The 62,855-nt window shown below is 44.8% G+C and overlaps 2 long non-coding RNA genes and 1 other non-coding gene across 3 annotated transcripts; 1 reads left to right on the top strand and 2 right to left on the bottom strand.

The window, feature by feature from the left end:
* Positions 1 to 7,540: 7,540 nt before the first annotated feature.
* On the bottom strand, positions 7,541 to 7,613 carry TRNAT-CGU (transfer RNA threonine (anticodon CGU)). The gene has a single exon. It is a non-coding gene; the product is annotated as a tRNA-Thr (tRNA).
* A 15,243-nt stretch (positions 7,614 to 22,856) lies between these two features.
* Positions 22,857 to 25,665, top strand: LOC146202236 (uncharacterized). Its single transcript, XR_014703665.1, has 3 exons — positions 22,857 to 22,987; positions 24,915 to 25,043; positions 25,158 to 25,665. It is a non-coding gene; the product is annotated as an uncharacterized LOC146202236 (long non-coding RNA).
* A 16,457-nt stretch (positions 25,666 to 42,122) lies between these two features.
* Positions 42,123 to 42,890, bottom strand: LOC146202235 (uncharacterized). Its single transcript, XR_014702067.1, has 2 exons — positions 42,731 to 42,890; positions 42,123 to 42,647 (listed from the first exon to the last, which is right to left on the bottom strand). It is a non-coding gene; the product is annotated as an uncharacterized LOC146202235 (long non-coding RNA).
* Between the last annotated feature and the right edge of the window lie 19,965 nt (positions 42,891 to 62,855).

Below are 62,855 nucleotides of genomic sequence, written 5' to 3'. Positions count from 1 at the left end.
CTTCAACCCTGCTGGAAAGGAAAAAAAACAAAAGAGACACCGGGGAATCATCGCCAATGAGAAGCATTCACTCGCAGTAGCGGCATGCAGTCTGTTTTGTGAGGTGTGGGCTGCGGCAGATTTTTTGCAGTCACCACGCAAAGGTAAAACATATAGCAGACTGCAAAGGTTTTGCTGGTACATGGGACATTACTTGGGGGTGCAAATCAAATCAGAAAAGTCACAGCCATAGCAAGCCTGCGTGCAATGGTACCATGCGCTTATAGGAACCACTCACTTCACTTGTGGACACTGTACTTGCCTCTGCCCTCGCAAGATGTAAAGAATAGTCTCGCTGTGAGGCAGAAATGACAATTTTATCAGCAACCAGTTGTGAAAACTTCAAAAAGAAACATAAAAGCGCAAGAGCTAGACACCCACGGCTGCCTCGTTTGACAATCCAGAGGCATAGTTTCGCTGCGGCAACTATAGATGATGCTAGAACGCTCTCAAAATGGCAGTGTTCAATTTACCCTCCTTGTTCTGGTCTATAGACCTTTTCGAAAAGTGGTCGTGGGCGCTGCCATATTGAATACTGGGCTGTGCTGCTAGCATAATAAAAGTTGAGAATTATCTCTCCCAAAGCCGCCCCACAGCCCAGTCAAACCGGTTTCGCCGAGGCTCGTGAAAAGGTCTATAGCACAACATGCCACTGCCCTGCTGCACTTCTCACAGTCACCTAACCAAATTGCATCGAACCGCATTTCTTGTACCTGGCGCAATTAATGGCCCAATACAATTAATGTTAAGCAAAAATCATGTTTCGCTAAATTTTATGGCAAAATACCAAGGCATCAAAACATCATGGCAAAACATCAAGTTTTGGAGTTTTGGAACAGTATTGTGTTTTGGGGCGGGATGGCGCAGGCAAAGCATTTTGGAGCAGAATAAAGCAAACGGAGTGAATGGAGCAGTACTTCCACCCTGCAGGTAACAAAGCTCTGGATGTTGTTGGCAAATGTGTCTGCTTAGGACAGGTAGCAACCGCAGATCCGGACCATGAAAGAGCGATAACTACAGGTTTTCCCCCCGAATTTAATCCTAGTGCTAGTGCAAATAATCTGAGCGCTGACTGATATAATCTGCGTGCCATGTAATTTAATTCGAGTGCCAAGCATTTAATTAAAGCGCCAGCATATCTATTTCGAGCGCGAGCTCAAATAATGCCAGCGCCAACCAATTTAATTTGAGTGCCAAAGCAATTAATACAAGTGCCGGCAAATTTAATCCGTGTGCCAACCAATTTAATCCATATGTGGAACATGAATGCAATAGAGGGCTCCAAAGCACGAAACATGAATTCCAGAAATAAATCAAAATTGAGATCTTTCAGACAATGCGCCGAATCAGCAAAGTGTCAACGTATAGGATAGCCTTCATCAGTATTATGACAAACATTGCCTTGATGCAAGTGTTTTAAACCTAATCTCTCCCAGAAAATAAAACTGCATTTTAAAGACGGCCGCTTCTGTGCTTTTACAAGCCTTTAGTTTCCTACGCCGCTACAATTACAGCCCAGGCAAATTAAGCACTGCTGTTTGGGTTAAAAGCTCTGCTGTACATAGTTTCAGCCACTTTGCCATGTCAGAGCCAGACTGAATGCAACGGCACGCGCTCTCTCTTTCCGTGGTAGTGGCCGTGTAAAATTGAGAAAGCGGTAAAATGAGATATGTTTCTCTGGCTCCATGTCTTCTCGCCTGAACCAACTCTGCTTTACACTAATCCTTCTTTTCTGCTAGTGGTGTTGAATCATTATTAGAAACACAAATACATTTCTGCACCGGTTGCCATTTCACAAAAACAGCAGGCTGTTGTGTGAAGGCCGAAATGCCATCAGCATGCAGATTCAGTGCATATGACAACCCATAATAAGCAGTGCTTAACCAGCCAATTAGAAGATGACAGTCATATTTATTCACTTGTCATGCGTCTAAACTAAAAGCTGCAAGAGGCGTGTCATAAACTGCAGTTTTTCAGCTGCGCGTGGTTCTTGGTTTTTGCAAGATACAAGAACAAAGCAAAATAGTGCATGCAGATGTGACGCTTAAGCGTCGCATGGTCTGCGAAGTGATCTCAATTTCGATCTATTTCTGGAATTCATGCTTCGTGCTTTAGAGCCCTCTACCGCATTTATTTTCCACATATGAATTAAATCCGCTGGCGCTTGTATTAATTGCGTTGGCAGTCTGATTCAATTGTTTGGCGCTGTCTTCATTCGAGTTGGTGTTCGCATTAAATACACTGCCGCTTTTATTAAATGCTTGGCACTAAAATTAAATTACACGGTGCGCAGATTGTATCAGTTGGCGCTCACATTATTTCCGCTGGCACTAGGATTAAATTCAGAAGGAAAACCTGTAGAACAAGTCTAGGATGGAGCGCATTTGGCAAGTTCTTGCAGGCCATGACTAGCAGCTTACCGGTATACCTCAGGAAAACGGTAAACAGTTGCATCTTACGAGTACTCATCTATGGGGCTCAAATGTGAAGGCTAATTAAAGGGGTTATACTTAAGTTGAAGTAGATGCATAGAGCTGAGGAATGGAAAATGGTAAGTGTAGTCTAGAGATAGGAAGTATGCAGAGTGGGTCCAAGAAATCAACTCTAAATAGTGGCATTCTAGTCGAAATCAAGAAGAAATGGTCACAAGCAGGACATGTATTGCAAAGAGAGGATAACCGATGGTCGCTAAGAGCAACAAATTGAATTCCAAGTGAAGGCAAGCGTGGCAGGGGGCGGCAGAAAGTCAGGTGGGTGGACGAGGTTAGTAAGTTTTCAGGGGTCAAGTGGGTGCAGCTAGCACAAGACCGGGTTAACTGAAGGATTATGAGAGAAGCCTTCGTTCTGCAGTGGGTATAGTCCAGCTAACGATGATGATGATGAGCTATGGACAAAGAAAAACCGTATGGCAACAAAGGGCTCCTTTATCACATAAAAAACTGAATTAAAAAACAATCTTCCCACCAGTTGAACCAGACTTGCAATGACCTCATTAAAATGGCCAGTTTGCCGCCACTCTGAAATTAATGGCCGAGCAGCATAACTTTTGGGATCTGCACTCGCAAAATCAATACTGACATATACATTTCACTTGAGAAATCTGTCGCCAACGGTGACACCAGCATTTCATCTCTCCTCTTGAGTATACTCGTAACTCCCTGCCACTAAAAAGAAATATTGCTGACAAGTCGTATTGTCTACGAAGAGGCTTCACAAATTCATAAAACATTTAGCGTAAATATATGTGCGGCTCCAACGCCTCAATTCGTCTTTTAATTAAACTGCACGTGCTCTTTTCTCTCTGTCTGAGCACGTGGAGGGGCAGCTGAACTGTGCATGTGCAAAGGTTATCGCGGCGCGAGACTTGTGCTTGACGCGGCAGAAAGTGTAGGTAAAGGGACAGAATGGAAGAATCGGGGGAGTCTGGCGGGAGCCCTGCTTGGGGAGCGATCACGTTGTTAGCTGTTGGCGAGCAGCCCGAAGCATCCTGATGTAATGGACTGTGGAGCAGAGCAATACCAGGATGAAGACGGAAGCGATGCCTCCTGAGCTGGGTTTTTTCCTTGAGTTGCAGCCAGACGAGGAGCAATGTATTTTGTACTGCTCGGAGCCCCTTTTGTCGTGTCACATAGGCCATCTTTACACCCCACTATGTTTTGTCTTGCCATGTAAAAGCACTGGCCCCTTACTTTTGTAGCAAAGCATTGTCCTGTCACGAGTCTCGACCACATGCTTCGCATTGCAGCAGCGTGCAGTGTTGCATCTTTGCAAAGTGCTTCTCTGCTGACCCGGAAATAAACTGGCATTTTTATCATCATCATCAGCCAGACTATACCCACTGCAGGGTGAAGGCCTCTCTCATATTTCACCAATTGGTATTTTGGAGCAGAATGGAATTCATGTGAATTTGTGACTAGTAGTCAGGCGAGGCCCTGACTCGCGGACCCATTCTTTAGAAGGCGGGGCCTTCAAATAGATTAGGTATTTTTAGACCTGCATCATTATCATCACCACGTCGCTTTGTTGCTTCAGCAGCGAGTCATGGCGAATCAGTGTGCCAGGTTCATCCATGCTATGATAGATGAAAGAATTCAGAAAATGTTGATGAATTCTGAATCAACAGTTCCTGAATTCCTGGCCAAACCAAACCGAATTCTGAATCAGGTGAAAGTAACACAGATGAAAAAAGAACCTGGAAGGAAGTGAGGAGCAGTCACAAAAAAAAAAAACTTGGCAGTGAAAGGGTTAATAACAGTGCGCTCTTTGTGATTAGGGTCATCGGCTCTACCTCGTCCATCCATCCCAGAGGTCTTTCATCCTGCCATTTTCCATTCACTTCACGACATCTGCCATTTCAGCATCAGAGCCACATAGTGTCTCATTACCCAGCGGTACGTCTGGCCAAACATTAGACGTTCGCCAGTGGGCCCGCTCGTGTTTTGCTTGCCAGTCCGTCAAAATGACTCACTATACACAGACTCCTCCCCAGTCTTTCCTGCCATCTGGTTGTTGCTTTGACCACGTTCACCTTGACTTGGTTGGACCACCACCTCCATCTAATGGCTGCCGGCACATTCTGATGATGACTGACCGCTTCACTCGTTAGCTCGAAGCAGTGCCCACTCTGGACATTACTGCGCAAACAGTTGCCAAAGCCTTCGTTTCAGCATGGATTTCCCACTTTGGCTGTTACCACGGATCGTGGCCGCCAGTTTGAATGCATCCTCTTCACTTCCCTTACCAGTCTGCTCGACACTAAACACTGCCGCGCCACAGCATACCATCCTTGTGCTAACGGCATGGTTGAGAAGCTCCATTGTCAGCTCAAGACTGCCCTCATTGCTCGCCTAGATCGCGAGCACTGGGCTGGTCACCTTCCTATGGTGTTTCTTGGCCTACGCACCGTTTTTCGTCGCGACCTTGGCTGTTTGGTGGCCGAAGTCATCTCGGAGACTTGTTTGTTCCTTCGGCTTCCTCGTCCCAGCCCCTGCAGTACCTTTAACGCCTTTGGGACTGCATTCAACACCTAAACCCAGTCCCACCTCTATCATCTGACCGTCAGATCTTTGTGCACCCAGATCTTGCGTCCTCGAGGCATGTTTTTCTAAGGCGAGACACTGTAAAGGCGCCTCTTAGCCCCCCCTATGATGGCCCGTACCATGTCCTCAACAAGACTACAAAGTCGGCGACTATCCTGCTGGATGGTCGTGAGAGGTAGTCTCCCTGGATCGCCTTAAACCCAAATATATGGAGACACCTCCCCAGGAGCTCCCCTCGGATGTTGCTGGCTTATCTGTCGACATGCCTGCCGCTGAGGCACCCTCATCCCTGCTCCGTTGGCGCATACATTTCGCCACTCCGTTTGGTCGGGGGGCCCTGTAGCGCACAGCGCCGCTGTAAAGCGGAGGCGCTAAGATCGGCGTTCACAGCCAGCAAGCACGGCACAGGCTGCTCGGTTCGAGAAGCCTGTCACGCTGGTCCTCTGGTTCTGGTGCTCCGCTGCAACGCCGTAAATTCCTTACATGCTCTTCACTGCAGGACACTTCCTGCCGGCTGCAAATATACACAGAACCAGCACTCCACTGCTTCAATACAATGCTGCTTTAGGCTTGGGCACTGCCAGCTTCGACAATAAAGGAATCTGCTGAAGGCCACGGACACAAAGAAAAATTTAAATGAAGCTGTAGTACAGCAGAAGGATCAGAATTCCACGCAAAATAATTTGAGATGCGGATCAAAAAGCTGCAAAGAAGACTGTTCTTTGCCCGCAGCTGCGAGGAGGGCTATCAAATGCAGGTGCCATATTCGGTTTGAGGTCAAGCACAGAGACTGGCATTCAACAAAAACAGTATGGAGCTCCTATCGGGATGGAGTCTGATGCCGATTTACGACCCGTAGGAAGTCGGCGCAGCCATGGGCGAGCAGCGCACCACGGGCGTACTGGCGGCCCATGACCGGTAAGCGAGCCATGATAATTCGACCCCTTGTGTTTCCTCGTGACTGCGGCGACGGGGATTTCAACAGAACGAGTCGGATGTACGGCCTGCATGCGGGGCCCGTTCGGCATAGAGGGTGGCCTGCCTCACTTTGGCAGCAGCACCAGGAGCAGAGCCCAACAACCCAAGTCCCGACCCCTGCCCTGATTCCTGTATTACATGGGCCTGCTGAAGGACCAGCCGTGCGACTCCCAAGAAGAAAACGGCACCCAGGTGGAGGTCATGATTAAGGGAGGAGGGTGTGGGAATTTAAGATTACCCACGCTTGCACGACACGGCTCTGTCTGCCTCACGGGGATACCTCATCTCTCTCCTTCCCCTGAAGCAGTGGCGGAGAGGGCAGGGGCGAGAGACCTGGCGTAGCGTGCCGGGCGGCCCCTCCTTCCCCCTACCCTCTAATATCGATGCACAGCATCTCATCGGGGGGAGACTACGCCGCGACGCCAGAGCCCGCGGATGCTGCTATGACCAAGGATAAAAATTGGGCACTCCCAATAAACAGCCCAGCCCGGTGGCTCTGCCTGAGTGTTTCGTGCTTCCCTGCCACGGATGTGGTCAGAGCTAGCGGCAGGGCGTTCCGTTCTGAGCACAGTGCCCGAGTCCCGTGAGAACCCCCACAAGGTGTTGTTACATGTCTCCTTGACGTCAGCTCCAGCATCCATTGCAGTGAAGAGCAAGCACAGAGCAACGCCAGGGTTCAAAGCGATCGCTGAATGGAAATGTGTTTTTTTTTCATCTAAAGCACAAATTAGATTAAGCTCTAAAAAATAAATGCCATTGAATGGTACTGTGTCATGCAATATATATATATATAAAGGGAAATGAGGGTGCTCGTTATAATACATGAAGGAAAGAAGCCAACAGTCGTCGAGGCCAAGGAAAGCGTTGGGGATGGTACTTTATGTCTTTTTTTTTTTAATGTTTACTTGGATAATCACAGAAATTACTAATGTAATCTGTTAGGGGAAAGATAAATAAACACAAAGTAGAAGAAAAAACAACGTGCCGATGGTGGGATCCGAACCCACGACCTCCGAATAACGCGTCCGGTGCTCTACCAGCTGAGCTACATCGGCCGCTGTCCCCCCTGCTACTTGCTTGGGTATTTATGTTGTCTGTATACGAACCTTGAGAGTGTTCACCAGCGCCACCCTCAACCATAGCGGCGGACGTAGAACGTCCTTTGTTACCGCCAGCGTCACGTAGAACGTGATCAAGAGCGAGGGCGAAAGCTGTGCTAGAACCCTCTTACGCTACCTATGGCTTCAAGACTGCCAGAACCGAGACCCCCGTGAGCTACAAGCAGATCAATTAAAGGGAAATGAGGGTGCTCGTTATAATACATGAAGGAAAGAAGCCAACAGTCGTCGAGGCCAAGGAAAGCGTTGGGGATGGTACTTTATGTCTTTTTTTTTTTTTAATGTTTACTTGGATAATCACAGAAATTACTAATGTAATCTGTTAGGGGAAAGATAAATAAACACAAAGTAGAAGAAAAAACAACGTGCCGATGGTGGGATCCGAACCCACGACCTCCGAATAACGAGTCCGGTGCTCTACCAACTGAGCTACATCGGCCGCTGTCCCCCCTGCTACTTGCTTGGGTATTTATGTTGTCTGTATACGAACCTTGAGAGTGTTCACCAGCGCCACCCTCAACCATAGCGGCGGACGTAGAACGTCCTTTGTTACCGCCAGCGTCACGTAGAACGTGATCAAGAGCGAGGGCGAAAGCTGTGCTAGAACCCTCTTACGCTACCTATGGCTTCAAGACTGCCAGAACCGAGACCCCCGTGACGGGGGTCTCGGTTCTGGCAGTCTTGAAGCCATAGGTAGCGTAAGAGGGTTCTAGCACAGGGGGGTCTCGGTTCTGGCAGTCTTGAAGCCATAGGTAGCGTAAGAGGGTTCTAGCACAGCTTTCGCCCTCGCTCTTGATCACGTTCTACGTGACGCTGGCGGTAACAAAGGACGTTCTACGTCCGCCGCTATGGTTGAGGGTGGCGCTGGTGAACACTCTCAAGGTTCGTATACAGACAACATAAATACCCAAGCAAGTAGCAGGGGGGACAGCGGCCGATGTAGCTCAGTTGGTAGAGCACCGGACGCGTTATTCGGAGGTCGTGGGTTCGGATCCCACTATCGGCACGTTGTTTTTTCTTCTACTTTGTGTTTATTTATCTTTCCCCTAACAGATTACATTAGTAATTTCTGTGATTATCCAAGTAAACATTAAAAAAAAAAGACATAAAGTACCATCCCCAACGCTTTCCTTGGCCTCGACGACTGTTGGCTTCTTTCCTTCATGTATTATAACGAGCACCCTCATTTCCCTTTAATTGATCTGCTTGTAGCTCACGGGGGTCTCGGTTCTGGCAGTCTTGAAGCCATAGGTAGCGTAAGAGGGTTCTAGCACAGCTTTCGCCCTCGCTCTTGATCACGTTCTACGTGACGCTGGCGGTAACAAAGGACGTTCTACGTCCGCCGCTATGGTTGAGGGTGGCGCTGGTGAACACTCTCAAGGTTCGTATACAGACAACATAAATACCCAAGCAAGTAGCAGGGGGGACAGCGGCCGATGTAGCTCAGTTGGTAGAGCACCGGACGCGTTATTCGGAGGTCGTGGGTTCGGATCCCACCATCGGCACGTTGTTTTTTCTTCTACTTTGTGTTTATTTATCTTTCCCCTAACAGATTACATTAGTAATTTCTGTGATTATCCAAGTAAACATTAAAAAAAGAAAAAAAAAGACATAAAGTACCATCCCCAACGCTTTCCTTGGCCTCGACGACTGTTGGCTTCTTTCCTTCATATATATATATATATATATATATATATATATATATATATATATTACCCCGCACCTCCACCAAGTGTTAAGTGGGGATCCAGGCACTGGTAGCGGGCACTGGTAGCGAGAAGAACCGGAGCGGTGGTGGCTTAGCTTTTGAGTCAGCTGGTCCGCAAAAGCACTTCCTCTTCCTCCTTCTCGGCTATCTGTCCGCTTAATCAGAACTTCTTCTTTACAATACACATATATAACTGCAAAAAATTTGCACATTTAAAGCTGACAGTGCCCAGGCCTAAAGCACCATTGCACTCAAGCAGTGGACTGCTAGTTCGCAGCCAGCAGAAAGTGGGCTGCTGCGATGAGCAGGCACAGAGCAACACCGTGGTTGCCTGCAAAGGCTCAACTTGAGAAATTATTTTCTCACTTTAAAGCACCCTGATTAAACTTTCAGTATTAAATGGCAATGAATGGCTCTGTACAAACTAGTATTTTTCATATCTTTAATAGGGCCACTTCATTACATAACTGACGGAGGAATAAACCTTAAACCTCAATAAGGTAATTTTCTCTGATTTAGAATACTTTTGCAGGTGCACCTTACATTGTTTGATCTCTTTTATAATGTTTTTGCAGGTGCAGCTTAAGTTGTTTGATCTCTTTTATAGGCTTTTTGTCTTCTAAAAAAGTTGGAGAAATAGATTGAGTACTATAATAGTAATAATTGGTTTACAGGAAAGGAAAAGTTTTCCCGTGGACACCTGAATCACGCTACAAGGGAAGGAAGATGGGAGCGAAAGCGGAAAGAGAGAGGCCCCATAGTGGAGGGCTACGGAGTAATTTTGACCACCTGGGGATCTTTAACATGCATTGACATCACACAGCACACAGATGCCTCTCCGCTTTGCATCCATCGAAACGCAGCTGCCGGCAGTCAGATTCGAACCCAGGCACTCTAGTCTAGTGCCTAGACCATAAGAATATAAAATTTGACAAACATTTCAAAATTTCGGCTTTTTGTACCATATTTTATGATTTATATTTGAACAAATATAAGGCAGAGTTTCTTTATTTCCTGCACATCAAAAGAACAATGCATTTTATTAATATGAAAATTTTTGTTTATAGTGATGCATCAAAAAGTTAATTTTTTTACAAATTTATCTGTGTGACTAGGTTTTGCTATTGCAAGCTTAAAGGAGTATAGAACACCTTCACTCTGGCTACGTCGTGAATATGCGGTGGCGCTGTCGTAATTACAGACTTTCGCGTGGTAGGAAAAACAATGCTTCAGTTGCTTTCGCCTATTGTGATTGTGCGATGGTTTGCTGCAGCCGAAAAAATAAAAAACAAAGCACCATGCTGACTAGTTGCATCACCGTGGCATGTGCTGGAAGGCAAAGAACGCAAAGTTTAGTAAGCTTGCACAGGTTTCTTATGGGCGAAGGTCGCCGTAAACAGTGGGCCATCGCAGTGTGGCACGAAGGCTGGATACCGACACCGTTACGCCAGAGCGGTTATGGGCTCAAAGGCCATGAATAACTCGAGTTTGGCCTTCTTTATGACGCGTAATGGTATTTTGTGAGTGCACGTAAAATGTTGACAAGGCAGCCAGTATATTAATGTGTAGACCTGTTTATAATGTAAGCAATTCCTGAAGCAAATTTTTTTTTTCACTTTCTAGTTGTATGTATTATGTGCATAGTGAGTTGCTGCGCATGCGATCAGTATTGCACTCCTCCGTGGGCTGTGCTGACAGCGTGTGCTGACAGCCACTGATTTGCTCAATTGGAGATGAATTTTATTATACCGAGGGGTTTGAGTGGTATTCACTGCAGCTAATTTTGAATGCGAGTTGTGGGGTTGAGCGTCCCGAGTGACATATGGGCCCCTGTTTCAGATTTTGAGGATCTTTACATCAACTACGTACTGCATGGCACACTGTCGCATTCAGAGTTTATCCTACATAGAAACGTGGTCACGGCGGCCGGGCCCTAACTATGGAACCAGCATGTGGACGCTGCAGCTTGTAATGCAAGCTAAAAGCTTGAATACCCATGAAGAAATTATAAACGCTGACGCCAGTAACCTTCCACGAACAGAACAGATAGACGTGCAGCGTGGTGATTTAAAGGAATAATGCAAGGATAAGCAAACCTGTACGGTGCCAAGGCACAGTGCCCTTGCTACTGTTGCCATGCTTACCAACAACGCTCATTTGATGCTCGGTATGAAGAATCATCCGAGAATGCAATGATGTTTTGAGCGGAATACTTCCTACCTGGTTTGCATGTGCTGTTTACGAGCAAGAAAAATCACATTCCACTTACCCGACTGAAAGTTGTTGTATGCACCCAAAGCTTTGCAATTCTCGACGCATTCCGCGGCTAATGTGCTGGGCAAATAGCAAATAGATATCAATCAACGCTACTCATTTTCAAGGCAGCAACAACTTCGCTCGTGCGCTTTGAACCCGCTCTTGGTCTGGTATGGTGTGCAGGACAAGGCGATGCATGCTGTGTACGTGAAGTTTTTCCAAGTATTGCTTTTGTACTCACACAGCACGTGGGTATTTTATCTGCCAAAAAGGTGCCTGCATATCACAATAACACGCTCTTGGCAAGTATGGCCACGGCAGTGGGGTGGCACCACAGTGCCGCTCCCGTGCTTTCCGCCTGCTCTGGGGCCATAGACGACTGCCACGCCACTTTGATTGCTTTGTTTGTTTTAAACATGGCGGAGACCTATAGACACCTAATTTTTGGGTTCGTGTTTAATTAGCTGTAATGAAGTGCAAGGTATTACTGTACAGAAAGCACCAGGTGATATCCACCTATGACCGCTAAACAATTTATCATTGAATTTCTTTCCTCATCCGTTTCGGTTTCAAAAGCTGTCTGATGGCTGTGACGCCAAAGTTAAGTCTAGGTCACGTGACGGGTGAAAAAAAATTGTGATATCCTGTGATGTTTAAATTCACTGCAACACTGAAGCCAGCCTGCCTCAAGAACAGGAATCGCAACAATTGAAGAGCTGGAGATTATACTGCGGCTTTTTCATGCTGTGCATGGCTTGGACTTGATTGTGATGTCACAGCCATCTCTCAGCTGTTGAAACCGAAATTGGCGAGAAAAGAAAATTGAACTGAAAATTATTTAGCAGTCGTAGGCAAAAACCACTTGGCGATCCGTATACAGGAATGTCTTACAAAAATGCCACCAAAATTTGGCGTCTATACTCTTTTAAGATGGTGGTCACGGGCAGAAAATATTTTTTCGCCAAAAACAAGTTGGGATAATATTCTTCATAGCAATACAATTTGCTATGATTTTTTAAAAAGAAATTGAGGATGGTGAAGCCCACAACCTGTATCAGTTGGTGTGGAATGAAACTGGCACCTTTACCTTAGCAGATCATGCTAGCCATAACAGCCTAGCATTATCCTTGATGCATTAACATGACAGGAAAAAAAAAACAGTGGTAGCATACCATATATACACCATTACAAAATCGAAGAACTTGAAGGTAAGCTGTCTAAAAATTGTAAAAACATTTTTTTTTTTGTGGAACTGCAGCAGCATCACACTTTGTACCAAAAAAAATTGCCTTGACAAGCACTGGACCATATATCTGCTGGTCTGCAAATATGAAACGCCTTTGCCCACACGTACCAGCCACAGCTATCCGATGGAAACTAAGGCAGAATCAAAAGCACAGAAGAAAGCCCCAGGTTGCCTCCAAAGGATCCCTGTTTCAGCACACGCACCAAATACAGGGAAGGACCTGGAAATCAGAACAATGCAATAAATGCCCACTCCTGGGAAAGGTAAAATGTGAAGGATTTTGTTACAACACAGAAAGTATAATGAATGAAAGTATGAATTCCGCAATTCATGGCAGTTGGTTGTGTCTACTATCTTTGCAAACATTTGTCGTCACTTCAAGTAAAGGATCCATTTCTCGTTCCTAATTCTGAGACAGTTGCTGATTCGCACCAAAATGAGAGCTTGGTATACAGTGCTGGTTTTAGCGTACATGTGGTTGATTTGTATAATCTCTTCCACACTCTCATCCAGTATGTTCAGCAATGTATTACGGAGGACAATGATGAATGCTGGTTCCAAAATGAGTGTGGAACCTTAACCGGATCCTTTTTGGAAATGTTATCTTACTACCTGAGTAACACGTTTTTTGAGTGAGATGGTCGACTTTATACGCAAAAATCTGGTGTGTGCATAGGTGCCAAGATAGCTCCCATCCTCAGCGACATTTATCTAAGCAGGGTTGATATGAAAGTTGAGAATGATTTATCCAGTTGTTGCATGCACATTTTCCGTTTCGTGGAGGATTTTCTGGTGCTAGCTAGCTCTGTGAATCCTGAATTTGTGTCAAATGTTCTTGATGTTTTTGCACGTAATGAGTCGGGACTAAGGCTCACGCATGAAGTCCCCCAAGAAACAGCCTTACAATTTCTCGATTTAAAGTTGTCTTTCCAACCCCACCATGTCTGTTGGCAGTATTCACCTAGGAGTGAAAAGCCCCTTCTGAATTACAGGTCCTTTCATTCAAAGCTTGTAAAAAGTAGTATTGTTACGGGATGCTTAGGCATGGCAGTGAAGAAATCTTGTCATCATAAAATGATGTCCAGTCTCTTAACTCAGGCGGACAAATGCAGGGAAGCTGGTTTCTTGAACTCAGTTCTCGTCTCGAGTGCAGACAAAGTCCTCTGCGCGCTAAAATTGTCTTCAAGCATGTGAGGGCGGGAAAGGTGTTCGGAGGAAGGAAGAAGAAAGGTATGTAGTAGTCATGCCATATGTACACACGCTGTTGCACCAAATTAAAAGAGTAGGAAGCAAGCATAATGTAAACGTTCTGTTTCCTTCTCCTAACAAACTAGAAAGAGTGGGAGCCGCGCGGTTCAAAGAATGCACGAGGGGGCAGAAGAAATGTTTGCAACATAAATCATGAAAATAGATATGTTCCTTGTAAGACTGGCATAGTATATCAAATCCCTCTGTCCTGTGGCCTCAGCTACATAGGCCAGACTGTGCGATGCATTAAAGTGCGGCTCATGGAGCACGCTAATTCGCTGAAAAAGAAAGAAACTAACCTAGCGAAGCACTGATCCATGTGCGAATGCACGTCATTTTTTGATGACAGTGATGTTTTGTTCGTTCATTCTTACCAGTGCACTAGAGAAGTAGCCAAAGCTTTTCACATCAGAAAAAGTAAAGGGTGCGTGAGTACGCCTTTTGTCACATTATCTCCTCGGGAAATGAATATGCTGCACAGTGGGCAGCAGTTCTGCCGATGCACTCGTGCTTTTAAATGCTTTTTTTTCTTTTTACCAAAACTTGAGGTCGTTGACGTTGCGCATGTGCGCTGTTTCTCTGTGTGCGTATATATGATGTGATTCTTCCCAATAAAAAAAATCAGCTGTAAGTTCAGCGCTATTCGTGTGTCTCGTTTCGTTTATTTCTTGGTCTCTGTATTTTTTTCGCTGTTGGGCCACCATTAATTTCGATACTCCCCCGCTTTTTATTGCTTTGGCTGTGGCGGTGCTGATCGAAATTCATGCCCTGGCCACATCAAAGTCATGCTGTGGACTATCTTCATAAATAAGGTGAATTTGATTACATATATCAGCACCCTTGTGGAGCAACCGGTTTTTGCCAGCACATATTTTTAGAAGCGGGTGCACTCAAGTGCTACTCACCTTTTCATGAGGCACAAGGCATACCATCGGGAGAGGCCATGAGCAGAAGCTGCGACGAAGCCAAGATCTCACAATCGCCGTGCATCAAGATTATTTCGGTACACACTGAAAGGAAACAGAAATGGTTGCGCTTGCTGGGACAGGGCTAGCTGGGGCCAAACGGAGGCGTATTCGAAAATGAACTACAAAAGGAAAGCCCTTTCGTGCGAGCCGCCGGGACTGCTTTTAAGCGCACGAAAAAGGGCTCCTTAGTTCCTCTACACTTCACTTGAAGTCACTGATAAATAGACTCATAGCAAGATTACAAAAAAAAATAATTGAGATCGCTAAACAATAGAGCGTCGATGCAGAAAAAAAATTCCAAACAATTTGTAACGAGAGGGCAGCGGTGCAATGGGTTGGCGAGGCAAGTACGGAATGCAACACGTGCTTTGCGCTGTATTTCGCAGTACTCACGAAAGTTTGGAGAAAGCAGCAGGGATGCGTGCCACCCAATCTAATTTGCAGAATCCATTCCAGTCCGGTCATTCTGAAACAACGCGGCGCGAACAAGCCTCCCGCTTGCTTGTACCACTGCGCGCCAAAATTGAAAAGGGAGAAAAAAAAAAAAAAGGCACCTGCGGCTGCGGCGATTAAAAAAAAAAAGCGTCTGGGTTCGAGAGTACACGCAAGCAAAAAACAACAATAGGCAATTTATTACGTCACATCCGCCAGATTACAAACAGATCCTCCTCGCCTACCTTCTTTCTTTTCGCGCATGCGCAGCTTATCAAGATCGCGCGGTGGCGACCGGCAGGTGTTTTTCGTGGAGAGGGAGAGAGAGCTATGAAGGGTGGAGGGGAAATGGCCGCCTTGCATTCCCAGCAACAGAAGAAGACAGGGAAGCCTCCCCCGGGCTTGTGACAATGGGAGCCGGGCACGGGCGCAACAGGCTCTCTCATGGTCGGATTCGAGAGCGGCGGCGGCGGCTCTACTGGCGGCCCATACACACTTAGCTAGCGCTGGTGAACTGACACATTAGAGAATATTTCCTTCCGGAGTGAATGGAGTTAAAATTGTTGTACTTTAATTATCGTAAGGAGCACGAAAGGATTGTGAAAAAGGCCAAGCTTCGCTTCTGAATACGCAATTCACTTTTATCGGGGTCTTTAAACATCACATCGTGAATGAGCTCTATTTGGAAGGTCTTAATTGTGCTTCTTTTTACTATTGCAATCATGATGCATCGCCAAGTAAACAAATCAACATATTTTAGGCAGTTGGAAATAGTTAGGCAAGCAAAATGAGAAAGTAAAAATTGATGTTTGTCGGTAACATACACCTGTGTTGCCTTAAATCATTGAGCCGTGCATGCGCAGCCATCCTTTTATAAACCACAAATTCCTGCGGTAATTTCGCTTGACTCGCTCGATACCTTTATTTAATCACGTGATTTTTCTAACTACTGCAATTTTACTGTGCGTGCATTTCAGGGAATTCTGCCTTTTTCCAGACGAGGGTTCATTTTTGTTCGCGTAACATCCACATACACACAGTCGCTGAAGAGCAGGGGCATAATGCAATTGTAAAGACCAAATTCGATGCGGCGTCCTTATGCGCGAAGCAGCACAGGTAACTACATACTGCACTGTCACGTTTTTTCTCGTGTTTAGCAGCGGCCTCCGTCACACGATTATGAGGCCAGTTTCACTTTTTGGGTAGCACGTATCTACTATCAGGAGCTTGTAAATTCTGCCGCTGGTATTGCGGTGAAGGGGCGTCACTAAACCTTCGGAATGACAGGTGCACAGCTCAGATATAAAAGAAATTCAGCCACGCCTTTGCAGCACTTGTACGCAAACGTTATGCTATCGCCTGTGGTGCTAGCGCACATTCGTCTTCAACGTTTTTCTCACCTTCTACTCACCATTCTAATGGAACCTTACTTCCAACATACCGACGCTTCAATCGATATTTTTATGCGGGAAGTTTTCTCAATTTAACATTTTGGTAAAAGAGGCCGGGTCGTTTTCTTTGACAAAGATTTTGAGGTAAAACTTCGTAGTGTGCTTTTTTAACAATATCAAACACTTCGAATTCAGCGTACAACATCGTGATGTAGAGGCAAACAAATTTGACAAGAGAGCAAGATGAACTGTAGAAAACACCAGCTTATGATTCAAGGTGGTTGGAACCTACATTCACGGGAGCTCAGAACGATTCCCAAAAGGAGTCCCAGCAGAATTCAACATGCGGGAAAAATAAAGGAAAAACCCTGCTCACCGAAACTCATCGCAGTGCACAAGAAGGTCATTCAACAACATGGACGAAATTATGTCTACACAACGCCGGGATGAAAACAGCCTCAACGGTTACAAATATCGATCTTTGCATCATTTACCTATGGTCTACAGTGAGGGAATTAGCCTAGGGGAGTGTGCATAGAAGAGAAGGCGTATGCATCGGCTTCTGTACCGATCAAGTCCGCAATGATTTAGTGCTGACCTTTAACGACAGGAGGTCATTGACCACCACAGCCTGCCAGGACTCTTAGTGATTTCCGGCGTAATGATTTTTACTTGCTAATCTTAAGGAAGCGAATCGTTTCATCTGTAAATTCAAGAAAATCGAATTTTTACCGCCTACTTTATCCTGCCTTTGCAGTACCTACAAGATGCTGGTATGCAATATTATAAGCTTTATACCTCATTGAAATCAAAAAGGAAGAGGCTTTTTATTTTCCTTTCTTTCTTTTTCTTTCTTTCTTTCTTTCTTTCTTTCTTTCTTTCTTTCTTTCTTTCTTTCTTTCTTTCTTTCTTTCTTTCTTTCTTTCTTTCTTTCTTTCTTTCTTTCTTTCTTTCTTTCTGCTAACTCTTAAATTGTCAAAAAGGGTCTCAGTATTGCTGTGCTTAGGAGGTCCCCCTTCAGGTCATGCTGCAATTAAATCCACCGAAGTTTAAATTGACGACTGGGAATGTGGAAAACAAATGCTATCGCGTTATTATTTCTAGTGACTGAGACCGAAAAGAAATTCGTTAAGACTATGAGTTAGCGTCCGTCTTATTTAATTTCGGCGCTAGTTCCCGCCTAGTAGCAGCCATCCTTTTATCACGCGCATCGGTTATCTCGACATTAGATCTCGATAGCGACGTTCGTCTGAGGCCATCCGCCAGCCGTGAGCATGTGCGCGTCCAGAGGAATCGGACTCCCTCCCTCTGTACCCGGCGCCGTTTAGGTTTTTTTTTCTTTTTTTTTAGCGTGTGGTGTTTTTGAACGTTCGCGCGTAGCGTCTACAGTGGCGATAGTGTGACCTTAATAACTAGTTGAAAGTGTGCACTGCGCCAGCGAAGTGTTGTGAAACTGCGATCCTTTCGAGTGAAATGCGTCAATGAAAGAGTTTGTATTCTGTATTTTGTAATTTACTTTTTTGTTAAAAAGTTCATAATTCTTTTACAGTCTGTTTTTTCCGCCGTCATGTATATTCTTTAAAACCCTCTTTTTTGCAACAATCGATTCTGCAGTACTTCGGAAGCCGCACCATTCCTACTTTTGTGGGCTATGCCAATGACTCAATCAAACAACAAACCGGAGTGATAATTTTCTTCCTGGGGCAGGACTGTCACAAAGGTCTTTACAGGAAGGTAAATTTATATCAAATTCCGCTAGACCACTGCCCCCGACACATCAGAGCCCTTTGACTGACTGTGGCCTGAATGTGATCAACAGCATAACTGTAAGCTATGGCAATCTTATAAACCGGGGAGCTGTATTAGGAGGCACGTGAACGATCTATTTCGCCTAAGGGTACCCGAGAAAAGCAATAAGTTAAGTTATTGCCTGAGGCTGAATTTTCAACACACGTTTCCTTGACCTTGTTGGGCGATCGTTTGTTCAACAACATTTATTTTCGCATGGGCTACGCGTATCTAAAGATTCATTCTCAGGGCGACCAGGATGAAGGCACAGCAGAACTTCTACATAGTGTAGCGACCATTTCATCAACCTTGCTCACAGCGATTTTATATATCTGGAAATTTGATTTCTTCCATGCCTTAGTTATAACTCTCCTTTTCTCTTCTTCCATCTTTATTTCGCTTTTTTTTTATCTTCAGCCTATACTCCGTTTCATACATCAGGTGCAACGCAGCGAAAGCTACGCAAGTAGTCCGCAAGAAAAAATACAGGAGGCGTATCACTACGCGCTCGTTCTGTAGGCGAGTGGTTCCTGCCGAAACGGGCTCTATTCCGAGCATACACGTTTGCAATAACATGCTTCGCATGCTTAGACATCTTCAAAGAGCGGATGTTATAGAAAAAATGCGCACCAAAGAACCATTTTCTCAAAAAGAGATGCGCAGCACGGAGGGCACAGCCAGCGCCATCTGGTGGCACAGCTGGCAAGGTTGCGGGGCAGCAAAACGCGGCACGAACAAAAATGACATAGAAAAACATACAAATTAGCCGAATCCGACCTTTTCTCCCTATAAAAGGTGCTTTTTATGAAGTTGATGGCAAATGTAAAATGTATTAAGCTTGCAGACAAAGCAACTATTATTTTCTCTCGTCAAGAGCAGGCACTATTTTTTATCGCGGATGCGGAGAGCGCAAACAAGAGCTGTAGCTTTGGTAGTGTTGCACTTGATGTATGAAACGGAGTATAGTTCGTTCGAGCTCCGGCCAGTTTTTACCAGTAACGCTTCTTGTCGTTTAACCCCACTCACCTTTGTGGGGGTGCCCAGGTAAAGAAAATACACAGCAGAAAACAGCTTTGTTTGCCGCCCCGCAACTATCCTTTTCCTTTCCTTTCTGGGGTCATCAGTACCCTTCCATGTCCCTACCTCGTTTGTCACGTTCCCCAGCCTTCACTCGGCCGGCAGCGTCTTTTGCTTAGTGCCGCCGTCGACGCTCGTTTTGAGCAGGCCCGGAGTGTCGGGTCGGCGGGTATCTTGTGCCATTGATCACCGTGTCTGTACAGGTTTTTGGCCATTTGGCTCATTTTAAAGTTTTTCTCCTTTTTTGCTCTTTTCAGCCACCTTTTATCCTTCAAATTTTGCTCTATGCGGAATAAGCGATCAGGTTTTAGTCGGCGCATTTTGGGTCTTCTCCTGATTGCTTCGTTTGAACAAGCGGACTTTTTTTCTTTTTTTACTTTGATGCACCGCTTAAAAGGTCCTTATTTTCTTCAGAGTGCCCCGCCGACGACCGTGTCGCCTTGCTGTCTTGCAGTCCTGTCTCGTACCTCCCTGCCAGCAGTAAACGTGGCTTGGAATGCCGGTGGCTATATTTTTTTTTCCTATTTGAACTGCCTCTTCTAAGCAAATTTGTAAACGCGCGAGGGGTACAGCGATGGGTGCGCACACAGCCACCGCGTCACGTGTACTGCATGCAGTTGTGGTCCTTGAGATTTGATGGTTCATGGATCCATTGAGCTGTGCCGCCGAACGGTTTCTGACACAAGAGGCTAAACGCGCGCTTCTATGAGTTCGCCTAGCATTGTTCGCAAATGTCGCAAATGGCCTTTCGACGTGAGCGCGTATGAGAGTTAGGGATGACTCGCAGATAGAGATAAAGCGATTAAGACACCCTCCCTGCTCTATTGAGTGTTTCATTTTCACGCCGTGTGGGCAAGGGTGAAATGCATCGCGTACCTGCACTTAACGCTAATTTAATACTAATCCATAGTGTAATTTGTGCTTCGTGCTGTTTAGGGATGTAATTTCGTTACGAGATATGTGGTGCTAGGCGCTGCCTCTGGGTGGTCTATCTTCCTTGCATGCTTTCTTGTCTCTTGCATGCTGGTTGTTTCTCGTAGCGAGTAGTTTAATTTTTTCTTTCAGAATGCCGAGGTCTGCTGCCTCAACCGGCAGCGTCTCGTTGCGTGACGGATGATGATGTTAGTCAAATTTAGTGCCGTTTCTGCTGCCCTATCGATCATGGTTCGCTTTCGCCGAGTGCTAAAATCTTCGACGATCATTCATTACACCTTAATCCTAATTGACTTCTTCATATCAATACATCGTTTTATTATTTGGCCATAAAGAAAGTGTCTGACAGCGCAGTCGCGAAGTCCAATCAAATCTGAGGCTCTGAACCGATATAAAGATGCAATATCGAATCATTTAAAGTCAAAACAGACAGAGAAGGGTCCAGACAGTAAATTCGACCGAAAATGTCATAATTGTAACATCAGCGTGGTTCGACGAACACGGTAAGGTGAAGGAGCAAGCGGTTCAACGTTTCCACAGCCCCGCATGTAACCATCACACGCACTGCCTGTCGCGAGGCCGTAGTTAACTATTAAATAGTACAAAAACAAATCGACTTTTGCCAGCCACGGCATCTGCCATCAAATGCAGCGGCGCCCGAGCTGCGGTAAGGAATAGAAAGGACAACGAGAAGACAGGGATCGGAAATAAAAGAAGGGACATACGAAAGAAAGGACAGGGCAGGTTATAATGGTATAAAATCAGACAGTCACGTGGAAAGTGTACAATAGCATGATGCCCGCCGCCCATTGTCTCAACTTATCAAAGCTTGCCAATACGGATAGGTATCAAATGGCGGCACAGCACCGCCACAAACGCCACACAGGCTGCCGCATACAAGGAATACTCAGCCGGAGCGAAGACCCACCCTCTCTCCTAGCAGCGAAGAGACCTATCCAGCCATCTGGTCGGAAGGGGAAGTGGGGGGAGGCGTGCGCGTGAGAGGGGCGGAAACCGGTTGCTGGCCAGTTCCCGAATCCGATCCTCCAGAGAAGCGGTTTGCCTGCACTTGTCTCTTCGTCCCGTTGTCCACCGCGGAGGAATGGGTGCCTTGTAGCGAGCTAATGCGTGTAGGTGGGCAGGCTACAGTGGAAAATCAATTCCCTTCAAACGCCGTACCATTATCGCACTGAAATTAGCGTGTCCTTCTACCGCACTAAATTATACAGAAAGCCCCATTTTTCCCTGAGACTGCCCGTGCATCTGCCATGTCTGTAGCGTCGGTCCCGCCGAGCTGGGCACGAGCCAGCAAGGACTGCGCGCGAGTGCTGGAGACGTGCGGGGAAGTTACTTGTGCAAGCATATGCCGTCCTCGTTTCTGGCCAAGAACGTGTGATATCAGGTTGCTCCACGAGAGTCAAATCTTTTGTTGTGCATAAAGGATGGAATTTATCATCGACGTGAGAACAAGGATAGATCATTTGAAGAGATCGCTACAAATTTGGAAGCAGATTTCACAGGTGAGAAGGATTTATTCATCCGGTTGTCTTAAGGATTGAGATAAAACAGAAGTAGCTTTGCGATTGTTCCTGTGAAACTTATTCGCACTCATCGAGAAGCTAATCCCTGCATGGAACGAAACATGAATGTTGCGGTCGCGACTGCGCCGGCAATCGCCCGTGATGCTACTTCCCACTGAGCACAGAATATCTTGTAGCTGTCTTGATATGTCTATATTGGTCACATATATCTTGAGCTATCAAAGACATCTACAAGACGTCGCTTGGTGCTAGCCTAGAAGACATCATCGGCAAGATGTCTGGAATCTGTCTTGTGAAGAATTTTTATGTCTTCAGCTACGCAAGACAGTTATTAGCCGGCTTACGCCAGATGTCTTCTAAAGTTCTGCTTCAGAAGTCTACCATACTTCCTGACAAGACGTTTCAGCGTCACATATGCGCCTATAGTGCAATATGTACACAATTTAACTGGACGACACTGTTCTGCATACTCTAAGTATAAATTGTCAAAGGTTTGTTCTAGCAATTTTTCAGCTTGCAAAATGCTGTATCCAAAGTACCTGCGCTTTTGAATTAAGCATGCAATCTGGGCTGTTTCCAGCATGCAGGACCAATATGACACCAAGAAATGCTGTTTAGGCGATGGGTATCTGAACATAATGTACAAAAGCCGCTGACACCTTCATTTCTGCATCGTTTAGTTGGTGCAGCCCGTAGCCACACGCGTACTGTGTTCGACCTCGCTGGGCGCAGTCCAGTCCGTCGGAAGACTCCAAACTCCGAGTGTTCACTACGACAAAGTAAGCTAGCGATGTGTCCGTGTGTGATAAACGCCAGTAGTTCGCACAGAGGAACGATTTGCTGCGCCGATGTTAATACGGAACGCCAGCTATGCACGATCAGCCATTCCCAAACTTCGCGCGCCATGGCCTTTTTGCACCCCTCCTCTTTACAGCGAGATAGAAAATAGTGCGCCAAAATAATTACGCAAGACGCAGGTTGTATATACCGTTTTGAAACAAATACGTCATAAGCAACAGTTACAATTTACTTGTATAGCTTGTTTTATAAAATATATTTCAGATTTCTGTTGTTTTTAAAGTTATTGTATCAATTCGCTGCTCGGCCGCTGGCCATTTCGTCGTGTCGAGTCGTGTCTGCACGTTAGGCCGTTGGTTTGTGACTGCGTTGAAAATGTATCCCGCACAGTGGCTGCTACTTCTGGCTGCAAGGCAAGCTTCGGTGGGTGAGTAAGAAATTGGTTCTTCTAAATGAGTCACTTAATGGAGCAGTAAAGTGAATGAGTGTTTTCTTTTTCCGATAAAAATGCTGCAAGGACCGTTGTTTGCATCCGCCGGCGCAGGCTGTATGGGCGAGCAAGATAGCGCGCGCGGACCGTTTAGTCAGTACGAAAGGCGGTGTTTTATGGCGCATCTATAGTTTTGTGCATGCAGGAAGGTTTTGCGCTTGTAATTCCACTCGCCGCGTTTCGTGAACTACCATTGGCGGCGGAACCTCGCGATGTAATTCTTCAAAATGAGCTTGGCGATCCGACGTCTTTCGTTGATTGCCGCTGGTTCTAACACTTTCCCAGGAAACACAACTGGGCACTAAAGTCTGCATGCTTAGTGTGGCCTTCACTCTGCAGCAAGATACAGAAAATGCGCACCGTCGAGTGGAAGCCGTGCATTGTTTATGGCAGCTTGCAGAGCTCTATACGCGCTAAGTTATGCCGCGGTTGCGAAAAAGAACGATCTCAATAAGCCGCCTTAGAGGGGAGGGTAAGGTGCATTCTGGCCACAGCGACTCTCCCAACTGCTAGCAAAATACTCGCTGCCTGTTCACAGGCACAAGTTGGAACACATGGCGAGATAGGAACGGCGTACAAAAATTCTGCAGTGATTTAATTTTAATAGTTCATAAAATGTTTACAGTCAGCCATTACATTGCCACAACAATATTATGATCCGTATATATTCAGTGATTAAGTGATTTTACATTTTCATATAGTCAGAAAGCACAATTTAGTTCTTTTTAAGTTCCTGAACTGCATGCTGTGTGATGTGCTGGTGCTCTATTTACTTTGGTCCTCAGGTTTTTTTTTTTTTTTTATTGGCGGAAATGTTTTAAGAAATTAAGCTTCAGTTCAATTGGTACAGAAAGAAGTCGAAAGCAAATCTTTCGGAGGGACCTCGTATAACGAAAAGCCTATTATTAATACACAAAAAACAGATCAATTTCATTTGTTTTCTTGCTTCAGGGTCAATAGACTCTTCCTGTCCAGAACTGGGAAAAGAAAAGAGAGTACTTAATCTTAACTTACTTTTATGGCATATAGAATGTAGCCATGTTATAATATGGGTTTAGTGTATGCCTTCTGGCTGTCCTCAACAACAAAGCTATGACTCCACGCAAACCTTTTGATAGCATATGGACTCCTCCCAAAGTGAAGGTGTTTGGCATCAAAGGTGAAATGCCTTCATTTAATTTAATGCTCTTTTTCACATTGTGCTGTTGTGTCTGTGTTTGGTGCTCTTGTTTTTTTGTGTCTGCACGAATTTTCATGTAAACAAAACACCTAACAGCTCAAGCAAGTGAGCTATGCATTCTTTTTTTTTGCTCTGGGTGCATGCTCACTGTTTAAAATATTGCTTTCATTTGTTCTAGGAAAAACTGGTGAGATGCATACATACATAGGTACCTACATATATGCATACATAGATACATACAAAGGTAATGCATCCATACATAGATACATGATACATAGATTTATTTCTTCTCTACATATGTCGAATGAAACACTTGGCAAACTCAGAGGCAGAAACCTTACCCAGCATAGAAAGTGACTCTCAATAAAAAAAAGGAATGTATAAATCCGGAAAATGGTGGTTCTCTTCAGGTGTGTCTGTTGGTGAAGACAAGGAAATGTTTAGCCTTCGAGGTCATCAAGGAGTTCTTAATATACATATATTATACTCAGCACTATTTTGTGCTGCTGGTGCGTGTCTTGGTTAAACATATTTTTATTGTGTACTCAGTACTCTCAACCTTATGTGACATATTTTGAGGTTAAATTCTTATCCCATAGTAGAATTTGTGCCAGTGTTTTGTAGTCAGTGATTTGCTTTATAAAACTTCACAAGAAATCGTTAAAGCATTGGAACACCTTGCAGGTTGCCACCACCTCCACTGCTGCCTAGCAACTATCCTTTTCCTGTCTGTGCTGCAAACACAACTTAGCGATGAGGGCCACGGGACTGACATCTCACTGGGCAGTCATGGGCTACTGACTGAATACACAGGTATGGTTTGAATGTGCCAAAAACTTACCAAAAAGAGTTGCCAACAGTGGGACTTTTTCCTTCTGTTTGGGAGCTCATATATCTAAATCGTGCTTTTGATTTTAATCCTGGCAGGTGTGACATGGAAAGCCTTCAACACCAATGAAACTTAGTTTTGCCGACGTCACAAAAGAGTGGTTGGTGTTTGCTTTGTGAGAAAGACCAAGTCCACATCTAAAGGCACTGCACAGCCACCATGAACAGTGCCACGATAGCAAGCAGCTGGGATCAAGGCACCTTCTGTGCTCAGTTACAACTCAAGTTTGAAGCTTTGTAATTTCTCAAAGGTAGGCCTCCAACAATTGACAGAGAGGAGCCTCCCAATCAATTGAGCCACAAAGGAATTACCCCTTTCATGGCAGTAGGTGACAAAAAAGAGGCAGTGCAGCTGGTGTTCAGTACCGATAAAGAAAAAGCTGCCCAGCCTAGTTAGCTGTGGACAAGGGCTGGAGTGGTACCAGTGTTGAGAACGATCTGATTGGCAGAAAAGCCTCCTTTGAGGGATATTCGCCCCTTCATTCTTAATTTGTAACTGACTGCAGTGGATCTGATAGCCCTGAAGGTTTTTTTTTTTTTTCAATTTTCTCTGCCCTCTAGGGGTTGTACAGAATAACAGATGCACAACCCATGCCAGCTCCCTCATTTTACAATGCTTTCATGCCAGAATGTTGGCAGTGGTATTCAGACCTTGTTTGGTTTTTTTCAATGCCTTTTCTCCATGCATAATAACAGGCTATTTAGCATAACACAGTCGCACACAAGACAGAGGACACCACCGGCACTTACAACTGTTCAGCGGAAAGCAGCCGATATACATAGCCTACTCAGGTGATGCGCACGGGTACAAGGCAACATGGAAACAGCACCAATTTTGTCAAACTATGCGTGAGAAATTTTTCTTCAGTCTCATAAGAAAAACCAATTTGCTGCTGACACAGCTGTAACCTGCTTTTTTATATGAAGGGCTTGTAGTGTTTCATGAGCCGTTACCCACAGTTTTTACAATTGGTGTAAACCCTACGGTGCAAGACAAGTCGCTCACCTTCATTGTTAATGTCTTTTGCATGTTCCCTAAGTTGTCCATTCACGCAGGATACTGCCTGTGCAAAATAAGATTTTTCTACATGACAGTAGAATTTTATAGACGGTGGTGCACTTTACGAAATGCTGGCCATGTCTCTTCTGACAGCCGACCTGTTTGCTTTCGTAGCTTATGTGATGGCTTAGCTGAGCAAGCTTTCAGGGAGCAGAGGATACCATCTATACATTAAACAGGTTCGAGCTGTGTCAGCGACACTTCAGTTTTTCTTTGAGGCTGAACAGATATTTCTCATACCTGCTTTGATAAGATTGGTGCTGTTTTCCTGTTGCCTTGTACATGTGCACATCAGCAGTGAAAGCTATGCATCGACTGCTTGCCCCTAAATAAACAGTCGTAGTAAGTACACGTGGTGTCTTCTTTCTTGTGTGTGTCTGTGTTATGCTAAATACCTTCTTTATTTCTGAAAACTAACTATCTCAGCAGTTAACTTCCTTCTTTTTATACCAGCAGAATGTGAAGAGCAGCACCGTGTGCAATACTGAATTTTATTCTCTTTCTTTTTTTTTTTTTTTGCTGTGCCTTCTGTACTCCTCGCAAGCTGTTTGCTGCACTACAAAAGGTAAGGGCAGTTTGTGCCATCATGGCTGGTTCATGCTGCCCTTATCTTTTGTAGTGCTGCAAACAGCTTTTGAGATGGAATATAGTGATTGGTATGTACAATAACAGCGATGCAAACCTTTCGCTCCTTTTTTTTTTTTTACTTATGGTGCCTTCTAGTGTTTCTGGTAGAGTGATGTACAACCGTTACCTGCTCCCTTTTCCTTAGTGCTTTTTAGTTATGATAGTAGAATGTAACTATGACAGGCATGCAGCCATTGCATTTTTTTTCAGTGCATTCTAGTCATGCTAACAGGAACAGCTGCAGTGAAGCAGTCTTGGCTTCTTTTTTTTTGCAGTGTAGATTTTTTAATGGATTTGATGTCGTGCCTAATGCTCAAGGGTTTATACAGTTTCTACAAGATGTATGTATGACCAGCATTCAGTTGGTGACATGCATGCACATATAGTATTATGAAATGGAACACTGGTGATGATGGTCCTTTGTGAAAGCACCTTTTTCTGTATACTGAAGCTTTTTCATTCGAATTTGTTGCTTTGTTTTATTTTGTACAAACATTATGCAGACAGTTCGTTTAACCACTCAACCAGTTTTGTACACTTTTGCATACCTATCCCTGTTTATTTCTAGTCATTTCCTGTTCTTGTTTGGAGTATGGATATTTTCATTGTTTTTGTAAAGAGATCATTTTAAGCTTGGAGAGAACTGCATTATTATTTTGTCATTTTCATACCACTTGTAGTATCTAGCTTCTGTGCTTTTAACTTCATAGTGCATTGTTGAAAAAAATCAAATATATGATTTACACATTTTGTTTCCTAGCACCTTTTGCAGTTATTGCTGAATCTCCCAAAGAGCACCCAACAATGGCTGTCCACCATGCAGTGTGGCATGTTTTGTAACAAAACATGTGTACAGATCTCACTTACTGTTCGCAGTTTTAATGTCTTTGAGAATGAATGACAATGTGCATCATTCTTTTCACGTCGTGTTCATGAGTTGGCTCTTTCTGGTGTTTTCTTCCTTGGTACAATATTAGGCTTCAGAGAACCACATTTTGTCATTTGCATACTGTTACTTGTGGCTTTCCTTGCTGTAACATGCATGAGCTTGTTTAAGTTGCCTATTTGCAATGTATAATGCTGAGGAAATTAAAGAGTTCTGTAGTTTACTCATGTCATTTTCTAGCATTGGGTGCAGTTGCTACCAAACTTTCCAAAGAGCACCTGATGGCCATTAACCGTGAAATGTGGCACGCTTTGTAATAAAAAAAACATACGGTTCTCATTACCAGACAACAGTTGTACTGCGTGAGAATTAATGATCTACAATTGTACATCAGTTTAGCTTGCATCATAACTGAATGTGTGAAAGAGCACTCTCGGTGTGTGACGGCAATGCAGCTTTAGTTGTAGTAGCATCTGATGAGACTATATTTTATGTCTGGCAGTGGTGTTAAAAACCTCTGCAGAGCATTTCAGACAGTTTTGCGAGAAATAGCAGGGAATAAATAATTTAGAGCATTGCAGGAGATTCTAGAGCTCATTTTAGACATCCAGAATCTATTTTAATGATTTCTAGATGATGACTTGCAAGACGTCTTGTAGCTTAAAAAAGTGGGTGCATTAGCCGAGCTACAAGGCAGCTACAAGATGTACCAAGACGTATAAAAACGTCTTTCATATCTTGTCAATGCATCTTTTAAATGTCTATCAGCTGTCTTGGGTGCCGCTTCAGATGTCTATAAGGTGACTTGTTTATCTTGGGCAAGATGCCTTATAGCTATCTGCTAGACTGACTTGTGTTTAGTATGTTATTTGTCTTCCAGATTTCTAGGAGATATCTTGCAAGACGTCTTGTAGCCTAAAAAAGTGGGTGCATTAGCTGAGCTACAAGATCACTACAAGAAATATCAAGACATCTGGCAATGTCTTGCATATCTTGTCGAGACATATTATATACGTTTAGTAGCTATCTCAGAGGTCTACTGAGACATCTATCAGGCATCTTGCTTGTCTTGTCAAGACAGTTTATAGCCGTCTAATAGATGGGTTGGTGTTTACTGGGTTGATGTGCGCGCGAATGGCGCAATTAGCGGTATGCATGCACGGCAGCAGATAGACACTCAAGTCGCGCTCTGTTTTGGCACAATGAGTTGATTTTAAGGTTGTTCGAAGGCGGCTGAGGGCAGAGAGGTAGTCGCGCAGAAAAAAAAAAATACGGCTGGTAAAAAATTACCCTCTATATGGAACTGTCTGTAACACTGTTCAGTGTGTTATTACGAATTTTGTATTTTGAACTGAAATAAACATGCTGATACGCAACAAAGAAAAACCTAATGTTTTATTTGGGACAAGAAAAATATAGGCGGTTCTACATGCGCGAAAAAAAAATTGCTTGCCACTGCAGAACACATTATAGAATTTTTCTTGTAACCTCGCTACCTGACCCCGCTATTACCTACATACCTTGGGTTGTCGCGACAATTACGTCAGAAGGTTGTGTTACGTTAGAACATTTTGTTGTTGCGACAGAACGTTGTGATGGTACGTCAAAACATTGTGTTGTCTGCGGCGACATCACAAAGTTTTTTTGTCGCAACAGACAGAACGTTGTGTCGTTACGTCAAAACTTTCCGTTGTCTGTTGCGACAACACAAAGTTTTGACGTAACAACGCAACGTTCTGTCGCAACAACAAGACGCTCTGACGTAACAACACAACGTTCTGTTGTTACAACACAATGTTTTGTCGTAACGACACAATGTTCTGACGTAACAACAAAAGTTCTGTTGTCGCGACATAAATATCTGTAGTAACATCAAACATTTCTGTAGCGCGATAGAAATTTCTGTAGTACTACAGAAATTTCTGTAGTCTTTTTCGACTGGGTGGTCATCCCCGATTAGTCATCGCGGTGAAATTCCAAGCTTTTTGGGTGTTTCTTGCACCTCATTTCGGTTTTGTACCGAAAAAAAAAAAGTAAATAAACGTCGCGTTTGGTTTTGACATAGGACATCGTTTTCTTCACACTTTCGAACACGTCAGTTGGTTTTAGTAAAGTAAGTAGAGGAGGCTCAGAATTTTTGCCTCCGAATGGCTGAATGTCGATTGACACCACCGAAATGAAATATGCGACGATGTGTGGAGCGGAAATCACATGACAGTCTGATTAGGCGCGCAGTTTTGACGTCGAGGTCACCAGCGGCATTTTTCTTTTTTTACTGAAAGCATTTCCGATAACAAACATGCAAAGCAGAAAAAGAAAATAAAACCGAAGTCTAACGCTAGTTGTAATCCTTACTGCTTAGCATCAAGGAGCCACGTGGTCTTACTCAAAAAGATTCAGAAATATAAGCGTAGTAGCACAGCTAGCAGTGCGAAAGCAATTCCAAGCAAACACGCAGAAGACACGCGGCAAGATCTACCAAGGCAGCAGTTGTTGCTTCCCTCAGGAGATAGGAGCCTGAGTCTTGCACGAAGGCACATTCACGAACTGGGCTGAACCTGTTCAATCCGTTTCGAAATGATTTTTGATAACAATACCACGTCAATTCGATGTAGACAGCTATATGTCGAGACATCACCCATTTTTGCTGTGCACAGATAACAACTGGCGACCACGCCTTGCAGACTACTTTTTTTTTTTTGTGTGTGTGATAGGAAGGCAAATTTCCACTCCTTTGCAATGATAAAATCGGAAATAAATGGGAGGGAATGGAAACATAATGTTCAAAAATAAAATGACTTGAAACAGCATCGCCGCAGAAGAAACTGCATAAATATTCGCAGCATCTGCCATTTTCTTGGTTTAGAGAAATTGCTTCAAGGGTCTATCAACTTGCATCTTGAGCGTTCACGAGCATACTTCAGCCGACTGATTGGAAAGTCATTCTAAGGAGTTCTTGTGTGGACAGAAAAAGCAGGAGGATAAGGGTTAGGTGCAACAAGTGGCCCTGAACCAGCTCTGCCATTGTTCAACTCTAATCCTTCTGAAACGCTGCATGGCATAGTGAAACAACAAAACATTGGGGTGAGGTCAACGAATTGCCACCATGATTGATCTCATGATAGAGGAAGAGAGAAGGACAGGGACTGGTCATTTTGGGCAAGGGCTAAAAATATACAGGCACGAGGGACAGGCAAAGCGCTTTGTCCCATGTCTCTCGACCATCCCTGCCTCTTTTTTGCGCTTTGTCAAAATGAGCAAACTCCACCAACTAGCCCAAGAAACAGCATTGCAGAGAGACAGTGTGCCTAAAGCTCACAGCCGCTTTTTGTAAGCTTACAAAAGCTAGTAAATTCAGATTAGATTGACCAAAATTGAATACAATAATCTGGGCATGCACTGGGAAAATGTTTTGTCTAACATGAAAATGAATACATTCCGATGCCTGTGCTGCTTAGCATTCGTCAAGTTTTTTCTCTCAGTGTGGCGATTGAAGAATGCATAAAGGCATACCACTTCCCCAAAGTACATCCAAAATTGCGTCATGTTGGGGGTAGAAGTGGCGTGGGGTGAAGGGAACTACTGGAATACATAAGCCCCGACTTCAAACACACATGCGTCATGCACTGCCGCGCTAACGTCGTCGCACGCGTCAGCCAAAGCCGGTCTGCGCATGCGCGCAGCGCCTGCGTGCATCGCGAGCTCTGATGCTGTGATCTGTCCCTGCCAGATATCTGGCGCGTGCTCCACGCGTCGAAAACTAGCGAGGGGTTGGGACCGCGCGGCTGTCCCCTACTCCGTTCTTCTCGTCCTGAAGTCCACTTAGCTCCCCCTGCTTCTTTTCTTCACAGATTAGTTTTCTTCACGGTTTTCAAATTTTCTCAGTCCGCGCGCGAGGGTGAGCGAGCCAGCACCACGAACATGCAGGTGCATTCCCCTTTTGCGACGCCTACCGTGACGGCGGCGTTGACGTCGCGGCGCGTGGAAAGTGCTTTGGAGTACCCGCTTTATTTATGGCAGTTACGAGGGTTTACCTACAGAAGGAATGTGAGGATTGACAGCCATGTTTCTCAGTTCTTCGATTTTCCGTACTGTTTCCTCGGGCTGTTTTTCTTTTTTCCATCAATGATGAAACAAACCCTTCACACATTCGTGGGGACAATGTTTGCAAACGCTGTAGGTTCGCCAGTACTTGTCTAAATGGGGCGATCCCCCCCCCCCCCCCCCCCTTCTTCATTGGAACCGCAGGTGAATCAACAAGGGTATCTTATTGTACGATCCCCAGACATGTAAAAAGAATTCCGGGGCTGGTAAATTTCAAATTATGAAATCATTGTCAAGAAACACATGTGCTAGTTGCAAAGCGGCGCATATTTAGATAACTGCTCGTGATGTCTCACTTTTCTGGTCGTCTTATTGCTCAGAATATGTTTATTTATTTATTTTATTTACATTACCCCTCAGGGAGGCATTACATATATTTTGAATATATTTCAGAAATATCATGTTGCACTCACGCTCTCGAGTGCTGCTAGTATGGCAGTCCGCTTTCTCAACGCACCTTATAGCTAAAAATGTCGCAACAAGAGCGCAGACTGACTTAAAATTAGAGCTCGCGGTAGTTATTATAGCTGGAGTACCATTACCAATGTACGCTTACTACCTGCGCTGGTGCATTCGCCTTCAGCCCACCTGCTCATGTTGCTGTATATAGCACAAGGAGCTCAATCTAAAACATCAATCTATTCGTTGTGTCGTCTTCTGACCTTGTGCTCCCGTCCACGTTCCGCGCTGTCACCTCAAGATGCATAAGCAACACGCCCAAGCTGCTATTCTAAATAAAAACAAAAATGGGAGAGGGGGAGGGGCGGTTAGCTTACCGTCAACACTATATAGCCTCGTGTATTTCAATAGAAATGCCTCCACCCCCCCCCCCCCCCACCAGGGAAAAAAGAAAGCGGTCAGCGCGTTATGAAAAGGAAAGTACGCACACCCACATATATCAGCGCGCGCGTTTTTTTTTCTAATTTTATTACAACAGAAAAATTACCGACAATTACGTTACTTCCTAATGCGAAATTTGAGCGTATCTCGTTGGCTGTTCCAGCTTTTCGATAGATTGAGGCAAAGATTTCGAGCAAGACATGTATGTACAGTTACAGACAACTTTTTTATTTTATTTTTCACACGTATTTCTTCAAGAAACACTCCACTAACAGTTCTTGACTGTCATGAAGGAAACTTTGTGGATCAGGAGTTCGCGTAATGCAGCGTATGGACCTGTAGGAGCGTTGCGCAGCGAAGAGATAGCAGCGACTGACTGATGCCGCTGACGCCGCTAGCGAGTCAAGTCAACATGGCTCTGCGTTTCGGCTTAGGATGTATGCACCGCGATCCACTTACACCGGAAAACACCATCGCCGCCACAAAGTAAAAAGGTAGGGGGAGGGGGGGGGGGGGAGAACACGCAGCGGCGAATGGTGGCAGGAGTGTGCGCTGCCCTGGCTGCGGAGCTGGTTACGAGGGACAACGCAGACGGCGACGCGAAACGCAGGAACGGGCGCCAAAGAGCTGGGCTCTAAAACAAACAAAAAAAAAGAAAGCTGTTCAGCACGCCAAATGGCCACCTCAGGGCAGCGCGAGGAAGTACATGTCCGGACAAATTCTAGGGGCAGTAAGTAACCGAAGGGCGTCTTGCATTATTCTTTTGTTGCACATACAACGACAGAAACGAATCCTTTGACTCCAAAGAATGCCTCAGTGGCAGCCAGTTATGCATTTTACCGTGGTTAGCGTGAGTGATTGCCGTTCTACGCTTGTTATGAAAGCAGGTGATGCTGGTAGTGAATAAATAAATAAGTAAATAAATATATATAACGTACACTGGATTCGCAATGCAGCAAAGACGTACATCTAACCAATGAAGACTACAGAGGAGATTCAAAGGGGAAGGGTCGAGAAGGAGCGGTCTAACGCGCTTGCGAAACTAACCCGCTTCTAATGGCTACGTTGCCTCATAACTGTCTGCTACCCTCCCCTCTTCAATTCATTTCCCCCAAAATTTAGCCTGAATGCATTGCGGCAGCTGCGTGGTGCTTACCCTTTTGGTAGGTATTTCACACCTATTTCGCAATGCCGACTCTCCTCTCTAAGGTAAAATGAAATTGGCCATCGCCCTTTTCTCAGCTCATTAGGTTACCCACGTCAGTTTCTATGGTTAGAAAAGCCCGAGCTAAAAAAAAAAAGAAAAAAGAAAATGATTACTGTTGATTGAAACCGACTTTATTGCAACTTTATTATGTGCAATAACGTTTGATAAAAGTAGTTCTGCACCAGAGAGCTCGCAAGAATATCCTACTATAAATGCTATAACTTCAAAAGTGATAACAGCTCAAAAGATGGGTATCAAAGGAAAGACAATACAGGTGTCGATTTCAGCCAGAGTTCATGACGAAACCACCAAAGATGTATACTTCGTCTCACAAAATGTTTTTAGTACTGCGAAAGGCCGGGGCGCCATGGACCAAGAGCACTTGGACACTTGCGCGCGAGCGAGGCAAACGCGTTTCCCCTTTTTTTTTATACTTTGTAACTAATGTACAAAGCTCCCCCTGTAATTTCTTGTTATAGCTCCCCTCTGCACTTCCCCTCGCTTTCCTCTCCCCATAATTTTGCTTTCCCGCCGGCTGCAGCTTGGGCGCTTCAGATTTTAGATAGCAGTTGAAGCGGCCGGCAGCACTCTTTTCCTTCCTTTTGTTTGAATAACCACTATCCACACCACCTATAATAGGCAATTGTGCTCCCACTGTCACCCTTGCCGATTCGAGGGGTGCGTCGGAGCACAATTACCTATTACAGTGCGCATTTGAATGGGCCAGGGAGCCCCTGCCTTTAGCAGTGGTGCAAATCTCTTGTGAGTCAAAGTATAGTATACAAGGGCCACATAAATATCTTCCATCATATCGTACCTTTCCATTTTTGGTATACACTTGAGCTATCGTGAACATATGTCGACGATGTATCATCAACGCGCTCAATCTTCCACTCTATCCAGAACAATGAACAACAAAACGAGGTGGTACTTTTCATTTACGTTACGCACATTCCGTCATGGCCGAATCGAGCGGCGGCGGTCCGCGTCGCCGCTCAAGTTCAGCCGTGGTAAGGCAAGCTAGCACCCCGCAGTCCTGCTATCCGCAGTAGTCAAGCTAAGAACAGGTGAACGCTTCCCCCTGGGCATGGCGGGCAGAAGAATGGGGCTTTGAAAACCCACCCTCCAACAAAAGAAAGCTTCTCTACAAAGCAACGGTTGGGTCCCTCGGCCAACTGGGGGCAAGGCTGATAGGCACTTTCTCAGTCCTGAATCAGTGGCGTAGCCTGGTGGCAGAATTTGAACTAATTCCAAGATGGCCACCGTGGGACCCCCGCCTTAAAAGCGTTTAGGGGTAGCTCGGCTGGAAACGCTGATTGGTCCAAAATTTGTTACGTCATATATGACGTCACAAACGACGTCATGGGTCACGTGATATTTTATGATGTCATGTCCGGATGTAGGGCGCACGTGTTTTCCCTAGACTGTCCCTGGATTCGCCATGCTTTTCAGAGGCGCGACCCGGCGGCATGGCCGGCGGTGTCGGCGGCGCACCGCAAGCAAACGGCAGCTGGCCAGCCGATGGCCGCCGGCGGAGAGGCACGAGGCCTAGCTTGCATGCAGTGCGGACACCGTGGAAACGGCAGCGACGTCAAATAACATATGCACGCTTCGAGCCGCGAAGAGGTTTCCGAACCAGCTTGTCACACCACACGAATTGCCGGGGGAAATCACAGTTTAATTGCTTTTACTTTATCTAGATCTGTGTGAGACCTTTCGGCGACAAAAAGAATCGAGGTTCGCCAACGCAGTGTGACCTGTTCGTAGGCCCGCCGGGCGAATTTTCCAGTGACAACTGCACACCATGTTTGCGGTGATTTCGCTCTTCTGCACATTTCGTATATTTCCAAAACGTTTCCTTGCAAAATAGCTTTCTAGGTGCGACGTCATTCAGGCGCGCAGGCTGTCGGCAATGGTCGTCCGTCCCGTTGCCATGCGTCCCGATATAATTCGGTCTTTTTCTAAGCGAAATAGTTCATTATGAATTGTTTTGACCAGAAATGCGCTCGGTGACCGCTCATATTGGCTAAAAAGGGCCTAATTTCCTCACTCCAAACTAATGCGCCGTCGAATGCATATGATGCCGGCTATTAAAGCACATCCTAGCTGCAATAGCTAGCTAGTCGATGACTGTAGGGGGCAAAAAAAAAAAAAACTTTGAGGTCAAAGGGAATAGAGATACGTACTAGGTCATTCGACTCTACAAATTTTTTAGGTCAGAATTGTGATGCTGGGAGAGATATGTTGATTAGGAAAAAAAAAAAACTAAATAAGCTGTACTATTAAAGGATGACCTCTCACTGTTTTGGTTACCCTGTTGCCAAAAACAATTAGGTGCCTAATGAATATCCTATTCTCATTTGGGCTATGATTATTATAAAACTATGTAAGTCATTTCACATTGATCAGGGCTTGTTTTAGATTAAGTTTAATAAAGCAAATCCCCATCTTGCACTTGGAGCATAATGCCTTCATACCTCAAATAAAGTTGATGGAGCATATCATAAAGTCGCAATTAATACAACCGGATTTCAGAACATTCAGCCTCAGGATTTGAGGCTAACAAGAAGAAATGTTGTACATTGTTACTAAAGAGGTCATGTTATATATGGGTAACTATAGGAGCATTATAAGATGTGTACTTTTTAAGTAGTACAGAACTGTGCGTAGCCTTTAGAAAACATGAAAATATTGCAGCGTATATCACATGAAGAGTAATGGCATTGCATGTTTTGTAAGTGCCAGCATATGTTTGCTGTCAAATTGAGATCCATGTGATGCATGCATCTTTTAATGACTTAGTGCTTGTTCTTATGCAATGCATGGACCATTTCAGCTTGTCATGCCTTCGCATGTCTAATAGGTTATAAACAGCGTCTTACGTCTTCTGCATTTCTTTCACGGCAACAAGTTTTGCATCCGTCATATGTGTCAATTGTGATTTTTAACTGGAGCTGTAGCCTGAAACAGACTGCTGACTGCCATCACAAATTTGTTTGTTATATATTCACACACTGCATTTATTTTTGTTCATAAAAACATTGAAATGCTTTAATAACTTTCATTGCCTTGAGTAAATGTTTGTCATTCGTTGCATTGATTGCTTGCAGTCCAGAAATTCTTTACTTTCTTATTTGGCTATACCTTACACTTACAAACACATATAACCTCCTGAGACCGGGAATGCATTGGGTGCACAGATCTGTCTTTAACTTTCAGAATAAGTCAGTATGGTTATGAAGGTGAAAAGTGTTAAACGTTTTTTGAATAGCCCTGATAGTATCGGCTCAGTGCGATGTCCAATATATTGGACACTGGGATTCTACCCGTTCTTTTTTCACCAAACGCGTATGTATTTACATGCCGCAGGTAATGCTCTCAAACTCGTGTGCAATTTTTTTTTATTAACCTCTAAGGTAAAATGGTGAAAAAGAACGTAAAAGCGAGCATTCGTCTGCTCAAAAAAAAATCTTTCGCTTGCTTCTTCACTTTCTGTGGGCAATTTCAAAACATCTTCTGTCCTTTGTGATGCAGAAGAAGAGCGGGCATTTGGTGCAAAAGAACATTGTTTTATATTATAAAATTATAAAATTTTAAATTTATAATTTATGATGCTATAATTTATAAATTTTAATTTTTAATTAAAATGATAAATTATAAAATTATAAACTTGCGTCAGCTGTCTCATCAGACATGCGAGGCGGGTCTGCTACACAACAAATAGAGGCGATTTTGTCCGCAAGCCGCTAAATAACAATAATACTCGTCTGCTATTCATAACAAGGCCGTGGCAAAAGCGCGGTCACAATGACCGGGTTGAGTCCCAGCGTCCAACACATTGGACACGCGAAATCAAAGGACGCATGAATAAAAGTAAGCGCTTGAACAGTTTAAATTTCTTATTCTGCACATTCGCTGTTGTATTACCTTTAATATAAAATCAAAGATATGCTTTGAAAGCAGGTAGAAATACGAGAAAAAGGACTTACTTCGCCTACAGGTGCCATCAAACGCCGCGCCGCTGAATGTCGCCCTTTTGAAAATTTTTGGCGGGAATTTGAACAATGCGTTTTCATCTATGTTGCATAGATGACGCTAGCAGGTGTCCAATATATTGGACTGCAGGGTTTTATGAGGATGAATGCCTTGGCATAGGAGTACTGTCTGATTACTTAGTGTCCAATATATTGGACAAATCCCCATAGCCGGGTCTCAGGAGGCTATAGTTATATATGTGCTACACTATTTTTACTTCCATTTAGTATCTCTTTCACACAACCTCAGAGTTTAAAGACAATTATTTATCAAACAGCACTTGTGAATATACCTAAGTGGACACTTTTTTAATTGCACAATGATGGCATAATGCAATGAAGAATAAATTAATGTGGTCCACCACTTCAGTTTGCAAAAGACTTATGAAAGAGAAAGGTAGCATGCACTATAGGCAATTTTTAACAAATTTTTTTGGCCATATGCCACCTTTTATGCAACTAATATGTCAACAGCAAAAAAGATAAAAATAAAAAAATAAAAAAAAGCTTTCTTATACATTACTAAGGTGCAAAGATGAGTAAAACGAGTATTTGCTGAATTTCTGGCTGTCCAGACATTGTGGGATTGCTTTTCAGGATATAAAAAGGCATTTTTTTTAGCATAAAGGAGGGGTTAGAAACCTTGCTGTCCCTATGGGGTGTGAGGACTGCACTGGGTGCAGTGCTCAGGAAAGTGTGGCTGGGAAGGGGGGGGGGGGGGAGAGGGTGGTAATGCAAAGAGAAATGAGTAGGCACGGATGCTTTTTTAGGAAGTGCAGTTAGAGAAATATATGCAAGGCAATTCACATGCTGCAACACTGTGGGCCTTAAGTCCTTTTCCTCAAGAGAATGCTTTCTCTCTTTTGTTGCTGTAGGAGAAGGTTATTGTTAAAATGAGAGATACAAGTCAGTCCATCATGAAATCAAGCCTGACAACCCCCACTATCACTCCGCTGCTGAAGACCACTTTGAGAGTAAATGTATTCTGTTAGCAAGACATCACTGCTCATTGGTACCTTTTTTATTTGCATGGAGGCTACAGTAGTCTGTGCCATTGCTTTTCTATGTTGCTTGCACCTATAGCATGCAGTACCTTAAGTAGTAAATGCTGCACAATTTCATTTGCAGACAAAGCACCTATATCTTGACAAAGTGGTGGCAAAGATGGATGATTTAAAGCTCTTTCTCAAAGATGATGTGTGGCCACAGTGTGCAAGGCTATTGCGCAGAAATTCATAAAATCAAATGAGCTCAGAATATCAGTAGACAGGCCCCAGAAGTTCAAAAAGCGTATGGTAGGGGAATGTGTCTGAGGTTCATTGTTTTCATTGCAGTAAGAAAATAAAAGGGGTGATGCTTGACTGCACTGGTAGATTTTATGCCGAGCTCTGCATTAAATCAAAAGCGATTTTAGAAGCCGCAGAACATATCTGGACCATCCTCTTGAAGTGAAGAGATTTCTTTATTCTACTGAGGGAGCTCTCAAGCCTTAAAGTATGTTTTCCGAAGCTTACATCCTTCTACGACAAGCTGTCTGATAGAACACATTTCATCGAAATGCCATGGCTGAGGAGACACCTCAAATTAAAGTGGCAAGCATTGGACTCGAAGAGGCCAACAGTTAGGCAGCATTGGAGTTCCCCAGATTGAGATTTTCTAGAGCCTCTCCCCAGCCTGCAACTATTCCTAGTATATGAGTGTCTGTTGTATCCTGTGAGAGGAGGAGGTTGTGTCCTGTGAGGAAGAGGACCTATGATGGGTCAGTGCACGCTTTCAGATCTTGCATTATCATCTCTCGTAGGTGAGCTGGCAAAAAACATTTTGACAAACCGAGTAGCAGCTTTGAAGCCTTAAAGACCGGAAAATGAAAATGTTGGCATGTCGGGTTTTTTTTTTTGCTTTATGCTCTTTAGATCAATACCAGCTTTCAAAACAAGATATATAATATCTGAAATTAGTTGCTCAAAGCAAGATGACTTCAGTGTTTCCCACTTTTTGTACACAAGCGATTTCTATAATTGATCGAGGGGTATGCTTATTTCATTTGTGCGGCAGGCTTAATTATGCACTTGTCCCTCTGCAAAATTTGTCTTTTACAGCGTAGTTGTTGAAGGCCTCAATTATGACTGCTTGTTTGTTTTTGTAACTTCAGTTCTCTTCTGTGTGTTCGAGTTGTCCTTTCACTATTAGCATGCTTACTTCTCAAATGGCATTTCTACGCCCATATTTGCATGTGAACGCTCAGTCTAACATTCTAGCTGGTTCGTATTTACTTTATTCTTTGTCACTGTGGCCGATGTAATTGCAGTTGTCTTGTGCATGTTCAAAGCTTTCAACAGTCCTTATGAAGAGTTTGTGGAAACTGTGGAAACATAAAAAATATGAACTGCAATACAGCACATTGTCCAGTTCTCAAGGCTTTTGCTGGCACTGCGCTATGCCTGATGTAAACGAAATTGTTCACAATGGCACCGTGTTATAATCTTGGTCGCATCTGCCACTTTGCCACTTTTTAGTTACTGTGCATGTTACCAAGTATTTCTACATGCTCAAAGTTTGCAATTCTTGTGGTTTTTATATGCCCTTTTATTTGAGTGGTCCCAATCTAGAAATTCATGTCAAAAACCTTTACTTAGTTCTTTACAAATGCACCTTTCTTAAGAAAAGAAAAAATATGACACATGCCCCTCGTAATATAGCTTATTATCAGTTGTGGGGTATGCTTGTTACGTTGAAGTCTTAAGAAATGAAGGAAAAAAAAATGCCAGTAATAAACACACTATTATCAGCATACATGATGAGCTGAACACTGTTGTCAATATGAATTATGTCATTTATGTACAAATTCAGCAAAAATGTACCTAATACTCTTCATTGAGGTACTAAACAAAACATTTAAAGGATGATTTGTTTTTGTTACTGTTCATCTGATTCCTTGAATGGGACTTGATTCAATTATTTCCAATACCTTTGCGAGTGCTGGTAATTCAAGAAAATATCTCTACGAACGTGTGCTCTATGCTCTAGCAGATTTCATAGAGTTGCCCGATAGAATATTGAGCTGTTATATTAGCATTGCATGGCATGTTAATTGGATGTGAATCATGTTTGATGTTCACAAATGCATGCCATTTCCATAATTTCGAATCCCTTAATTGTACGAAATGTTGGCACAGAGCTGAACTGCTGCCATTGAATTGGACTCCAAACTGTTGACTGGGGGCCAATATCCAAGTTGGAAATGGTCATTTCTGATTTTGATTTGGCCTGAACTGTTTTGTTAAACTTGGAACAAAGCCATACTGCCGCGGTGCAATCCATCGCTACGTACGTGGTTCGGCCAGAACAGCTCTTTAGACACAGTGACAGACACAGAGAAAAATGACAATTTTTATTTAAGAAACAGCCAACAAAAGTGAACTGAAAACATGGCAACCGCTCACCCCGTACGTGGTTACTATACAAAGGCACACTGCACTTGAACCTTGTCTAGGACGCCTATCGCGTCGGATGCTTTCGTAAAAAAAAATAAAAAAAAAGTGAACACGGCGTTGTACATGACATCGAATCCAGGTGCGTACACTTCTGTCTTTTCCCTTGCTCTCGAGTTAAGCGATCCTTGGATGGCGACTAGCCTTCGAAACGTGATGAATTTATATGAAAAAAAATAAAAATAAAATACACAGCGGCACCAAGCCGCGCTGTATATTGTAGCTTATCGCGAGGCCTATAGTTTGTCGTCACCGCAGCACTGGAAAGAACGACGCTGGCCACGTGCTAGCTGCAGCAGCTGTGGGAGGCACGAGGTAAGTGGGAATTAAGCAGTACAGTACTTTAAGCAGCAATATTCAAGACGATTATGCAGTTATATAAAATGTTGATACTCCCATTAACATCGCTGAACAAAGCCGCACCACGCTGAGAATACTCTAGCTATTAACCCTGTTAGCGTTCGTCGCGGCAGCAGAATGACGCTTGCCACGTGTTCTGTAGCTGCTGCACGAAGACTCGGAAGAATGCGTGAGGGAAGCAGGTAGTAAGCACTGTAGCACTTTATTAAATCAAATTTGACACGATTATGCCTGCGTGTATTTACGTATAACCTGGTAAAGAGGCCTAGTGCGCAAGTTATTTTGGTGGCCGCGGCGATTGATACGAAGCCACGTGCAACATAGAGAGGGAAGATGAGTACGGGATGTGCGACTGAGGTCTGCCAGGAAAATTGGGGCGGCCCTGAAAAGAGCCGTTTGGATGCGCAGCGAAGTGACGGCATGGCGAACACAACGCTCTGCAATCGTCCGTGGCCTTTGCCGTGCACCGTCAACAGTGGTGTACTAAATCGTACACAGCGCCTGGTTATGCTGCCCTGGATGTTGTAGCGATGCTTCCACTGTAGACATTTACGAGGGTTGCGGCGATGATCTTGGAGAGCTGATCGATGCCGCGATCCCTAACATGAGCTGCTACGTACAAAGAAAATCCTCGGCCTCTTCGCAGCATACAGGAAACGGTGCTGTAAAAGAGTAGAAAAAAGTTGCATTATGAACATAGCGATTTGATGAATGCGCAACATATTACAAAACCTTCGACAAAGAAATTGCGTTCTTGCATCTCAATCAGGGTTGAGAATGCGCACGGCAGACGTGCGCCTCAGCATAGCAGTCAGGCACCGGTTAGTTGCCGACGGCCTCCCTAGCTGTGACCGATTCTTTTTTTTTTTCTTTTTGAACACGAGGAGCGTCCATGCCACGAGCTGCTGCTGCACGAGGTCCTGGAAGCACGTGGGGAGAGATAAGCGACACAGCACTTATAAATAAGCAAAATGCGAGACAATATTGGGCAATTTATACTTACCTTGACGGTGCTTGCGATCTCCCGCAGGTCGTCGCCATTATCAACGTCATTCCGCCCAACGTACAGCACGGATCGGCGTGCCGAAAGCCCATTCACGTAAACGCGCAGGCCCGCCATCGTCGAGCACCTCGGTGACCGAACGCGCCGCAGCAATGCAGCAGCGAGATCCAAGAACCGAATGCCGGAATCGCGCGCGTTGCCAGAGCGGAGAGGCACCTAGCGATTCATTAGAGCGTCTAGGGACAAGAAAAAACAAGCAAACCCAGTTTTCGGGCACGTCACGTCCGGTTAAGCATCGAGCCGACGCAAAAAACGTCAGGCCAGGCCGCGACGTGTCCACCAATCGGCGTTTCCAGCCGAGCTACCCCTAAACGCTTCTACGCGGACCGCCGCCGCTCGATTCGGCCATGACCGAATGTGCGTAACGTAAATGAAAAGTACCACCTCGTTCTGTTGTTCACTGTTCTGGATAGAGTGGAAGCTTGAGCGAGTTGATGATACATCGTCGACATATGTTCACGATAGCTCAAGTGTATACCAAAAATGGAAAGGTACGATATGATGGAAGATATTTATGTGGCCCTTGTATACTATACTTTGACTCACAAGAGATTTGCACCACTGCTAAAGGCAGAAGCTCCCTGGCCCATTCAAATGCGCACTGTAATAGGTAATTGTGCTCCGACGCACCCCTCGAATCGGCAAGGGTGACAGTGGGAGCACAATTGCCTATTATAGGTGGTGTGGATAGTGGTTATTCAAACAAAAGGAAGGAAAAGAGTGCTGCCGGCCGCTTCAACTGCTATCTAAAATCTGAAGCGCCCAAGCTGCAGCCGGCGGGAAAGCAAAATTATGGGGAGAGGAAAGCGAGGGGAAGTGCAGAGGGGAGCTATAACAAGAAATTACAGGGGGAGCTTTGTACATTAGTTACAAAGTACAAAAAAAAAAGGGGAAACCAGTTTGCCTCGCTCGCGCGCAAGTGTCCAAGTGCTCTTGGTCCATGGCGCCCCGGCCTTTCGCAGTACTAAAAACATTTTGTGAGACGAAGTATACATCTTTGGTGGTTTCGTCATGAACTCTGGCTGAAATCGACACCTGTATTGTCTTTCCTTTGATACCCATCGTTTGAGCTGTTATCACTTTTGAAGTTATAGCATTTATAGTAGGATATTCTTGCGAGCTCTCTGGTGCAGAACTACTTTTATCAAACGTTATTGCACATAATAAAGTTGCAATAAAGTCGGTTTCAATCAACAGTAATCATTTTCTTTTTTCTTTTTTTTTTTAGCTCGGGCTTTTCTAACCATAGAAACTGACGTTGGTAACCTAATGAGCTGAGAAAAGGGCGATGGCCGATTTCATTTTATCCTTAGAGAGGAGAGTCGGCATTGCGAAATAGGTGTGAAATACCTACCAAAAGGGTAAGCACCACGCAGCTGCCGCAATGCATTCAGGCTAAATTTTGGGGGAAATGAATTGGAGAGGGGAGGGTAGCAGACAGTTATGAGGCAACGTAGCCAGTAGAAGCGGGTTAGTTTCGCAAGCGCGTTAGACCGCTGCTTCTCGACCCTTCCCCTTTGAATCTCCTCTGTACTCTTCATTGGTTAGATGTACGTCTTTGCTGCATTGCGAATCCAGTGTACTTTCTATATATTTATTTACTTATTTATTTATTCACTACCAGCATCACCTGCTTTCATAACAAGCATAGAACGGCAATCACTCGCGCTAACCACGGTAAAATGCATAACTGGCTGCCACTGAGGCATTCTTTGGAGTCAAAGGATTCGTTTCTGTCGTTGTATGTGCAACAAAAGAATAATGCAAGACGCCCTTCGGTTACTTACTGCCCCTAGAATTTGTCCGGATATGTACTTCCTCGCGCTGCCCTGATGTGGCCATTTGGCGTGCTGAACAGCTTTCTTTTTTTTTTTTTGTTTTAGAGCCCAGCTCTTTGGCGCCCGTTCCTGCGTTTCGCGTCGCCGCCTGCGTTGTCCCTCGTAACCAGCTCCGCAGCCAGGGCAGCGCACGCTCCTGCCACCATTCGCCGCTGCGTGTCCCCCCCCCCCCCCCTCCCCCTACCTTTTTGCTTTGTGGCGGCGATGGTGTTTTCCGGTGTAAGTGGATCGCGGTGCATACATCCTAAGCCGAAACGCAGAGCCATGTTGACTTGACTCGCTAGCGGCGTCAGCGGCATCAGTCAGTCGCTGCTATCTCTTCGCTGCGCAACGCTCCTACAAGTCCATACGCTGCCTTACGCGAACTCCTGATCCACAAAGCTTCCTTCATGACAGTCAAGAACTGTTAGTGGAGTGTTTCTTGAAGAAATACGTGTGAAAAATAAAATAAAAAAGTTGTCTGTAACTGTACATACATGTCTTGCTCGAAATCTTTGCCTCAATCTATCGAAAAGCTGGAACAGCCAACGAGATACGCTCAAATTTCGCATTAGGAAGTAACGTAATTGTCGGTAATTTTTCTGTTGTAATAAAAGTAGAAAAAAAAAACACGCGCGCGCTGATATATGTGGGTGTGCGTACTTTCCTTTTCATAACGCGCTGACCGCTTTCTTTTTTCCCTGGTTGGGGGGGGGGGGGGTGGAGGCATTTCCATTGAAACACACGAGGCTATATAGTGTTGACGGTAAGCTAACCGCCCCTCCCCCTCTTCCATTTTTGTTTTTATTTAGAATAGCAGCTTGGGCGTGTTCCTTATGCATCTTGAGGTGACAGCGCGGAACGTGGACGGGAGCACAAGGTCAGAAGACGACACAACGAATAGATTGATGTTTTAGATTGAGCTCCTTGTGCTATATACAGCAACATGAGCAGGTGGGCTGAAGGCGAATGCACCAGCGCTGGTAGTAAGCGTACATTGGTAATGGTACTCCAGCTATAATAACTACCGCGAGCTCTAATTTTAAGTCAGTCTGCGCTCTTGTTGCGACATTTTTAGCTATAAGGTGCGTTGAGAAAGCGGACTGCCATACTAGCAGCACTCGAGAGCGTGAGTGCAACATGATATTTCTGAAATATATTCAAAATATATGTAATGCCTCCCTGAGGGGTAATGTAAATAAAATAAATAAATAAACATATTCTGAGCAATAAGACGACCAGAAAAGTGAGACATCACGAGCAGTTATCTAAATATGCGCCGCTTTGCAACTAGCACATGTGTTTCTTGACAATGATTTCATAATTTGAAATTTACTAGCCCCGGAATTCTTTTTACATGTCTGGGGATCGTACAGTAAGATACCCTTGTTGATTCATCTGCGGTTCCAATGAAGAAGAGGGGGGGGGGGGATCGCCCCATTTAGACAAGTACTGGGGAACCTACAGCGTTTGCAAACATTGTCCCCACGAATGTGTGAAGGGTTTGTTTCATCATTGCTGGAAAAAAGAAAAACAGCCCGAGGAAACAGTACGGAAAATCGAAGAACTGACAAACATGGCTGTCAATCCTCACATTCCTTCTGTAGGTAAACCCTCGTAACTGCCATAAATAAAGCGGGTACTCCAAAGCACTTTCCATGCGCCGCGACGTCAACGCCGCCGTCACGGCAGGCGTCGCAAAAGGGGAATGCACCTGCATGTTCGTGGTGCTGGCTCGCTCACCCTCGCGCGCGGACTGAGAAAATTTGAAAACCGTGAAGAAAACTATTCTGTGAAGAAAAGAAGCAGGGGGAGCTAAGTGGACTTCAGGACGAGAAGAACGGAGTAGGGTACAGACGCGCGGTCCCAACCCCTCGCTAGTTTTCGACGCGTGTAGCACGCGCCAGATATCTGGCAGGGACAGATCGCAGCATCAGAGCTCGCGATGCACGCAGGCGCTGCGCGCATGCGCAGACCGGCTTAGGCTGACGCGTGCGATGACGTTAGCGCGGCAGTGCATGACGCATGTGTGTTTGGAGTCGGGGCTTATGTATTCCAGTAGTTCCCTTCACCCCACGCCACTTCTACCCCCAACATGACGCAATTTTGGATGTACTTTGGGGAAGTGGTATGCCTTTATACTTTCTTCAATCGCCACACTGAGAGAAAAAACTTGACGAATGCTAAGCAGCACAGGCATCGGAATGTATTCATTTTCATGTTAGACAAAACATTTTCCCAGTGCATGCCCAGATTATTGTATTCAATTTTGGTCAATCTAGTCTGAATTTACTAGGTTTTGTAGGCTTACAAAAAGCGGCTGTGAGCTTTAGGTCTCTCTGCAATGCTGTTTCCTGGGCTAGTTGGTGGAGTTTGCTCATTTTGACAAAGCGCAAAAAAGAGGCAGGGATGGTCGAGAGACATGGGACAAAGCGCTTTGCCTGTCCCTCGTGCCTGTATATTTTTAGCCCTTGCCCAAAATGACCAGTCCCTGTCCTTCTCTCTTCCTCTATCATGAGATCAATCATGGTGGCAATTCGTTGACCTCACCCCAATGTTTTGTTGTTTCACTATGCCATGCAGCGTTTCAGAAGGATTAGAGTTGAACAATGGCAGAGCTGGTTCAGGGCCACTTGTTGCACCTAACCCTTATCCTCCTGCTTTTTTTGTCCACACAAGAACTCCTTAGAATGACTTTCCAATCAGTCGGCTGAAGTATGCTCGTGAACGCTCAAGATGCAAGTTGATAGACCCTTGAAGCAATTTCTCTAAACCAAGAAAATGGCAGATGCTGCGAATATTTATGCAGTTTCTTCTGCGGCGATGCTGTTTCAAGTCATTTTATTTTTGAACGTTATATTTCCATTCCCTCCCATTTATTTCCGATTTTATCATTGCAAAGGAGTGGAAATTTGCCTTCCTATCACACACACACACACAAAAGTAGTCTGCAAGGCGTGGTCGCCAGTTATCTGTGCACAGCAAAAATGGGTGATGTCTCGACATATAGCTGTCTACATCGAATTGACGTGGTATTGTTATCAAAAATCATTTCGAAACGGATTGAACAGGTTCAGCCCAGTTCGTGAATGTGCCTTCGTGCAAGACTCAGGCTCCTATCTCCTGAGGGAAGCAACAACTGCTGCCTTGGTAGATCTTGCCGCGTGTCTTCTGCGTGTTTGCTCGGAATTGCTTTCGCACTGCTAGCTGTGCTACTACGCTCATATTTCTGAATCTTTTTGAGTAAGACCACGTGGCTCCTTGATGCTAAGCAGTAAGGATTACAACTAGCGTTAGTCTTCGGTTTTATTTTCTTTTACTGCTTTGCATGTTTGTTATCGGAAATGCTTTCAGTAAAAAAAAGAAAAATGCCGCTGGTGACCTCGACGTCAAAACTGCGCGCCGAATCAGACTGTCATGTGATTTCCGCTCCACACATCGTCGCATATTTCAGTTCGGTGGTGTCAATCGACATTCAGCCATTAGGAGGCAAAAATTCTGAGCCTCCTCTACTTACTTTACTAAATCCAACTGACGTGTTCGAAGGTGTGAAGAAAACGATGTCCTATGTCAAAACCAAACGCGACGTTTATTTACTTTTTTTTTCGGTACAAAACCGAAATGAGGTGCAAGAAACACCCAAAAAGCTTGGAATTTCACCGCGATGACTAATCGGGGATGACCATGTGCGCTCGTAAAGGGAGGCTGTCATTGTGCTAATAAATATGTTCGATTTTTTTCATTCCTGCAGTCTAAAAACAGTGGCGATGTGCGTGTGCCGCGATGGATATCAGTACTCTGTTCTGCACAACCGCCCGATACAGACACGCGCTTCATTCCGTCAACCCACCACGTGCACTAAATGTCCGCGAAAGCGTTTACGGTGCATTGCATAATAATAATAATAATAATAATAATAATAATAATAATAATAATAATAATAATAATAATAATAATAATAATAATAATAATAATAATAATAATAATAATAATAACAATAATAATAATAACAATGATGATAATAAAACAGACCACTGGCCTTGAAACATGAATCCACGGCTTCGAGGCTTACTATTTTGAGCATAGCGTAGACGCACACAGAAGTAGAGAGTGCCGGCTGCGCACGCGCATTAGCCCTACTTGGCCCCACTAATGCCACTGCGTGTGCGCCGAAGGAATCCGGTAGTTCGGTTTACATGTAGGCAAGCACTTTTCTCTTGTCAGTGAAATGCGCCCAGCTGCCCTCTCGGTGTCACTTTGTTTATGTTACGCTGTCTGCAGTTGAAACTTCTCTCTTTCCACGCAGCGTAGTGCGGTCAACTGTCCCACCTTTGCGAAGATATCCATACACGCTTCGTAAGTGACCAAATACAATTAGACAGACGTACAACGGCTGTTACGTTTCATTATCGTTTCATTATGATGATTATCGGTGATGACGTCTGGTTTTTGATTATCTATGAGCACATATTTGTAATGTTTATAAGCATGAAAAGCACTGAACCAAAACAGTGTACATTCTCATTTCAGCTAACGCTCGACATTCGGTTCAGCAGCGTCGAATTCCTTCGTTTCTTTTTTTTTTTTTTTCTTTTCATCTGTACTCCGTATGCGACGTCGTCCTTTTGCAGTTGTATTTCTTGTAGCGGCTGCGAAGCTACATTCAAAACGGTGCTTTCCGAGAGGACAGCTGTACCTAAGCACACGTGTGCCACTGAAAGCTCTAGGGAACAGAGCACGCACCAACGAAGATGTGAAGGAGACAACCACTCGATACCGCCGGCCGAAACTATTTCTTTTGGTCTACTGTCCTATTCCTTTTTCGACCAATATTTGAGAGTCGCATGACGCACATAGCATCTAAACGGTGGATCATACGCGTGGTACGCCAGCTGGCGTATCGTGATGTCACGTGCGAGCATTTTGCCAGCACATCATGCAGCATAACGTGGCGATATCCGTAGCACTCGCTGTCAAACACATAATGTCTAGATTTTGCGAGAAATACCACTGGACCAACTGCGCGCACGGATGAAGAACCTCGACCAAGCAACCTGCAATCTGTCAAGGCATGTCTTAATTTTGATAAATTTGCACTTTTGTCGCCAGCCGAAAAGCAAGCCCGATACATGTAAATTTACCGGAAGATTCTGCGCATTCTGTTTGGTTTTTGCTAGCCGTGTCACTTGCTATCCGAGCATGAAGCGCGTGGCGATATACGAATGCGTGAGGGAAAAAGTACAGGGCCAGAAGCATATTCAGAAAATCACAAAATAGCGCAAAGCCCCTCAGCGATTGGGCGTGAAGGTTAGCGGCTTAGCACTGCAGGCGAGCGTCCACTGTTCGCACACAATGCAGGGGTGCAAAGGGTGATGCGGTGACCATGTGCAGGTTCTTCGTGCGAGCGAATAGCCCCTGCATAAACCACAGTGTATGCGCGCAAAACATGTGCACGCACGCAGTGTGCCTGTCATGTCTTGTCACCTAAAAAAAACTTTCACTCCGCGGTCCTTCCCTAATGAACTGTTTGTGTTTCCACTTTGAGTAGACGCGTTGCCTTGTGCTAAGAACCAGTGGTGTCTCGCACCATGTTCTCAATGAAGTGGTGCCTCCAGGTATCCATTCATTCCTTTCACTCCACTGACACTCTCTGCTTTCCTCTAGATCATGAATTGTAGCCTCTGCATCAGGTGAGAGAGTTGTCGAAATTCTTCCTCTACGAAATGTTTGAAACCGGATCTGCTGCAGAAAGAAGTTGTTTGGACAGGCAATGAATTTTTGAAAAGTGTGACACTCACCTCACAAACAGCAATGCAAATAGCAACAAGCAAAACAATTCACAGCACAAAAGTAGTATAGGTGGGTTGCAGAAACCTAGAAGTCAGCAGAGCAAAACCCCTTCACCATGGCAGCCAAACCTGTTTTGAGGGCAGAAGTTGGGTGCAGCGCAGAATACTTCTATGTCCAGCCTGATGTGTTGAGCAGAATTCCTTCGCTATTGAGAGCCTGGAGGAGGTAGGGGCAGGGGAGGTGTTATGAATGGCACTCACAAGCGGAGGGGTTTTTAATCCCATAATTGCGACAAGAAGAAGAAGGGTGCAGGAAATGGATGTGGCCATTATTGCCACAATAGACGTCTCCTGCACTGCACCTGATTTCTGCCCCCAAAACAGGTTTGGCCGCCATGGTGAAGGGGTTTTTGCACTGCAGAGAAGCTGACTTCTAGGTTTCTTGACTAGCTTCAATACTTTGAAGGAGTGTAGTCACGCGCGCCGCGCCTCTCCTGGCAATTGAATGAACTCACACTTTTGCTGCTTTTACCTAGATGGCGCTAGCAGTAAAAAACCTTTAATGACCGAATACAGGTGCAAATACTAATTATCACCATGGTTTGTGCTTCTTATTTTAACTTTATTTTACAGTAATACAATATTAAAAAAAAAGCCAACTCAAACTACTCTCACGTTGTTGAGTATGACTGCCTTCTCGATTGAATGCCGTGTAGGAAAAATTGATTATATTTGAAGGCTCAGTATAATCGTGCTAATTGTATAAAGCGCAATTTGCGATCATGTAAATAACTACTATTCTAGTTTCGCCATGCATGATTCCTAGGCTGTAGAATGAGCGGTTTTCTGGTCAAGCTATGCGATGTGAGGCAGTATTACGGAAATCTTCAAATTGGAAAGGTAATTAAAAACGAACTAGCGAATAAATTTCGATGAAACTTCGTACACTCAACTATTATAATGTGCGTCCGAAGTGGTAAAAATTTTACTGCTGTGCACGTTGATAGAGCGCAGATATTCGTGCCCAAAATAGCCAAACTTTACCATGTTGTTATGCTGCCGATCAAATACTGATTAAATTAAAACTAATTACGCGCCATGTTACCTAATATAAATACCCATTCTACGTGTAGGTCAAAGGAAACTGTTCTAAGTGCAGCAGTTTCTTCAGCAAATTAATCCGAAGTAGGGTATATCAACGACGGTAGCGAATTTGTCATCTGCAATACCACCTCTCATGCAGTTGATAACGTTGGCACACTAAAGCAGCGCACATCATTTGACAGAGCGTATATTAAGCTTTCGAATGATGCCTACATTGTGATGTTCGAAAAAGAACAACGCGCAGAATGCTCACGCAAACATTGCCTAAAATGGCAGATTCGCGCTGCCGGAGTGGGACCCCCGCCTTAAAGGTATAAAGCGATAGTGTCTCTCTCTCATACACACACGCACGATGTTTTCTTTCTTCACGTGTTATATTTCAGCTCTTTTATTTATTTATTTATTTTGTTTACCAAATACACTGGGCCCTAGTAGGAGGGGCGAAAAGAATACAATGCAGTGAAATATGAATTCATCAAAAGTAACATACTACACACAACTGTGGTGTTTTATATGTTATATTTCTATGTTATGTATGTTATGTTATATTTCTATCATTTCTTTATTTATTTTTACTTTATTTGACGTTTTATATTTTTATACAGCAATACGCATGCGTCAGCAACAATCGGCTTTTGAACACATTCTTCAATTATTTCAATTAATCACTTACACATTCTAAATTTTTTCCTAGCATCACCAAGCACTGGTTTTTCATTCTGACACCTTTAAACCCCTACTTTCCAATTTTTCTTTTTTTTTTCGTTTCTTTATTTCATTAATTGATAAATTAATTACAAAGATTTTATTACTCATCATCGCCTATCGCACACCAATCAATATTCAATCACTGGAAGCACAAATTACCATGGCACTTTTTTTTTTACGCAGCCCCCGATTATTTCCGAGACTAATGCCAACTACTGCGTCGACGGCATGGGAAGGAAAGTGCTAAGCGCCAGTCCAACTTACGTCAAATTACGCACAATTCTTTTATCATAAAATAAAATGCATCCTCGCTCTTTTCACCAACCAAGTATTTTCCAGTAGGGTGAGTGACGGTGATTGCGCAAACCAAGCAAACAAACTAGCGATGATCTCTCATAGGCGTTTAAGTAAACAGCAAAGGCGCACAGACAAAACAAAATCCACATTACAGAACTCTGGATACTGTACCTGGACAGGGATGACGCTGCGGATTGTTAAGGGGCCCTTGCATGACTCGTGGAGCAATTTGCAACTGCGCTCGGCAGCGCTGCCGGTGGGCCCCGCCACGTCTCGGCTGTCAAAATACGCTTTAGGCATCGCTAACCGAAACCGCCAGGGACCTAAGAGAGGTCCAAGGACAGCACACTAGGTTAAAACGTGAAAAGCGCGAACAGAACGGCGAGCGCTGACGGACGGACACGACGCGAACAAAATATGGCGGCCAGCGCGGGATCAGCGTGCCGCTCACGGTTGCCAGACGTACTTTTGTAAACCCTCTATACAGGCTACATATTCTGCAATGAAAAATGTCAGCTTTTTTTGGTGCGAAAAGATGTCGAACGACGTCAGCTATGGTGGCCGGCATAACAAAAAAGGACCGAGCTATACAGTCACTGTTTGTGAGGGGCACTTGGAGCCCAGGTTTGTGTCCAAAACATGGACGACAGAGTTAAACGGACATCTGCTGCAAAGCATTACACGTTGCTAGCAAAGGAAGTGGTCCCCACAATATCCTCTGCCTGCCTTACCTTTCAGACTTCGAAAAGTAGAAAGCGACCCACTGAAAGGCAGCCCTAGGAACCGAAAAAATAGAAGATCGTCATACCATATGTAGAAGCGTCAGGTGAAGGTAGCACACGCTTTACAGGACACTGCGTGGGCATGGACAGGCCCAAAAGCCGGTTGCGGCTCAACCCACGGGCCGTCTGGGCCAACACATGAACATTTTTGCTGGAACCGGGGTGGGCTTAAACGTACGGGCCCGAGCCGGATTCGGGCTTGTACACAGAGGGCCGATGTCCGGTTTATAGTCACTTTGTCAGAGCAAAGTACACATCCGCGACGTCGCTGCAGCGAAATGGATGAAATAACCATGGTACGCTCTGAGAACAAAAGTGTAGTTTTCTTAGCTTATTTATTTACTTATTACGGCATCGCGGTGGCTTAGTCATTAAAGCTCTCGAGTACTGAGCTGGGGTACCCTAGTCTGATCCTAATTGGGAGGCAGCATTTTGGTTGAAGCTGAAAGCATGGCAGGCATATACTTAACGATGGCAGTTTCATTGAAGAACCCCAGGTGGCCGAAGTGATCCGGACGCCTCTGCTACGGCGTCCTCACACCTTGAGCCTGTTTGGGACCATTGATCCAGAGACATAGCCCATTTGTTGTTTTTTTGGTGTCCTGTACACTTTTTTTTTCTCCACGTGAGAAAATTCAAAACCAAATGTGGATATGGTTTTCATTTTAATCTGTTGATTGGAATGTCTCATAACTGAAATAGCTGCAAAGACTTGATAGAATTTTGAAATCTCCTCGAATATGAAATAAGATAAATCTTGAATGAGCAATTTTTGAATCGAGTCAATCGGTGTCGTAAACAATTAGGCGCGCCGGCCATATTGAACGATACAAACGAACATATAAAATTACTCCCCTCGGTGACTGAAGAGCAGCAGTCAGACACCGCTCTTGCGTGTTTTAAAGTGTAAAATGCCATGTGCGGGTTACGCTGGTGTGGTGCAGCGTGGAGTTCGCCTAATAAATTACAGTAGCGCTGGATGAGGCTGTTTCAGCTATCAGCGAGCACAGACAGTCTGCTCTGCGATAAGGCGCTTCCGCATACGGTCAGTTTTATATACCACTGGAGGCTAGGAACTGGAAACCTCATACAAACCACTGGGAAGGGCCAACGTTTGAACGCTTGATGAGGTGCGGTCTTTTTCAAGGTTGGTGTTCAACACTCATGACGCCTCAGCCACAGATAGTCTTGCTGCCGCTGCGGCGCCATCTTTCTCGACAGGGGAAATTGAGGGCGGGGGGGACCTTCTACATGCAGAATCAGCGAAGAGCATTGCAACCAGACCACGTGCCGGCCCTGGCGGTGGTGCTGTTTTAAGCTATGATATAACAGCCCCTGTCGCACACCACAGGGCGGGCACGCCGTCTGAGCTTCTTTTCTTTCTTCTACCGCCGTGGCCTCCAGTTCACAGATACATTAATTCGAGAAGAATATTGGCTTTCTCTTTCTTTGATGGAGGTGATACCTACGCTTGACTAATGGCAGTTTTGGCATGGCGTGAAGACTACATACGCACGCAATTGGCTACTGAGCGTATTTTTTTTTTCGAGGTTTTAATCAGTTATATTTTGCTCTAAATATTAAAGCCTTCTCGCAAGAAGTCCGATGCCATAATGTTTTTTTCTTTCTAATTGAATGCGATTTCACGAATTGAAATCATGGCCAAACTGGTTGCTTTTAAAGGGCCACTGTCCAGGGAAGGCCCTTTTAAGCAAAGGAGCCCAGTGTTTCGATCACGTACCGGAGATAGTCTGTGCAAAATGCTACAGTGACGCGCGCCGCAAAGCATCGAAAATACAATTCAAAGCTCTCTCATGCTCTCCTTTGGGAAGCCAGCTTCCCCGTTTCCTGCGCTGGCCCGACGGGCCACAGTAATGACGTACGTACCGCGAACGATGTCCATTGGTCCGTCTCGCTGACTGGCGCGCTTTTCCCTCTCCACGGCCAGACTGAATCCAGCGGCGCGCGCTCCCTCGACCGTTTTTTTCTTCTTTTTTTTTCGCGCTCGCGGAGAGCCACGCCCCACCTCCCGCCAAGCGCGGAGGAGGAAGGGGAATTTGTATTGCGGAGGCTAGACGACCTCGGGCAGGAGAGCGAAAAATTTTTGCGAGGGAACGGAAGGACAGAAGCATGACAGAATCGGGTGATTGCGGTGGCTGTAACTGCGTTATTAGTTACTCTTTTCAAAAACATTTTGCGGCCTTGGGTTCACGATAGCTCAAGTGTATACCAAAAATGGAAAGGTACGACATGATGGAAGATATTTATGTGGCCCTTGTATACTATACTTTGACTCACAAGAGATTTGCACCACTGCTAAAGGCAGGGGCTCCCTGGCCCATTCAAATGCGCACTGTAATAGGTAATTGTGCTCCGACGCACCCCTCGAATCGGCAAGGGTGACAGTGGGAGCACAATTGCCTATTATAGGTGGTGTGGATAGTGGTTATTCAAACAAAAGGAAGGAAAAGAGTGCTGCCGGCCGCTTCAACTGCTATCTAAAATCTGAAGCGCCCAAGCTGCAGCCGGCGGGAAAGCAAAATTATGGGGAGAGGAAAGCGAGGGGAAGTGCAGAGGGGAGCTATAACAAGAAATTACAGGGGGAGCTTTGTACATTAGTTACAAAGTACAAAAAAAAAAGGGGAAACCAGTTTGCCTCGCTCGCGCGCAAGTGTCCAAGTGCTCTTGGTCCATGGCGCCCCGGCCTTTCGCAGTACTAAAAACATTTTGTGAGACGAAGTATACATCTTTGGTGGTTTCGTCATGAACTCTGGCTGAAATCGACACCTGTATTGTCTTTCCTTTGATACCCATCTTTTGAGCTGTTATCACTTTTGAAGTTATAGCATTTATAGTAGGATATTCTTGCGAGCTCTCTGGTGCAGAACTACTTTTATCAAACGTTATTGCACATAATAAAGTTGCAATAAAGTCGGTTTCAATCAACAGTAATCATTTTCTTTTTTTCTTTTTTTTTTTAGCTCGGGCTTTTCTAACCATAGAAACTGACGTTGGTAACCTAATGAGCTGAGAAAAGGGCGATGGCCAATTTCATTTTACCTTAGAGAGGAGAGTCGGCATTGCGAAATAGGTGTGAAATACCTACCAAAAGGGTAAGCACCACGCAGCTGCCGCAATGCATTCAGGCTAAATTTTGGGGGAAATGAATTGGAGAGGGGAGGGTAGCAGACAGTTATGAGGCAACGTAGCCAGTAGAAGCGGGTTAGTTTCGCAAGCGCGTTAGACCGCTGCTTCTCGACCCTTCCCCTTTGAATCTCCTCTGTACTCTTCATTGGTTAGATGTACGTCTTTGCTGCATTGCGAATCCAGTGTACTTTCTATATATTTATTTACTTGTTTATTTATTCACTACCAGCATCACCTGCTTTCATAACAAGCATAGAACGGCAATCACTCGCGCTAACCACGGTAAAATGCATAACTGGCTGCCACTGAGGCATTCTTTGGAGTCAAAGGATTCGTTTCTGTCGTTGTATGTGCAACAAAAGAATAATGCAAGACGCCCTTCGGTTACTTACTGCCCCTAGAATTTGTCCGGACATGTACTTCCTCGCGCTGCCCTGATGTGGCCATTTGGCGTGCTGACCAGCTTTTTTTTTTTTGTTTTAGAGCCCAGCTTTTTGCCGCCCGTTCCTGCGTTTCGCGTCGCCGTCTGCGTTGTCCCTCGTAACCAGCTCCGCAGCCAGGGCAGCGCACGCTCCTGCCACCATTCGCCGCTGCGTGTTCCCCCCCCCCCCCCCCTCCCCCTACCTTTTTGCTTTGTGGCGGCGATGGTGTTTTCCGGTGTAAGTGGATCGCGGTGCATACATCCTAAGCCGAAACGCAGAGCCATGTTGACTTGACTCGCTAGCGGCGTCAGCGGCATCAGTCAGTCGCTGCTATCTCTTCGCTGCGCAACGCTCCTACAGGTCCATACGCTGCATTACGCGAACTCCTGATCCACAAAGCTTCCTTCATGACAGTCAAGAACTGTTAGTGGAGTGTTTCTTGAAGAAATACGTGTGAAAAATAAAATAAAAAAGTTGTCTGTAACTGTACATACATGTCTTGCTCGAAATCTTTGCCTCAATCTATCGAAAAGCTGGAACAGCCAACGAGATACGCTCAAATTTCGCATTAGGAAGTAACGTAATTGTCGGTAATTTTTCTGTTGTAATAAAAGTAGAAAAAAAAACGCGCGCGCTGACATATGTGGGTGTGCGTACTTTCCTTTTCATAACGCGCTGACCGCTTTCTTTTTTCCCTGGTGGGGGGGGGTGGAGGCATTTCCATTGAAACACACGAGGCTATATAGTGTTGACGGTAAGCTAAACCGCCCCTCCCCCTCTCCCATTTTTGTTTTTATTTAGAATAGCAGCTTGGGCGTGTTCCTTATGCATCTTGAGGTGACAGCGCGGAACGTGGACGGGAGCACAAGGTCAGAAGACGACACAACGAATAGATTGATGGTTTAGATTGAGCTCCTTGTGCTATATACAGCAACATGAGCAGGTGGGCTGAAGGCGAATGCACCAGCGCTGGTAGTAAGCGTACATTGGTAATGGTACTCCAGCTATAATAACTACCGCGAGCTCTAATTTTAAGTCAGTCTGCGCTCTTGTTGCGACATTTTTAGCTATAAGGTGCGTTGAGAAAGCGGACTGCCATACTAGCAGCACTCGAGAGCGTGAGTGCAACATGATATTTCTGAAATATATTCAAAATATATGTAATGCCTCCCTGAGGGGTAATGTAAATAAAATAAATAAATAAACATATTCTGAGCAATAAGACGACCAGAAAAGTGAGACATCACGAGCAGTTATCTAAATATGCGCCGCTTTGCAACTAGCACATGTGTTTCTTGACAATGATTTCATAATTTGAAATTTACTAGCCCCGGAATTCTTTTTACATGTCTGGGGATCGTACAGTAAGATACCCTTGTTGATTCATCTGCGGTTCCAATGAAGAAGAGGGGTGGGGGGGATCGCCCCATTTAGACAAGTACTGGGGAACCTACAGCGTTTGCAAACATTGTCCCCACGAATGTGTGAAGGGTTTGTTTCATCATTGCTGGAAAAAAGAAAAACAGCCCGAGGAAACAGTACGGAAAATCGAAGAACTGACAAACATGGCTGTCAATCCTCACATTCCTTCTGTAGGTAAACCCTCGTAACTGCCATAAATAAAGCGGGTACTCCAAAGCACTTTCCATGCGCCGCGACGTCAACGCCGCCGTCACGGCAGGCGTCGCAAAAGGGGAATGCACCTGCATGTTCGTGGTGCTGGCTCGCTCACCCTCGCGCGCGGACTGAGAAAATTTGAAAACCGTGAAGAAAACTATTCTGTGAAGAAAAGAAGCAGGGGGAGCTAAGTGGACTTCAGGACGAGAAGAACGGAGTAGGGGACAGCCGCGCGGTCCCAACCCCTCGCTAGTTTTCGACGCGTGTAGCACGCGCCAGATATCTGGCAGGGACAGATCGCAGCATCAGAGCTCGCGATGCACGCAGGCGCTGCGCGCATGCGCAGACCGGCTTTGGCTGACGCGTGCGACGACGTTAGCGCGGCAGTGCATGACGCATGTGTGTTTGGAGTCGGGGCTTTTTATTCCAGTAGTTCCCTTCACCCCACGCCACTTCTACCCCCAACATGACGCAATTTTGGATGTACTTTGGGGAAGTGGTATGCCTTTATACTTTCTTCAATCGCCACACTGAGAGAAAAAACGTGACGAATGCTAAGCAGCACAGGCATCGGAATGTAGTCATTTTCATGTTAGACAAAACATTTTCCCAGTGCATGCCCAGATTATTGTATTCAATTTTGGTCAATCTAGTCTGAATTTACTAGTTTTTGTAGGCTTACAAAAAGCGGCTGTGAGCTTTGGGTCTCTCTGCAATGCTCTTTCTTGGGCTAGTTGGTGGAGTTTGCTCATTTTGACAAAGCGCAAAAAAGAGGCAGGGATGGTCGAGAGACATGGGACAAAGCGCTTTGCCTGTCCCTCGTGCCTGTATATTTTTAGCCCTTGCCCAAAATGACGTCCCTGTCCTTCTCTCTTCCTCTATCATGAGATCAATCATGGTGGCAATTCGTTGACCTCACCCCAATGTTTTGTTGTTTCACTATGCCATGCAGCGTTCAAGAAGGATTAGAGTTGAACAATGGCAGAGCTGGTTCAGGGCCACTTTTTGCACCTAACCCTTATCCTCCTGCTTTTTTTGTGCACACAAGAACTCCTTAGAATGACTTTCCAATCAGTCGGCTGAAGTATGCTCGTGAACGCTCAAGATGCAAGTTGATAGACCCTTGAAGCAATTTCTCTAAACCAAGAAAATGGCAGATGCTGCGAATATTTATGCAGTTTCTTCTGCGGCGATGCTGTTTCAAGTCATTTTATTTTTGAACGTTATATTTCCATTCCCTCCCATTTATTTCCGATTTTATCATTGCAAAGGAGTGGAAATTTGCCTTCCTATCACACACACACACAAAAAAGTAGTCTGCAAGGCGTGGTCGCCAGTTGTTATCTGTGCACAGCAAAAATGGGTGATGTCTCGACATATAGCTGTCTACATCGAATTGACGTGGTATTCTTATCAAAAATCATTTCGAAACGGATTGAACAGGTTCAGCCCAGTTCGTGAATGTGCCTTCGTGCAAGACTCAGGCTCCTATCTCCTGAGGGAAGCAACAACTGCTGCCTTGGCAGATCTTGCCGCGTGTCTTCTGCGTGTTTGCTCGGAATTGCTTTCGCACTGCTAGCTGTGCTACTACGCTTATATTTCTGAATCTTTTTGAGTAAGACCACGTGGCTCCTTGATGCTAAGCAGTAAGGATTACAACTAGCGTTAGTCTTCGGTTTTATTTTCTTTTACTGCTTTGCATGTTTGTTATCGGAAATGCTTTCAGTAAAAAAAAGAAAAATGCCGCTGGTGACCTCGACGTCAAAACTGCGCGCCGAATCAGACTGTCATGTGATTTCCGCTCCACACACCGTCGCATATTTCATTTCGGTGGTGTCAATCGACATTCAGCCATTCGGAGGCAAAAATTCTGAGCCTCCTCTACTTACTTTACTAAAACCAACTGACGTGTTTGAAGGTGTGAAGAAAACGATGTCCTATGTCAAAACCAAACGCGACGTTTATTTACTTTTTTTTTTTCGGTACAAAACCGAAATGAGGTGCAAGAAACACCCAAAAAGCTTGGAATTTCACCGCGATGACCAATCGGGGATGACCATGTGCGCTTGTAAAGGGAGGCTGTCATTGTGCTAATTAATATGTTCGGTTTTTTTCATTGCTGCAGTCTAAAAACAGTGGCGATGTGCGTGTGCCGCGATGGATATCAGTACTCTGTTCTGCACGACCGCCCTGTCCGCGAAAGCGTTTACGGTGCATTGCATAATAATAATAATAATAATAATAATAATAATAATAATAATAATAATAATAATAATAATAATAATAATAATAATAATAATAATAATAATAATAATAATAATAATAATAATAATAATAATAATAATAATAATAATAATAATAATAATAATAATAATAATAATAATAATAAAACAGACCCCTGGCCTTGAAACATGAATCCACGGCTTCGAGGCTTACTATTTTGAGCATAGCGTAGACGCACAGAGAAGTAGAGAGTGCCGGCTGCGCACGCGCATTAGCCCTACTTGGCCCCACTAATGCCACTGCGTGTGCGCCGAAGGAATCCGGTAATTCGGTTTACATGTAGGCAAGCACTTTTCTCTTGTCAGTGAAATGCGCCCAGCTGCCCTCTCGGTGTCACTTTGTTTATGTTACGCTGTCTGCAGTTGAAACTTCTCTCTTTCCACGCAGCGTAGTGCGGTCAATTGTCCCACCTTTGCGAAGATGTCCATACACGCTTCGTAAGTGACCAAATACAATTAGACAGACGTACAACGGCTGTTACGTTTCATTATCGTTTCATTACGATGATTATCGGTGATGACGTCTGGTTTTTGATTATCTATGAGCACATATTTGTAATGTTTATAAGCATGAAAAGCACTGAAGCAAAACAGTGTACATTATCATTTCAGCTAACGCTCGACATTCGGTTCAGCAGCGTCGAATTCCTTCGTTTCTTTTTTTTTTTCTTTTCATCTGTACTCCGTATGCGACGTCGTCCTTTTGCAGTTGTATTTCTTGTAGCGGCTGCGAAGCTACATTCAAAACGGTGCTTTCCGAGAGGACAGCTGTACCTAAGCACACGTGTGCCACTGAAAGCTCTAGGGAACAGAGCACGCACCAACGAAGATGTGAAGGAGACAACCACTCGATACCGCCGGCCGAAACTATTTCTTTTGGTCTACTGTCCTATTCCTTTTTCGACCAATATTTGAGAGTCGCATGACGCACATAGCATCTAAACGGTGGATCATACGCGTGGCACGCCAGCTGGCGTATCGTGATGTCACGTGCGAGCATTTTGCCAGCACACCATGCAGCATAACGTGGCGATATCCGTAGCACTCGCTGTCAAACACATAATGTCTAGATTTTGCGAGAAATACCACTGGACCAACTGCGCGCACGGATGAAGAACCTCGACCAAGCAACCTGCAATCTGTCAAGGCATGTCTTAATTTTGATAAATTTGCACTTTTGTCGCCAGCCGAAAAGCAAGCCCGATACATGTATATTTACCGGAAGATTCTGCGCATTCTGTTTGGGTTTTGCTAGCCGTGTCACTTGCTATCCGAGCATGAAGCGCCTGGCGAAATACGAATGCGTGAGGGAAAAAGTAGAGGGCCAGAAGCATATTCAGAAAATCACAAAATAGCGCAAAGCCCCTCAGCGATTGGGCGTGAAGGTTAGCGGCTTAGCACTGCAGGCGAGCGTCCACTGTTCGCACACAATGCAGGGGTGCAAAGGGTGATGCGGTGACCATGTGCAGGTTCTTCGTGTGAGCGAATAGCCCCTGCATAAACCACAGTGTATGCGCGCAAAACATGTGCACGCACGCAGTGTGCGTGTCATGTCTTGTCACCTAAAAGAAACTTTCACTCGGCGGTCCTTCCCTAATGAACTGTTTGTGTTTCCACTTTGAGTGGATGCGTCTCCTTGTGCTAAAAACCAGTGGTGTCTCGCACCACGTTCAGTGGTGCCTCCAGGTATCAATTCATTCCTTTCACTCCACTGACACTCTCTGCTTTCCTCTAGATCATGAATTGTAGCCTCTGCATGAGGTGAGAGAGTTGTCGAAATTCTTCCTCTATGGAATGTTTGAAACCGGATCTGCTGTAGAAAGAAGTTGTTTGGACAGGCAATGAATTTTTGAAAAGTGTGACACTCACCTAACAAACAGCAATGCAAATAGCAACAAGCAAAACAATTCACAGCACAAAAGTAGTATAGGTGGGTTGCAGAAACCTAGAAGTCAGCAGAGCAAAACCCCTTCACCATGGCAGCCAAACCTGTTTTGAGGGCAAAAGTTGGGTGTAGCGCAGAATACTTCTATGTCCAGCCTGATGTGTTGAGCAGAATTCCTTCGCTATTGAGAGCCTGGAGGAGGTAGGGGCAGGGGA

The sequence above is a fragment of the Amblyomma maculatum genome, chromosome 1 (assembly GCF_055883805.1).
Source record: "Amblyomma maculatum isolate TAMU_Amacu chromosome 1, ASM5588380v1, whole genome shotgun sequence".
In the NCBI taxonomy this organism is placed as follows: Eukaryota; Metazoa; Arthropoda; class Arachnida; order Ixodida; family Ixodidae; genus Amblyomma; species Amblyomma maculatum.
The sequence above is the reverse complement of the archived record's forward strand: the minus strand, read 5'-3'. Positions and strand labels throughout refer to the sequence as shown.